General features: G+C 45.6%; 1 protein-coding gene across 2 annotated transcripts; it reads left to right on the top strand.

The window, feature by feature from the left end:
- The first annotated feature begins 15012 nt into the window (after nt 1-15012).
- Nucleotides 15013-71710, top strand: gatad2b (GATA zinc finger domain containing 2B). Of its 2 annotated transcripts, none has more exons than XM_034094355.2 (11): nt 15013-15281; nt 52000-52380; nt 53349-53478; nt 57656-57787; nt 58451-58579; nt 59437-59604; nt 60772-61123; nt 61703-61905; nt 64749-64859; nt 65354-65555; nt 66484-71710. In XM_034094355.2, the coding sequence occupies exons 2-11, from the start codon at nt 52001-52003 to the stop codon at nt 66618-66620; spliced, it is 1944 nt and encodes a 647-aa protein (XP_033950246.1). In that variant the 5' UTR covers nt 15013-15281; nt 52000; the 3' UTR covers nt 66621-71710. The 2 variants fall into 2 exon arrangements, with proteins under 2 accessions (XP_033950246.1, XP_033950245.1); XM_034094354.2 differs by having other exon boundaries at nt 15016-15281; nt 60745-61123.
- Nucleotides 71711-72089: the final 379 nt, after the last annotated feature.

Genomic DNA, 72089 nt, shown 5'->3' with positions numbered 1-72089 from the left:
CTTTTGTACAGGAGATTGTCTCCAAGTTAAAGCCCTCTGGTTCTCCAAATGACCCTGTTGCACCTCGACTTTTTAAAGAGGTTTTCCCCACTGTTGGACCATCTGTGCCGGCAGTTATAAACATCAGTCTGCTCTCAGGGAAGGTCCCTGAAAACCTGAAGCATGCAGTAGTGCAACCTCGTATTAAAAAACCCAGCCTGGATCCCACAGTTCTGGCTAATTTTAGGCCCATTCCTACAGTCAAATTATGTTTTTTCTGGAATAGAACAATATACTGGAAGTTTTCTAATCCGGTTTTAAAACTATGCACAGCACTGAAACAACACTTTTAAGAGTTTTTAATGACATCCTTTTATCTACTGACTCTGGGGACTGCGTGGTGCTTCTCCTTATTGATTTAACTGCTGCTTTCGATACAGTCGACCATTACATCCTGATCTTTCGCTTGGAGAAGTGGGTGGGCATTGAGGGGAAAGCCCTGGAATGGTTCAGGTCATATCTGAAGGACAGAACTTTCTCTGTCAGCCTTGGTGACTCCGAGTCATCCTCTGCTCCACTCCTGTATGGGGTCCCACAGGGCTCAGTATTAGGCCCCCTGCTATTCTCCCTCTATTTGCTCCCTCTTGGGTCCATATTTAGAAAGCACGGCATCGCATTCCACTGCTATGCTGATCATAGCCAGATTTATGTCCCACTAACAAAGAAGGAGGGTTACTAAATTAGCCCACTGCTAAAGTGTCTAGAGGACATAAAGCCCTGGATGGCATGCAACTTCCTAAAACTGAATGAAGGAAAAACAGAAACAGCTCTTTATATCCGTTAGCATAGCTAGCTAACCAGATGCTAACAACAACATTCCACGTTACCGCTCGCGCACTCACAAAATGCGCTCGTGCCACACGCACAGAGCCGAGCTTGAATGAAACACAGAGACCCAGAAGTACTTGTACTGTATATCATATTATTTTCCATGGCTTTACAATATAATCAGTATAACAGATGACCATATCACCATGGGCTTTCATCTAAACACACAGCCACGTAATGATAACAAAACAAAGGTCGGGGTCATTGGTCAAGCAACACAATCAGAGAGCAACAGTGAGCACACCTCAGGCTGTGTTTTATATTTGTATTCTTTGTTTCTGATTTATTTCACACATAAAACTTTTAGTGGAAACGTTTTCACTTATATGATTATTTTTTTTTAAACGGCAAAGTGGCAAGGCTGGCCCACCCTGCGTTGGAGGGGCACAGTGACTCATTTGGGGGGGCATGGCCCGCGAATGACCCCCCCATGACGCCGACCCTGTCAGTGGGTCCTCCCTCGCTCGTCTGCAGCGGGTGCAAAATGCCGCAGCAAGGCTTTTAACTGGCACACATTTCACACATATGACCACATTTCCCCCATTTTGGCTTCGCTCCACTGGCTGCCAATACATTTTAGGATTAACTTCAAAATCTTTTTGTTTACTTTCAAATCCCTAAATGGCATGACCCCACCATATCTTTCTGAGCTGCTACACCCTTACACACCCAACCGCCCTCTCAGGTCAGCGGATCAACTGCTCCTGAATGTGCCCAGAACCAAGTCAAAGCACAGAGGGGGCCGTTGCTTCTCTGTAGCGGCTCCCACACTGTGGAACAATCTGCCCCTGCACATCAGACAGGCCGCCACACTGCCTGCTTTTAAATCGGTTCTTAAAACCCACCTCTTCTCCTTAGCGTATTAACATATTTTAGAGCGTTGCTTTTATTGCTTTTCAATTGTCTATTGTTTTTACTTATACTTGTTTTATGGTGTGTGAGTTGAGCTGTGTTACTTTTTGTATGTTTTGTTTATTTGCCTGTACAGCACTTTGGTCTGGAGGTTTAAAGTGCTATATAAATAAAGCTGTACTGTATTGTATGATTAGGGAGACATACTTCTCTTGTCGGTGTCTTTAATGAGCAGCTAGCCTTACAGCTAAGATAAGCCTAATTGAAAGTGACAATTGGTATACGATTTATTAGCCGCTTTCACACCAAGTACTTTGCCGTACTTAGTGCCGGCACTTAGTACCCCAGGGCACTAAGTACAGATCGCGTTCACACCGGAATAAGTTCCCTGAGGGAAGATTACGCAAATGAGCCGCTGACGTCACTTCATCTTCTTCTGCTTTGGGTTTACTGGCAGGCCACTTCACGGCGTATACTGCCGCCCGAAGTCCCAGGCCGGAAGTCCCCAGAGTTGGGGACTGGCTTCTACTGCAGCCTTCCGAGGAAATCGCCAGAACACCGACACCTCCTCATCACTCCACCGCTCCCATCTTTTTCTTTGTGTTGCCATAAGTTATTCTCTCTCCGTTGGTGCGAAGGGTGAATGCTAATAATGCTAAAGCCACAAATACAATGGCGGCTTCACAAAACTACAAGCCAAGTTGTTTACATCGATAAAACTGTATGTTTTCATAGACCAAGAGGTTAAAGCAGGCGTGTAGCTGCTATCATTCAGTTAAACCTGCAGTTGTGCACAGCTGATCGTCACTGATTACATTCCTAACCTATCCATGGCAATCAGGCCCGGACTGGCCATCGGGAGGACCGGGAGTTTTCCCGATGGCCTGGCCTGTTAAGTGGCCTGCTGGCCTGGCGAGCCTCATCTTGCGGAGGGAGCCTCAACGGAGCCGCAAATGCGCACCATATGGGCTTATGCGGCGCATAGTGTGGCACGGCACGGTTTCGAGGCTCAACGAGCGCAAGGGTTTAGATAGTTAACTTAGTCCAAGTTCTCAGTGGGTCTCAAACGGTTTGGTCACCATTTATGTAAACACATATTTCCATTTGAGGGGGGAGTGATTACTAAAATATGCATGAATAAAAAGAGAAAAATGTAAATTGGTGAAAAAAGGTAAGATTGTTGAGAGCTAAAACTACTCTTTGCTGCTGCCTCAAAGAGGACCAGGGGGAGAGGAGGGAGACAGGAGAGGCTGGTTCAGGAGCCCAGACACACTCACAACTATAAATGAACCAAAATTAAATAAATAAACAAGTTTCAATTTTGTTTTAAAGATCTGTTTCATATGGGTGTTTCCATAGATCTAGTCTCTCTCCCCTCAAAATGCACCAAATTGATGCATTTAACTCCAAAATTAAAAAATACATCTTACCGGGGGGTATGCCCCCGGACCCCCCTAGAGGATTTGAGCTCCACCCCCATTTAAAATATGTTGCCATGGATAGGTTCCCAAACACTTTTGCAATTTTTTTTAAATAGTAACCCCTGTCCATATGTTTATTATTCGGTAGATTTAGAGCTATCACTATGGGCAGCAACGCTGTAAATATTCACAAATAAATCCAGCAAAATGGCACAAAAACAACTGGTTGTGGCCGGGCTGAGTGTATAATTCCCGGACTGACTTATTGTCCCAGTCTGGCCCTGATGGCATTAGGCACGTGCACACTTATGGCGCATTTTTACTACAGTGCGGAGCACGGTTTAAGCGTGCCGTGCCCGGCCCATTTTTGGTTGCGTTTCCACTTGGCGTAATACCGGCTAGCGGGTACTATTTCACAGTTTTTCTGGCCCCATAAAATCGAGGTTCTTAGCGGGCCAACAACCAGGCTGAGTCGGACTGAGTATGCTAAACTAGAGAGAAAATCAAGGGGGCAAGGGGGCTACAACTACAACAAAAACATATTTTACCGTGATTTAATTGTAATGTTTTAAAAATGATGCCGAAGTAACAAAATACTGATACCGGTTAAAAACCATGAATTAATGCTTTGAGTCTGCAGACAGACGGCAGGCAAGAAACCTTTTAAAATGCGTGTTTTCTGAATGGAGATCGGCTAAGCTAACGTTGTAAATGCTCCGACCGTCCACACTCACAACAATGGCCTATACAGACATAAATAAACCAGCGACTGTATTCTCCATGACACAGACAGTCTGTGGTTTGTACTTGTTTAACTTTTGTCTAGTTTCTGAACAGATATGAGGAGCTGTGAGCTTGAGTGCTAACAGCTAACAGCTGATGTTGTTTTTCTCTGGTTCGCATTGAAGATGAAGTCACGGCTCCACCTACACTGCGTTACTATAGTTACTGCCCCAGCTTGTAAACTGTAATGGTAACGCAGCATAAAGTGAGCCAGTCCTAACAAGGCCTAACTATACCGTACTAAGCCGAGCGAGGCCCTGCAATGGAAATGCGCCAATAGACATCAAAGTGGGCTTGAGCCCCTGCCCTTTTTCTTCCTCCAGAGAAAGTGCCCTTTTTCCCCCCCTTTTTTAATTTTTTTATAAATGAATATATATCTACTGCTGTTTGCGCACAGTTTCCCTTTCCAAAAATATATTGATTGAATACAACATTAAAATATCAGGTCGGGAGATTAGACTGTGAAGTTCCGTAGCTCTCCCTCCCTCCACGTCTCCTGCACAGCGGTGCGGACATCGGCAGTCACTTCAGACAGACAGGTAGCAGCACCTCACACTTTACTGTCCCATGTTATGCCAGCTTTTCTTGGCTTATTTTGAAGGTGAGTGGAGATGAGAAAATTACTAAACTGCCAGTGCCTCGAGTTTACAGCTAATTAGCTAAAAGACAATAACAAATATAGTTAACTTAGGTAGGCTACTAGCTAATAGATAAGTTAGCTCAAGGTTTAGCTAAGGCAATTTATCATGGGCATACATTTCATTTCATTTCAAACCTTTATTTATACAGATAAATCCCATTGAGATCATTGATCTCTTTTTCAAGGCAGACCTGCTCAAGTAGTTCCACATGAAACAAAAATACAGGCTAATGTACTGTACTTAAGGGGAGACCATACCTGCCAACCCTACCGATTTGGGCGGTAGTCTACTGCTTTTGACATGTTTCTACTGCCTACCGATTTAGCTGGCTTTCCCTACCGATTTTCAATCTTCCCAAACTATAACAAATAAAAATGACACTACATAGACACTGGACTCGACTTTTGGCGGCCACCGTTTGCAGCGTGTCTTATTACTTATATCACACTTTATCAGTAGAACAATGCAGGAAATGACTTTTTTAATGTAGTATTTTCTGATTCATGGTGTAACCAGTGGTGACTGTTCACAGCCCCACCTAGTGTCAGCAGAAAGTATTAAAAATAATGATTACAAAAAAATGCAAAAAATAAATTAAAAAATATATTAAATATATTTTAAGATCATGTTTAATCATCTGATTCGTCTGTACATTGCTGTTTTAGTCTGTGCTCTTCTAATGAGTGTCTACAGTGTGTGCCTATTGAACTGTTTAGAGCCATGTGGGACAAAACCTGATCCTGCCCCTCCCTCTCACTGTCTAAGTCAATGGTGACTGTAAAAACTACACTGCGCATGCTCAGAGTATTGTCCTATTTAATGTGTGTGGCAAAAAAATAATGACCATAGGGGCATTGAGCTGCCATCCCCACCATACGTCACATCATTCACGGCTGATTGGCTGTAAGTACGTGCCGCGAAAAGTGTGGTGTGTGAAGAGGAGACGAGAGAGCTGCGTCCTAAAACCCGGAAGTAAGCTGCGCATGGCTTCCCTCGACCTAAAAGCAATGAGATTTCTCCATGGGATTTTAGAAAATAGCTCAAAATAAGATCTGTGGGAAACAAACCTGTTAGATAAATGCACGTTTTATTCAGCCGGTTAATATCCACATGTCTACACTACTTTTATAATTTTCAAATCATAAATCTATTGATTAGATTAGATTTATGATAGACTTTTGAAACTACAAGAACATAAGGAGGACTTTTACAAAAAAGTAATAGATTTTTGTCCAGAAGGATAGGCAAATGGACTTCATCTTCATGTCAAGGTAAGACTGCAATGTTATTGAAAATGGGATCTTACTAAGAAAGAACAATTCAATATTTAAATGATAAAATTACATTTTGTGGGTATCCTTTTGTTGAACTGTCCGTTTAAAATTAATTGAAGCATCAGACAAAAAAAGCTTTTGAAAATAATATTATATTTTGATTTAGGTCAAAATATAATATTTGTAAACCTGAAGAGTCAGTGCCAGTGCCTCACCAGCCATGAACCTCACTGCAGAAGCTTATAGACATCTAAGTTTTTTGTGCCCCACCACTTTTGTACATATAAAAACTAGGGCTGTCAAGTTAACGCGTTAATAAAAAATAAAAATTAACGCCACTAATTATTTTAACGCGATTAACGCATGTGTATTTTTTTCCTCGGCCGCCCCGTAGTTTCAGAGCGCATCGAGTTTAAAATACCATCTACAAGCTGATGCTGACAGCCCCGCTCCTGCCGCCCGCTTGTGGCAGACCTTACGTGCATTGTTGTTGTTAGCATCTGGTGCTAGCTAGCTGCGCTAACGGATATAAGGAGCTGTTTAAATGAAAACAGAGGAGCGACATTTCGCCACAACTGCGCCGAGCACTTGACTTGATGCAGGAAGCAGACAGTGGGACATTGTACGAGAAGTCAGCACACTCAGCACGGATAGTGGGCAACATGATTGCAGCGTCCAGGCAGCTCCCGTTCGAGCATATGCCTTGAGTTGCACATAGCTCCAACGATCCATCTCACACACACACACATTTTGTATTGTATTATTGTATGAGAGAGGTTCCAGGTTGTTGTGTTTCATATTCTGGGAATATTTGTCATTGTTCAAATGATAATAAACATTAGCATAAAGCATATTTGTCCACTCATATGTTGATAAGAGTATTAAAAACTTGAAAAATATTCCTCGAAGGAACATTTAGAACAGATCAAAAATGTGCGATTAATTTGCGATTAATCGTGATTAACTATGGACAATCATGCGATTAATCGCGATTAAATATTTTAATCGACTGACAGCCCTAATAAAAACGCCACTGGGCGCAACACAAAGATATTTCACTCTGTGCAAACCTTTGACTCTAATATTGTAAGGATGTGCAGTTTTCCCTTCTTCTGCTTCTCTTTTTGTTTCATGTTTGTTTGTATCTGTCTGTCTTCCTGGCTGGGCGTGGCTGACCTACTTTCAGTTCCCGTCAATTCACCTCCGCAGCTGCTACTCATCTTCCTGATTATCTACTCACCACACCTGCTTAAGTACCCGGCTTCCTCATCCAGTATTCACCAGTTCATCGTGAAAGATACACTGAATCCGTCAACTACTCTGCCTGCCACGTCCAGCCAACACCACCTCGTCAGCGAACCTCCGATTATCTTCACTACCAGCTCCAGCCTGCTCATTCTATTGAACTCTGATTCCCCGGCTCATCTCACCCGTGTTCCGCTGCAAATCTCCGAACCCCGGCTCCAGCCTGCTCTCTCCGACATCCTCCGGATCATCAACTCCACTCCCCCCCCCCCCCTAGTAATTCCCAGATCCGGATTAGTAATTCCCCAGCAGTATGGTGTGAGTTTTGAATTGGAAATAAATCATTTTACTTCCATACTCACGTCTCCTCTCTTCCGTGCTTGTATTGAGGGTTCAGCCTGTAAGCGCTCTTTGAGCTTAACTGTACGAACTGGTCACTATGAACCCCTCAAGCACTGGATCGGATCCCTCCACTGTTCAGCAGGCTCTGTCTCATCAGGGAAATCTTCTTGGCCAAAATGAACGGTTAATCCAAGTTTTGGTGGAAAGCAATCTTTCCATGACTGAAAGCATCACAAACCTTACTGCCCAGATCTCAACCCTGACATCTTCTGCTATACTCCCTGTCACCTCAAGTCCTCCTCCTGTATCCACTCCATGCCGGGATTTCCACATCACCGACCCAGAGCCTTTTCATGGAGAGGTGGAGAAATGCAAGGGATTCATTTTTCAATGCAATAAGGTATTTCGTCAGCGTTTCTTGTCCTTTCCTTCAGATGTAACCAAAATTAATTATGTTTTGAATTTGCTTCGTGGCAGAGCATTAGACTGGGCTGAAGCACTGAGTTCATCTGGCTCGGCTCGGCTGAGAATCGCCTGCTAACACTACAACAAGGGAATCGAAGTGTGGCGGATTACTCTATCGAGTTCCGCACACTGGCGGCAGAGGCCCGTTGGGACGAGGCGGCTCTAAGGGCAGTTTTTGTTAAGGGGTTGTAGGATCAACTAAAGGATGAGTTGGCTGCACGAGACGTGCCTGCAGACCTCCAAGCCTTAATTACCCTGGTGTCTCGCCTCGACAGCCGGTTGCGGGAGCGCCGTGCAGAGAAAGCGCAACGTTCTCCTTTTGCTTTTCCAAGTAAACCAAGCTACTCCCCCAGATTTGCTCCTTCCGTTTCCACACCCTCTGGATTCACCTCTTCACCTCGCGTGCCTCCTTTGGCTAGGGAGGAACCTATGCAGTTGGGAAGTACCGGACTATCTCCAGAGGAACGGCTTCGACGTATGAGGTTGGGTGAGTGCCTGTATTGTGGCAAGTTTGGCCATCTCGTTGCTGGTTGTCCTGTTCGCCCAAACGCAGAAGCTCGTCAGTAAGTTTGGGAGTCCTGACGAGCTCACTTTCCCCATCTATTGTTGCCCCAACCCTGCACCGATTTCTCATTCCTGCCAGACTCTGTACAAGCTCTCAGACCTTGCCCCTCTCTGCCCTCATTGACTCAGGCGCTGAAGATAGTTTTGTAGACCTAGAACTTGCCAACCAGTTGGAACTTAAGTTGGAATTGTTACAGGATCCTTTGACTGCTTATGCCTTATACGGTCAACGCATCTCTAGAGTAACTCAGCAGTCACAACCCGTTACTCTGATTATTTCAGTAAATCACAGAGAACAAATCCAGCTTACGGTTATTTCCTCTCCAACTACTCCTTTGGTACTTGGTTACCCTTGGCTTCGCACCCACAATCCTCATATTGATTGGGCTGGAGGAAGGATCATTGAATGGAATCAGAGATGTCACCTTAACTGTCTACAGTCAGCTGTGCCTCCAGTTCCTGTTAACCCGTTACCTGCTCATGTGTCTCTCCAGATGTAGATTTATCCGACGTTCCTAACTTTTACCACAACCTGGGTGAGGTCTTCAGCAAGGATAGGGCTCTCTCTCTCCCTCCTCACCGTCCATATGACTGTCCCATTGTTTTACTTCCTGGGGCTCCGTTACCCACCAGCAAGCTCTATAATCTGTCCCGGCCTGAGAGAGAGACCATGTAGAAATACATCAGTTATTCCCTGGCTTCTGGAATAATTCGTCCTTCTTCCTCCCCTCTGGGTGCGGGGTTTTTCTTTGTGGACAAGAAGGATAAAACTCTTCGACCCTGTATTGACTTCCGTGGGTTAAATAACATCACAGTTAAGAATAAGTACCCACTTCCCCTGATCAACTCTGCTTTTGAGCCACTTCAAGGTGCCACCTTCTTCTCAAAGCTTGATCTCAGAAATGCCTATCACTTGGTTCGTATCCGCCAAGATGATGAGTGGAAGACTGCCTTTAACACCCCCCTTGGCCACTTTGAGTATCTCGTCATGCCCTTTGGACTCTCCAACGCCCCAGCAGTTTTTCAGTCCCTGGTAAATGATGTCTTGCGTGATTATCTCAACCAGTTTGTCTTTGTGTACATCGACGATATTCTGATCTTCTCCAAGAGCCTGGAGGAACACCAAAGACACGTCAGTCTGGTTCTTCAGAGGTTGCTTGAGAACAAGCTCTACGTCAAGGCAGAGAAGTGTGAGTTTCACCAGGAACGGATCAGTTTTCTTGGATACATCATCCGGCAAGGCAGGTTGGAGGCGGATCCAGGGAAGATTCTCGCAGTCTCAGAGTGGCCAGTCCCCACTTCTCGGAAGGAGTTGCAAAGGTTCCTGGGGTTTGCCAACTTCTATCGCCGGTTCATCAAGGATTATAGCAAGGTTGCTGCTCCACTCTACAGTCTCACCTCTATCAAGATTAAGTTCTCCTGGACCCCTGAAGCTAACAATGCTTTTCTTAGACTTAAGTCCCTGTTCACTTCAGCCCCCATTCTCATCCAGCCTGACTCAAGCAGACAATTTGTGGTCGAAGTTGACGCCTCTGACATCGGAGTTGGTGCTGTTCTGTCTCAGACTTCCGGGCCAAGCAACAAGCTTCATCCTTGTGCTTTCTTCTCTCGCCGTCTCTCCCCAGCTGAGAGAAACTATGATGTGGGCAACAGGGAGCTGCTGGCAGTTAAGATGGCATTGGATGAGTGGCGGCACTGGCTCGAGGGCAGCGAGCAGCCATTCCTGGTGTGGACTGACCATAAGAACCTTGAGTACATTCAGTCAGCCAAACGGCTAAATTCTCGACAAGCCAGGTGGGCTCTCTTCTTTGGACGCTTCAACTTCACTCTCACCTATCGCCCAGGTTCCAGGAATACTAAGCCCGATGCCCTGTCCAGATCATTCACGTCTGAGGGTCCAGTCTCTACTTCGGACTCTATTCTTCCCCAGAGATGTGTTGTGGGAGTCGTCACCTGAGAGATCAGTAACGCTATCCAGGAGGCACTGTTGGAACAACCAGACCCTGGTTGTGGTCCGCCTAACCGTCTGTTTGTCCCAAACTCAGTCCGTTCCCAAGTCCTGCAGTGGGTTCACAGCTCCCGTTTCTCCAACCATCCCGGTGCTAACCGCACCCTCTCCCTTCTCAAAAGACATTTCTGGTGGCCAACAGTCGACAAGGATACAAGGGAATTCGTCTCAGCCTGTACAATATGTGCCAGGAGTAAGGCCTCTCATCAGAAACCTGCAGGTTTGCTCCAACCCCTTCCAATCCCTAGTCGACCCTGGTCACATATTGCTCTGGACTTTGTCACCGGTCTGCCCCCCTCTCATGGTAATACGACAATCCTAACTGTTGTTGACCACTTCTCTAAGTGTGCTCATTTTGTTGCTCTACCCAAGCTCCCTCAGCCCTGGAAACCTCCCAACTTCTCACCCAGCATGTTGTCCGCCTACATGGAATCCCGGCTGACATCATCTCCGACCGTGGACCTCAGTTCACCTCCCAAGTTTGGAAGACCTTTTGTCGTTCACTTGGTGCGTCGGTCAGTTTAACTTCCGGGTACCACCCCCAGTCTAATGGTCAAACCGAAAGGGCCAATCAGGACCTGGAATCTGCCCTCCGCTGTGTTGTAATCCGGAATCAGAAGATCTGGAGCTCTCATCTGCCTTGGGTGGAATATTCTCACAATTCCCTCACGTCATCAGCTACAGGACTCTCTCCTTTCGAAGCCTCTCTAGGGTACCAGCCACCCTTGTTTCCCGAAGAGGAGATTGAGTTGGCTGTTTCATCTGTCCAGCATCATGTTCGTCGGTGCCGTAAGATCTGGAGAGACACACGATCTGCCCTCCTCCGAACTTCCGCCAAGACCCAGCAATCAGCCAACCGCCGCAGACTTGTTGCTCCCCTTTACACCCCTGGACAATCGGTTTGGTTGTCCTCCAAGAATATCCCCCTCCTTACTGAGTCCAAGAAGCTGTCTCCCCGGTTTATTGGCCCCTTCCCCATTGAGCGCATAATCAACCCCTCTGCTGTCCGCCTGAAGCTCCCCAGGATCATCAGGATCCATCCCACTTTTCATGTTTCACAAATCAAGCCAGTTCACACCAGTGACTTGTGCCCTCCGGCCATTCCCCCTCCTCCCCCCCGAGTCATTGATGATCATGCTGCCTATACCGTGCATCGACTCTTGGATGTTAGATGCCGGGGTAGGGGCTTACAGTACTTGGTGGATTGGGAGGGTTACAACCTGGAGGAGCGTTGCTGGGTTCCTCGATCTCGGATAATGGACCCCGTTATGGTGAGGGATTTCCACAGGGCTCATCCCGAAAAGCCTGGTGGTCGCCAGGAGGCTCCCGTTGAGGGGGGGTACTGTAAGGATGTGCAGTTTTCCCTTCTTCTGCTTCTCTTTTTGTTTCATGTTTGTTTGTATCTGTCTGTCTTCCTGGCTGGGCGTGGCTGACCTACTTTCAGTTCCCGTCAATTCACCTCCGCAGCTGCTACTCATCTTCCTGATTATCTACTCACCACACCTGCTTAAATACCCGGCTTCCTCATCCAGTATTCACCAGTTCGTCGTGAAAGATACACTGAATCCGTCAACTACTCTGCCTGCCACGTCCAGCCAACACCACCTCGTCAGCGAACCTCGGATTATTATCACTACCAGCTCCAGCCTGCTCGCTCTATTGAACTCTGATTCCCCGGCTCATCTCACCCGTGTTCCGCTGCAAATCTCCGAACCCCGGCTCCAGCCTGCTCTCTCCGACATCCTCCGGATCATCAACTACGGACCTCCACTCTCCCCCCCCCCTAGTAATTCCCATATCCGGATTAGTAACTCCCCAGCAGTATGGTGTGAGTTTTGAATTGGAAATAAATCATTTTACTTCCATACTCACGTCTCCTCTCTTCCGTGCTTGTATTGAGGGTTCAGCCTGTCAGCGCTCTTTGAGCTTAACAAATATGTCAACAACATGAAACAAGAATATGAACCTGGCTTTATCCAATGTTCACACAAGAGTTCTACATGACACATCCTTCATCTACACTGTCTCAATGGAAAGAGGACCAGAAACACATTAAAAATATAATAAAATGTGGAGACTTTGGGATATTTATCTCCCATTCTTTTACTTTTCGGGCATTTTACAGACCAGACATGTCATTGATGTCACTGTTTACCAAACTACCACTTTTTCTGAAAAATGCATAAAATGATGCCATATATGTTAAATACATGGTTTTATACATGTAATTACTGGGGTTCCATTTCTTCTGATTACCTAATTTGGGCGTGCACATTTGCCGCGCGCAAACCTACCTCTTTTGGATTTGGAAAGGTGTATGGGAGACACTTAAAGTGAATACAGTCAAATGTGTATCTGATAACGTCATCACAATCGCCACATTGATATGCAAATTAGGTGTTAACTAGGCCTAATTAAAGTGCACTAATTTGCATGCAGTTACCAAGGCATTGCAGGTGAAAAGGATCAAACAAAAAAACTAGGGCTGTCAGTCGATTAAAATATTTAATCGCGATTAATCGCATGATTGTCCATAGTTAATCGCGATTAATCGCAAATTAATCGCACATTTTTGATCTGTTCTAAATGTACCTTAGAGGAATATTTTTCAAGTTTTTAATACTCTTATCAACATATGAGTGGACAAATATGCTTTATGCTCATGTTTATTATCATTTGAACAATGACAAATATCCTCATGAATATTAAACACAACAACCTGGAACCTCTCTCATTCAATACACATTGTGTGTGTGTGTGTGTGTGTGTGTGTGTGTGTGTGTGTGTGTGTGTGTGTGTGTGTGTGTGTGTGTGTGTGTGTGTGTGTGTGTGTGTGTGTGTGTGTGTGTGTGTGTGTGTGTGTGTGTGTGTGTGTGTGTGTGTGTGTGTGTGTGTGTGTGTGTGTGTGTGTGTGTGTGTGTGTGTGATCGTTGGAGCTATGTGCAACTCAAGGCATATGCTCGAACGGGAGCTGCCTGGACGCTGCAATCATGAGTGTGCTGACTTCTCCTACAATGTCCCGCTGTCTGGCTTCCTGCTTAAAGTCAAGTGCTCGGCGCAGTTGTGTGGATAGCTCGCTCCTCTGTTTTCATTGAAACAGCTCCTTATATCCGTTAGCGCAGCTAGCTAGCACCAGATGCTAACAACAACAATAGCCGCGTTCACACTGCGGTACGGTAATGCACGTAAGGTCTCTCTCTCGCTCGCTCGGGCCACACACACACCCTCCCGGTCCTCCCGATGGCCAGTCGGTGCCTGCCGGTGAGCGTGGAAGTGTGGTCTGCAGCAAGCGGGCGGCAGGAGCGGGGCTGTCAACAGCGGGGCTGTCAACAGCATCAGCTTGTAGATGGTATTTTAAACTCGATGCGCTCTGAAACTACGGGGGGGCCGAGGAAAAAAAAAATAGACATGCGTTAATCGCGTTAAAATAATTAGTGGCGTTAATTTTTTTTTGCGTTAACGCGTTATTAACGCGTTAACTTGACAGCCCTAAAAAAAACACATCACAACTTACCCAGATAGTTACTTAGATCAAGTCAGTATTTTCCCCTGAAATGTTATGTTTAAATGCAGATTAGCTTTAAATCTATAGATGAATTCAGACATTTATGGGTTTCTTGGAAGTTTTATTTCCATTAGAGTGAAAGAAAACATGGAAGCAAAATAGACCAAAATAACATAAGTACATGAAAAAACGATCTTTTTTGCCTGTAATGTCCTTAAACAGTAACTTCATAATTTTGATTGTTGGCTGCTCATTTAATAACTAATAATTGTACTAGTTTGTTGTCTGCTCTTGTGCGTAGTGAATACTAAAGACCATTGTCTCCGTGTTAGCTGGTTATTTTGTAAAATTATGTTGAGTATTAAACAATTGCGTGAGTGTGAGGGTATTAAAATTAATTGGTCAGTAAGTCAGAGATATGCAACTATATTTAACTTTTTGTTTTAAAACATTTTTTTTATAAATTATTATGGGAAGTGCCCTTTTTCTCACTTCAGCACCCGCCCCCCAAAATGTCTGTGCACGTCCCTGGATGGCAATGTTATTGAACAGTAGCATCTGAAGCTGCAGACTGAGGACTTTTCTTTGTCCCAGCATTATGACTGAGGGCGCACAGGGACAGCCTACAGGGGGGGGGGGGCATTCGATTTGATGGAGTAATGACGTTTCTTATCAGCCATCCGCACTGCTGTCACAGCTCGGTTGCCCTGTCTTGGGTCTTTGTCATGCACATGCGTGCACAAGAAACGGTTACCAACTACAACAGGAAATCAAGCATACCAAGGCATCAACCAGGTTTCTATTAATGCCTGCCTCCACTCGAGGAAACCGGGTTACTCAAAGAATGTATGTAAAAAGATTAAAACGACCCCGTTACTTCCATTAATGTAACGAACACATTTTTTCTTTAGCCCCATCGGAGTTAACATGGCTCTCCATCCAGACACAGACAACAACACTACTACCAACCAACCAATCAATCAGATCTCTCTCTGTCGCCACCGCGGAAATAAACGACCAATCAGCTGTCAGAGTGCTTCCAGTGATAACGGCCTGAGGACTAATCAGCTGTCTGTCTGGATCTTCTGGGGAAACGAACAGCCAATCAGCAGTCTGTCTGGTCTACACGGAGTGACTGCCTGGCCAATGAGCGGTGTGTCTAGCTGCACCGAGGGGTGAGCGTCTGGCGAGGCCCAATCAGCGGCTCAGTGCTGCCTGCCGGTGCCGGAGACTGGTGGTGAGGAGCCGCTGCAGCGCGTCAGGACCGGACCGTGAACCCGGAGACGGTACACACTGAGGCGAAAAGAGACACAGGTGAGTCCGAGGATGTGCGCGAGGCCCTGCTCCGGCGGGAGATGTTTTGAAACGGCAGCGGCGGGATTGGTGTTGCGGCAGGACGGCTAGCTGTTGTGTCGTTTTCCTCCCGGTGGATATGCTGATAGACAATAGAGCGGCTTTGCTTTGCTATTTATTGATGCGGGCTGACATGTTGGCGACCAGCAGCCGTCGCCTCGAACTGTTCATTTGCATTTAAAGGTCTGGAGTCGCAGCAGAATCATTATGGGATATCTTAATCTTGCCCGGCTCGTTGTGTTTTGATAAAAGCTAAAGTGGTAACGGATATCTCGTGATTACATTGTGATGGGAACGTTGTGCGGAATGCCTCCAATCCGTTTCATTGTTTGATCCGGAGTCTCTAGGGGTTAACTCCGACTGGAGAAAGAGCCTCCGAATACTTGTTAAAGAGCGCCGGGATTATATGAGACGTTTGAATGCTTTTACTGAAGCAGAGCTGCGTGAAGTGGCGGATTAAAACACGCGAGCAGGAGGCCGGGGTCGCTGATGGCTCTCGGCAATTAGGTAGAAAAATTCGAAATGCATCAGCCATTTACGTAGACTCAACTGGCTCCATATGCACCTAAATGGCTGCCTGGCGCTGACAGCAGAAGCAACACTTCACTGTAAAGCAAGGCGGCATGCAGGCGGCTGCTTGTTCCTGGTCGGAGGATTAACGGAGGGAGATGTCGACATGACGTTAGAGACCAAATGGAAATCAATATTTAATGTGTGCTGCCTATTATTCTGCAGCATACAGGACCTCATTTCGTGTCTGCTGAGAGAATTGTTCTCTCCTCTGTTGCTGCACTGCTCCTCAAGATTTACATGAGTCACATGCAGATGGATCCTCATGCATATGACTGCTTGTCTTTGTGTTTGTGTTGCACATGAACGTCAATAGGCTGTGCACACATGGAGGTGGTGATATGAGGTGAAGAGACACGGCGTGTTAGCTTCCTCCATTATGAATAATATTTACAACGATTACTAATTTTCAAGTTTTGCATGAAGAAACATTGTAGTTATGTCATTTACACACGTTTTTGAAAGTGCAATACTATTGGTCTGTTGGAGTAAGAAGTTGACAGACAGCAGGATAATGGTCACTTTGTGCCATGTAACCTTACACTTTCCTCTGCACTTTCAAACAGCTGTTTGTTGAGTCCTGTCTCCTCTGCAGACCAGGCAGAGCGCTTTCTCACACATGGCATTTAATAGAAGGGTTTTCATACGACACAGAATTTAGGGACCAGTGTTGAACCCTGTGTGGAAGGACTGTGGCTGTGGAGCAGTTGGCAGACCTTGCTACACTCAGCCCTCCACTCACATCGTGATAGTGGGTCTGTATGAATGAAAGGTCCCTGCTGTTGAGGAGTGTGAATGAACTGTAGTATTCTCAATGATGGAGTCCTTCCTCTTCCTATTTCCAGCTCCCAGTCCCTCACCAGCGGTGGCAGCAGATGCTGCCATGACACATGTTACACTATTCACCTCCAGAGTGTAGGCTTTGATGAATATGCAATTCGGCTTTAATCCTCCTTCAGCTAGTCGTGATAGAAACCATGCACATTGTGATAATATAGTTACTACCATGTGTAGAAGCAATCTGATGTCCTGCTGCGTGACATAAACACTGTTTATTAAGATGTTATTCAAGGAGGCATAACTTTGTCATGGTGAACAAAATGTTCCTTCACAAAAATATTGTTGGCGGTCTATTTGAATGTGCATTGCCATTGAGGGAAGTCAGACGATGTTGTTTTGACTGTTGAAGGACTTAAAGTAGCTGAACATCAAATATCCATCACTAAACTGCAAGATGAAATTAATATTTTGCGTAATAATGATCTCCAAACCCTGATTAGTGCATAGAAGTATAAAGCCACTGCATGTTTCCCAGCTGAGCCTTATCATTCTTATTGTGTACTTTCAAATGTGTACACAATGAACAGCATCATCTGAGCAATTTGTATGTCCAGTCCATACCAAGGAGATGACTTGAAGTCATCGAGTTAAAGCCTCAAACATGACATCTCCTCATCCAATTCTGAATAATGTGATTTCTGATGCAGGATCATATACTACACAGCCGCAGAATGCTTAGGCTTCAAGCGGTGTGTAACGTGGGACGTGTACAGGGCATACTTGGACCCCCCCCACACAAAGGGCAGTGTCAGTGTTGGATGGCTGGCGGTGACATGGTTCCTCAGCGCTCCATGATCAGTTCACCTGGCAGGGGAACAGGAAGTAGCACGTGGTGAGGGTGAATCCAGCTTCTGTACCCGTACACAGGGGTAAACCAGGTCCAGAGTCAAAATGATTGCACTGAATTCACAAGCGAACACAATGGCGGTGCAAACATGCCTCTGTTCGGTGTTTTGCATATTTTATGAGCAAAATGTCCAACTAGGGCAGCGGCAGCTCAGTCTGTGGGGACTTGGGAACCAGAGGGTTGCGGTTCAAATCCCTGAACAGTAGTAATGGAGTAGTATTAGGAGAGGTTCACCTCACGGCTGAGATGCCCTTGAGCAAGGCACTCCCAGGCACTGTGTGTATAATGGCTGCCCACTAATTCCAATGCCATGAAGGGTTAAAGGCAGCAGCTTGATCAGCCGTGCGCTGTGTACATGTACACATCAGAAGTCATGTACAGCGTTACAGCAGAAGTGACATGGCAGTAAACATAGAGAAAGAAAACACATTAGTAATCAGATGAAAATAAAGACAAACAGGTTCTTATCCATGGTATGAACCTATTTAGGTTTTGAGGTATTATAACAATTATTCTGATTATTGCAAAAATGTTTTTGCTCAAATGAATCGTAGTATGAAAAGATGACGTTTTCCTCCCCCCCAAGGCCAGAGTGGATCAGGCTGGAGAGCAACCTCTTTGTGGGATTCTCAAACGGCATGTGGATCCTCCGGTGCAGCCAGGTGGAGGCACTCAGAACACTCAGCGCTTGGGCCGCTCTTCAGGTGGCTGTGGCCAACAAGAACCAGGGTTAAATGTTCCAAAAGATGAACTTGAATCTAGACGGGAACAAAATCCAAGATCTCACTGGCTGCTGTAGTTTCTGTCCTTTCAAAGTAAACGGTTGCCAAAAAATGCATCGCAATGAAAAAAGAAGGACTTTAAATTGGTAATGTGCAGAATTAATGAATATAAATTGCAAAATGCCCCTTCCATAACATTTGCCAGAAATGGTGTAAGGCCTGGCACGCGTGTTGTGGGTTCGGGGGGGCTGTACTGCAAAGCTCAGCGCATGAGGTTAGCTGGTCCACCTTTTAACGGACAAACAGTGATTTTCCGCCAAAAGACGGTGGGATTCTGTCCTGCAGTCGGCATGGTCACAAGTGGAGCGGCTACGAGCTAAAGGCTAACATCTGCTCAGTGCGTTTCTCTGATATCCTAAGATGTAATCGCTCAGCTGCAAATTGTCCATATAGCACCCCCTGTATAGTGGGGTGGCACACCCCATGTCTCTGTGTTCATGGACACGTGGCGAGTGGATGCACTGTAGGTGCCATTGCTTGGGCTGAAAGCAATGGGTGGGTGTGACGTAGAGCCAGAGCTCCACCGCTCTACAGTCAGGACTCTTCATTCCAACAGAGACGTCTTCTCTCTCGCTGATCCAGTGATATCAGTCGGCATGTCTAACTTTATCATTTCATCTGATCATTTTGAGAGGTTCTAACCCTCAGCACCTTGTTTGTCATATAGTGGTCAGTAAGCTGTATTCTCACCCATACTTAATCATACATGCTTATCTTCTGCTGCAAATAAGCATAAGTATCCCATTGTACTCTGTATCTAAATATAGGGTTAAATATGAAATAACTGACAGGGCTGAGCGATATGAAGAGAATCCCAAATCACACTTTCTTTAGACCAAATCCCTCGATCAATAATGTGAGGATATCGTAGGGTTGACCGTTAATGATGTTGCAAAAGAGAATTCGATAAATATTCACAAGTCGGTGGATTTATTGAACAAAATTGGGAAATGCAAAATATAGAAAAGCTGGTAAATTCAGAAAGAATCTTCATCTTTGAAACCAGGCAAAGACATGATTTAGGATATTATTGCATCCGATTTTCTGGGTCAATGTCTAGGCACATAGATATGATATGGATGTGGTGTGATGGAGCTATAAGGACTGGCCAGTCATGTCAGTCTGATGTGTAATCAGGCTGAAGGGCTGTGGCCTGCAAGCTCAGCACTAATTGATCTGTAATGAGTCCATGAAGCCGGGTTCCTAGGTACTGTCGTGCAGGGCAGGGCAGAGTGCGATGCAGTCAGCGTGCACATCCCTGCTGCAGCGCTGTGCTGCGCCAGGCCAGGTGCTCACAAGGTCACCCCAGTCCACGCAGCGCTCACTGCACAGACACAATGTTTTTAATTTCATCCTGATAAAACATAGAAGATCATTCTAAGATGGGGTGTTATTATATATGCGTGCATTTTTAAATACGATAATTCATAACATCTATTTAAATTGTTTCTAACATTAAGATTGTTGTGTACACACAAATTCATATATATATATATATTTCACCTGAAACAACAAATAAATCCTGAGTTCCGTTTCTTTACTCCCTCTCCAGAAAAAAGGGCAGTATAACAAACTGATTCAGAACTCAGTTTCAGAGTCAGCTGCTGCCTGCCTGCCGCTCGTCCCCCGCAGACCCACTGGAAATCAGTCCCCTACTTATTCGGAGCTCCGTCAAATCAAAGCCGTCTGACGGTCTATCTGAAACGATTTTCATATTTTTGGAGTAATTATACAGTTTTTGAAGAACAGAAATATTGTTTTCTGGCATCACTCTGAATTGCAAATCTGCATTTTGGTATCAGGGCGCATGCCGAAAGTAAGAGGGCGCAGCGTTCAGACAGAACCCTGGGCCTACTGTGTCAGGGATTTATATTACATCCAGAAAATGTGATATTTGCTTTCTAATTTAAGACAGGAAATGCAATAATTGCGCACCACATGATCAGTGGTTGCTCCAAATGACCTCAGATTCTCAAAACTCGATATGTGTATTGGTTAGGGTCAGGTGTTCATACTGTGAGGTCATACATCCAGCACTCTGAGCTGGACATTTTCATTGGTTAAGAAAAGGTCTAATGAGCAATATATAGAATACATCATAAAGCACACTCAACTAAAGTTAAAGGCTGCTCCGATCACTTGTGGAGGATGTTTCTGTTAATGGCCTCAGACTAGCGCTGCTCGATTATGGCAAAAATCATAATCTCGATTATTTGGGTCAATAATTGATATCACGATTATTAAAACCGATTATCCATTTACTTTGAAAACATCCATTTATTGAAAAAACAATTGTGAACAGTATGTTTTTAACAGTTGATTACCATACCGGTCTGCAAGTGTTTTTTTTTATTGGTTAACTGGTTTGAGAAACATTGGTATAATTCAACTGAATAACCAATAAATAAAAACATTTTATTTTGTTTTCATAATCGTTGCAAGCCAAAATCGTAATTGCTATTAAAATACGATGAATTGAGCAGCCCTACCTCAGACACTGAAATCCTCCCTTTTTATATATAAATATATTTGCGCACAGGTTATGAAGGCCACATAGAAGAGATATGTGTCAAACTCAGGACCTGCGGACCCAATCACCCGCTTCATGTTATGTTGTCCTTGAAAGCTTTCAAATAATGTAATTTGCTTATCATACAATTGATGCTGCTTTGCGATGTGAGTGTCCACGAAAAGAAAAGCTGATGCAGAGGGGAGGGCCGTTCAATGAGAGTTGAAGCCAATACATGTTTGTGCTTCATGGAGACAGGCCGGTATCTTCTTTGCCACCTTGCAGTGCACAAAGAATACCATTTACCACAGCAGATCAACATCTAAGAAGGAGAATGCTAACCTGAGCCACCAAGAAGCGTGACAAATACTCCTAAAGGCCTGCCTTCTGTACATGAGGTGACCCGCTCTATCGAAGTCAGTCGGATGGTGCTCTGGCTCATTTTCAGATAAACATGGATTCATTTTAAGCTAATGTAATGGTCCTTTTGGAGTTTTTGTTGATTTTAAAAAAGAATGCATTTTTTTTTTATAGCGTGACATACAATTGACACTGAGAATCATAGAATTTACCTGTTTTCAACTACTAATATACTGTTATGGTGGCATCCCTATTGCCGCAACTAACAATTAATATTTGATTATTAACTCAATGTATTCATTTTGAATTTGAAACTTGAGAAAGTCCTAGGCAGGGCCGTATCCACCATTGAGGTCCGGACCTCTGTAATATTTTCCGAGCTGTGTATATAACTAAACTTCTGAAATAACGGCACTAAACGGGATTCTTTGTATAACTTCCATTTACTGCCGAAGGGGGCGCTGCATAACTACGTAGCCTCTGTTAAAGCAAACAGAAGAAGACGACATGTTTCAACAAACCTCCGCAGCCCGGACTTGAACCGGAGCAGAGGAGGAGAGATGAGGTATCTAGAGATCTGAGTCCAGAGGATAGATGAGGTATCTAGAGATCTGAGTACAGAGGAGGAGAGATGAGGTATCTAGAGATCTGAGTACAGAGGAGGAGAGATGAGGTATCTAGAGATCTGAGTCCAGCGGAGAGATGAGGTATCTAGAGTTCTGAGTCCAGCGGAGAGATGAGGTATCTAGAGATCTGAGTTCAGAGGAGGAGAGATGAGGTATCTAGAGATCTGAGTCCAGCGGAGAGATGAGGTATCTAGAGTTCTGAGTCCAGCGGAGAGATGAGGTATCTAGAGATCTGAGTTCAGAGGAGGAGTGATGAGGTATCTAGAGATCTGAGTCCAGAGGAGGAGTGATGAGGTATCTAGATATCTGAGTCCAGAGGAGAGATGAGGTATCTAGAGACCTGAGTCCAGAGGAGAGATGAGGTATCTAGAGTTCTGAGTCCAGAGGAGAGATGAGGTATCTAGAGTTCTGAGTCCAGAGGAGGAGAGATGGGGTATCTAGAGATCTGAGTCCAGAGGAGGGATGAGGTATCTAGAGATCTGAGTCCAGAGGAGGAGAGATGGGGTATCTAGAGATCTGAGTCCAGAGGAGGAGAGATGAGGTATCTAGAGATCTGAGTCCAGAGGAGTGATGAGGGATCTAGAGATCTGAGTCCAGAGGAGAGATGAGGTATCTAGAGATCTGAGTTCAGAGGAGAGATGAGGTAACTAGAGTTCTGAGTCCAGCGGAGAGATGAGGTATCTAGAGATCTGAGTACAGAGGAGGAGAGATGAGGTATCTAGAGATCTGAGTCCAGCGGAGAGATGAGGTATCTAGAGTTCTGAGTCCAGCGGAGAGATGAGGTATCTAGAGATCTGAGTTCAGAGGAGGAGTGATGAGGTATCTAGAGATCTGAGTCCAGAGGAGGAGTGATGAGGTATCTAGATATCTGAGTCCAGAGGAGAGATGAGGTATCTAGAGACCTGAGTCCAGAGGAGAGATGAGGTATCTAGAGTTCTGAGTCCAGAGGAGAGATGAGGTATCTAGAGTTCTGAGTCCAGAGGAGGAGAGATGGGGTATCTAGAGATCTGAGTCCAGAGGAGGGATGAGGTATCTAGAGATCTGAGTCCAGAGGAGGAGAGATGGGGTATCTAGAGATCTGAGTCCAGAGGAGGAGAGATGAGGTATCTAGAGATCTGAGTCCAGAGGAGTGATGAGGGATCTAGAGATCTGAGTCCAGAGGAGAGATGAGGTATCTAGAGATCTGAGTTCAGAGGAGAGATGAGGTAACTAGAGATCTGAGTCCAGAGGAGAGATGAGGTATCTAGAGATCTGAGTCCAGCGGAGAGATGAGGTATCTAGAGATCTGAGTCCAGCGGAGAGATGAGGTATCTAGAGATCTGAGTCCAGAGGATAGATGAGGTATCTAGAGATCTGAGTCCAGAGGAGTGATGAGGGATCTAGAGATCTGAGTCCAGAGGAGAGATGAGGTATCTAGAGATCTGAGTCCAGAGGATAGATGAGGTATCTAGAGATCTGAGTCCAGAGGAGTGATGAGGGATCTAGAGATCTGAGTCCAGAGGAGAGATGAGGTATCTAGAGATCTGAGTCCAGAGGAGAGATGAGGTATCTAGAGATCTGAGTCCAGAGGAGAGATGAGGTATCTAGAGATCTGAGTCCAGAGGAGAGATGAGGTATCTAGAGATCTGAGTCCAGAGGAGAGATGAGGTATCTAGAGATCTGAGTCCAGAGGGCTGCTTGTCTTTCTGTTCATCAGGACATCATAGGACCAGCAGATCCTGTGAACGCTCTACGTTAGTCAGTGGACGTTCGACAACATGCACACTAACTGATATTGCAGCTATAGGCTATACTTTGGTTTAAATTGCGTGAATGAACTAGCTAGAGAGCTAACGTTAATTACATTCATCCAATGTCAGAAGTATTACCTTTTATCAAACGTTGTAATGCTTTTCTTGGAGTAAAACATTGAAGATATAACATTGGATTTCTATATTGTATTGTTTTCTTTTTACACTGACTCAGATGAAATGAAAAGACTATGTCAGTCAAAGTTCAGCTTTGGTAAGGAAGAGACAGGACAGGCAGAGAGAAAGAGAGAGAGAGAGAAAGTGATGGAAGTCAGGGAGGAACTGCAGGTACAGTCACACAAAATAATGTAGGCTTAATAACCCCATCTATCTATTTATCTATATATCTATATATCCATCTATCTATTCATCTATCCATCTATCCAGCTATCTATTCATCTATCTATTTATCTATCCATCTATCCAGCTATCTATCCATCTATCTATTTATCTATCCATCTATCCAGCTATATATCTATCCATCTATCTATTCATCTATCTATTTATCTATCCATCTATCCAGCTATATATCTATCCATCTATCTATCCATCTATCTATCTATTCATCTATCTATTTATCTATCCATCTATCCAGCTATCTATCCATCTATTCATCTATCTATTTATCCATCTATCTATCCATCTATATATCTATCCATCTATATATCTATTCATCTATCTATTTATCTATCCATCTATCAAGCTATCCATCTATCTATCCATTAGGGGTGTAACGGTTCACAAACATTTCGGTTCGGTACGTACCTCGGTTTTTAGGTCACGGTTCGGTTCGGTACGTTTTCGGTACAGCAGAAAAAATTATCACAAAACATAACATATTTTTTTTTAATTATTATTAAACTGTGAATAATGTATTCACTCAAATAAATATAAAATATAATAAAATAAACATTAAGGTGCAGCATTTCGATGAACTGAAATGATCTGTATTTGAACTGTACTGTACTAGTACCTAAGCAGCCAGTTTGACATTAGGACTTGCTTGTCATTTCATGTTTTTTTAAAGAAAGATGAACTTGTCCACATTGCTTGCCGAAAGGGCAGATCAGCTGGCACTAACAATGTCTCCTGCCGTGGAGAACACCCTCTCGCTAGGGACAGAGGTAGTAGCAGATACAGCCAGGTAGCGCTTTGCTAACATGGCAACATAAGGATATTTGCCGTTTGTAATAGCTTTGGCTCGGTCTGAAGTTTTTGGTGGAGGCTTAAATGCTAGTGGGAGTTGGGTTTGCACTTCAGTCTTTTGGTACCGGTGATATTCACGTTCGGGTGATGCCTTTTCAAATGAGTGCAAGTTTGATGTATTGCCAGCCGCGTAACTAATTTTAGTTGAACAATGCCGACAAACAGCTTTGGTTCGGTCCACCTGTCTTTGTCCGTCATCCTTGTACGTAACTGCGAAACCAAAATGTTCCCCAACCGGAGACTTCAATGATGCTGGAGAATTTTCGAGCTCAACTTTATCTGCGTTCGCCATTTCGACAAATTACTGTCGTTCCTCAAATTACTGACTACATTTGAACGCATCCCTCTGACCAGCTCATCCAATGAAATGACTTGCTCGCTCTATGACGCGTTGAACACAATGGGAGCAAATTACTCTGAATGCTGCGACGCAGCACCTGAGATTACTTCCAAGAAGTTGTTCACGTTCTCAATTTTTTACGTTTAACGTTATATTCGTTCGGTACACTTCGGTACACACGTGTACCGAACCGAAGGGCCCGTACCGAATAATTTCGGTACGGGTACGTGTACCGTTACACCCCTACTATCCATCTATCCATCTATCTATCTATCCATCTATCCATCTATCTATTTATCCATCTATCTATCCATCTATTCATTTATCTATCCATCTATCCATCTATCCATCTATCCATCTATCTATCTATCCATCCATCCATCTATCCATCTATCCATCTATCCATCCATCTATCTATCCATCTATCCATCTATAACAATAGTCTTCATTTACAATATAGACAATAGGTATAATTGTAAAACAACATATATCTATTGCAGTTATGTCATAATAACATACAATTGTATAAAACACAATTTGCTTACATCTTTGTTCTCTTTTGAGAATCAAACAAAACAGATTTAAATTAAAACAAATAATGCAAACAAGTTAAATGAACTAAATTGCTGAATTGATGGGAAATGAATGTTGACAATGTTGTGTGATCATTTTTGCCTCTTCTGCATGTCCAGATCATTAATATGTAACAATCAACTGATTATTATGCATCACACTTTCAAAAATAATTGATGCTGCAGCCCACTGACATGGTTTAAAATCAATATATTATCCAATTTGTGATCCCCCACAGGACTTATAAAGCACCTAACCAGATCATGAAAATCCCAAACATCTCGGGGGGATATACCCCCGAATCCCCCTGAATCCCCCTAGCATGTTTGGACCTCGGTATTTAGGTAATCCTGGATACGGCCCTGGTCCTAGGTGTCTTGTTTTCTACACCCAAGACCTGGTTGATCTGGTACTTAATTCAATTCAATCAACAGTAGTACAACTGGACTCAAGTTAAAGTACTATTCTTTTGTCAAAACAAGTAGAAGTATTCTTGTACGATAGTAAATACTAGTGCTGGGGGGAAACGATTATTTTGAAAACGATTAATCAGGCGATTATTTGATCGATTAGTCGACTAATCTAACGATTATTTTTCTGTTGTTCAATTCATAAAAAACGTAATGTAAAAAAAAAATTCACGATACTGTGTCTCAGGGGATCTTCATATTTAAGAACCTATTAATGTGTTATACCAGATTAACGGAAATAATCTCAGCTAACTGACGATACAAACCATGTTTACCAAAACAAAACACAAGTCTCATAAGAAGCATCTAAATGACCCCTGAGCGAAAAATGCTAACGGACATTGGCACAGAACTCAAGATAAAACTACCCTTACTACTTATCGTAGCTGCACATACAATATATCCGATTAAAGCTGAGACTCCACAGATTATGTAGGTATATAGTATCATCACTGAGTGATCCGGACTCGCGACAGGGGAAGCAAATACAGTCATCACAACACGTACCTTTACAGAGCTTCTAGGGAGATCGTCTCACCACCGTAGCTGTCAATCTGATCAAAAGACGTGTTCAATGGCATTAAAATGAGAAAACACGCGGCTGAATCGGTTAATCCATAGGTTTTTAACGTCTATGTATAAAAAAATGATTGCATTTATAATCCATAACTCCATTTTAATGTAAAAATCTGAGAAGTTGTCGACGCGTCGCTACAGCACTAGTAAATACAGTAATATCGATCAGAAAAAACATTGCTCTCTATCTAAATAGTTTTATTCAATGTTTTTATAACTGGATGCCCATAACTAGTTGATAATTAGTGTATTCTTTAGAACCAGGTTATTGTTCACTTCTCAACCCCGATGGCTAGCCACACAGCATTTTGAAGTTACTGTTGTGAGGATATTTATATCCCGATAATGAAAACTATCGGGCAACCTATATAACCCATCCCTACTATCTGGGTTCTGTGTAGCGTGGCGCAGTGACGCTGTGTTCTTGTAGGGTAGTTAGCGTTGCAAGGGCTCTCTCAACTAAAAGCCAATGGGATTTTACCATTGTATTTTTTTATATCGCAGAATATAAGATCTTTGGCACACACACGTTATGATTCTTATATGTTTTGTTCAGCAGGTCTTTGCATATTGACACCACTTCATGATTTTTAAAGCGTGCAATATCCAGAAGTAAAAAGCGTTAGGCTATTACCATCTGTGTCTCGGTTGATGACTGCTCCTCACCACCGCTAAGCTAAAGGTGGCTAATATTGGGTGTGATGACAACTAGTAGTTTTATTTAATCACATGTAAGCATCCACCGTTTTATGACACATAGATGTTGATTTCGGGACAAAGGAACCTGAAGTGGTTAAATGCTAAATGCTAATTGCCATTTTTAGGACTTATTCCTGCACCACTCTTTACACACTTCCTGCTCGCTGTCAGCAGGCTTCTCTGATGTACTGACCTCATACCAGTGATGACAGCTGGAGCTTTCTGTACCGTGGTCTGTTAGCATTAGCTGCTAGTTGTACAGGGACAGTGGGTCAAGTGAATCCAGGAATGTTTAGTGTCCTCTGAATCCCCCACTTTCTGCCATTAACCTGAAGGGCTGTGGTACAGTAACAGAGAGCCAGCTGAACGCAAGCCTCTTTGAATGTGATGAATGCATGCTATCATAAATAAATCCAGGAAGGGAATCCGTCCACATGGGTAGCTAGGTAAGCAAAAATGCAATGAAACCTCTCAAACAAGTACAATGTGTTGGAAAAAAGTTACCCAAGTATGTAATGTAGTAAAGCACCCCTCCTCCATTTCATTGTCTAACTTTTTAATTGTCACTCACAAGCCTTCTGTGATGTGTAGCTAAAAATAGCATGTGTAACATTTGCTCCATATGTAAACTAACACCAGCATCCAGCAATGATGCATTAGCCCCTGAAATACCCAGAATGCAGTGCTGTCGGGCATTAGGAGTGTTGGTAGTGATTCTCCTGACTGCCACATTTTAAGATGTCGGTCTACCTCTGCGTGCCTCGCTCTGACTCAGTGTCTCATGTTCCCCCTGCTTTTTCTTTTCTTCTTTCCCTCTGGTTTGGCTGGTGAAACAGTGTCTGCCCCACCCTGTGGTCTGAAGTTCTGCTCTCAGTCTTTTCTTGACAGTGTGCCAGCTCTGAGAGGAAGATATTTTCCTCTTTCTACTGTGAAAACACGGGCTGCTCCTCCTCCTCCTCACCTCCCACCCGGCCCTCTGACTGTCTTACTGTGTGACGTCCTGACCACTAACGGCTACATATTCACAGATTATTCCATATCCTGAGGTTACAAACCGGCTCAGACTGGCTCAATGCCTTTTTTTTAACAGAGCTCTGTTTCCTGGGCAAAAAATAAATAAATAAGAAACAGAGTATTACGTCTGTTCCTTTTTAAAGGAACAGGACCCTAATTTGCAGCAGAAGTGTAACAGCGAGCAGGACTCACACACCTCTGTTTACTGACAATAAGGGATTTCTATTGACATTTCCTGTAAATATTTTTCCTAGAATTTCACCTCAGGGTATGTGTGGGTGATATGATCAAAATCGGTAATGCTATACAGTATATCACGATACAGTAATTGTCCTGTAAATTCAATTAAGAAATGCTATTAAACAACCATGCTTCCTCAGATGTAATTACTTTTATTCTTTCATTTGGAACTTCCACAATGGACACACAAGACAAAACCGTTTAACTAAAAAAATATTATTTATTATTTGATTTGGAACTTCCAAAATGGGCTGCCTCACATAATACAAAACTGTTAAACAAAAATTCCGAACAATTATTTGGAGTCTTCCGAAGTTCAGATTAACAGACACAAATAAATACCTGCCCTTATTCAGTGTTTGTAATGTAGAAATTACTAATTTGTATGTAAGAGTATAGCAAAAGGAATTGCACTGCACTGTCCTTGTAAGATATATGTCCTTTATTTAACCAGGTAAAAGACTCATTGAGATTAAAATCTCTTTTCCAAGAGCGACCTGGCCAAGAAGGGCAGCATGTAGGAAGTTACAACAGATAAAACACAGACATGACAGGCAGACAAATACAGCTGTAAAAAACAACTAAAATGGCACATTAGCCAGTCAATATGCGAAGTAAAACAAACTATTAAAAATCATTCAAAACTGGCAAAAAACGATTTCAGTGAAAATGTGTGGTATTAATGTAACCACAGATCTTCCTCTTCTCCGTGTTCACTTGTTTGAGCAGGATTGGAGGAGGAGAGTGAAGTTGTGAGGCAGCTGGATCTCTGTTGGTGGACACATTACTGCCCAGCCCTGACTAATGGGACAAACAACACCATTTAAATGTTAGTAGGTTTTTTTTTCATAGGTACATTCAATAAAATATTGTATCCCTCCTTTTACCAAATAGGATAGCAGTATCTCACCTGACTGCTTCACAATAAATAGATCATTGAGTTTTTATGAAAAAGGCCCAATGAGTTGATAATATGTTTTCATAAATGTATTGATATATTGTTGTTGCTAACCCCATCACTTTAATCAGCAGGCTGGATGCCCTGTGGCCTGTGGAGTTGTAACATTTGTTCAGCGGGCAGCAGTGGCTCAGAGAGATTCAAGTATGTCGGACCTAGGCACATTTAAAAGCAATGATTGAAACGTAATGGAGACACTGGAACTAGCAGGCTGAGGTGGACGAAACACAGTTTTGATTTTGGTTTATTTCAAATATTGGATTGGCATTTCTCTGGGTTTCTGTCTATAAAATATCAGATAATGACGAATCAGAAATGATGAATTGCTAGCCAATAATTCCCGCCTGTACAGTGTGATGGTATGAGATCCTCCATGCTCTTTGTCTCCAACTGCACACTCACCCCTCCTCCTCCCCTTTGCCCCCTGCCCCCCTCACATCAGTACCCTCACACGCACATGCACACCCCCGCCCTCAGGCGACAGAAGAACAGGAATTGATTAGTGGCATGGCTTAAAAATAGACGACTGGTTGTCATAGCAACGCCCACAATGAGCTGTTGTCTAGTTTAATAAAGAGCAGCGTTGTGTCTGAACGCCTGCTCCAAGGTGTGTGTGTGTGTGTGTGTGTGTGTGTGTGTGTGTGTGTGTGTGTGTGTGTGTGTGTGTGTGTGTGTGTGTGTGTGTGTGTGTGTGTGTGTGTGTGTGTGTGTGTGTGTGTGTGTGTGTGTGTGTGTGTGTGTGTGTGTGTGTGTGTGTGTGTGTGTGTGTGTGTGTGTGTGTGTGTGTGTGTGTGTGTGTGTGTGTGTGTGTGTGTGTGTGTGTGTGTGTGTGTGTGTGTGTGTGTGTGTGTGTGTGTGTGTGTGTGTGTGTGTGTGTGTGTGGCTCCTGCTGTACAGAGTCAGCGCCACAACACACACCATCTGACGGAGCTGCCCACGAGCATCCACCAATTACAACTCTGTTGCTATGAGCTCCATCCTGATTGGCCTCATTACTGTCAGGAACCGGCCATATGCAAATGTTGCTCATATCCCAGCAGCCTGTGTGTGCACATGTATGTTTGTGTGTGTTTGCTTGTTATTGTGCTTCTGTGTGTGTGTTATACTTAGACATACAGTTTGTGTGGAGAACGTGTGTGAACTGGAGCTGTCCTTGTTTTGTTTTTTACCACTGCGCCAAACATAAAAATATTTTTAGGAAAAGTGCAATTTAACAATTTCATCAGATTTCTGTGCCTGTGTTGGAGTCGTTCATCGCTGTTCAAAGTCTTTCTCTTCCCTTCTTTACTGTTGTATGTTGAATTGTGGGTCAATTGCATCCATCAACACCTAACTCTTAAAGGTGGGGTAGGTAAGTTTGAGAAGCCGGCTCGAGATACACTTTTTGTTATATTCCATGCAGTGGTGTAGTGGGGATTTTTTTACTGGGTGGACGCGCCGGGTGGACGGGGGTACACTGTGGCCCTCATGATGCCGTTTAAAAAATATTATAATAAAGGGCGGTGCGAACCGAGCCAGCCTTTCTGCGCGACTGTCACTCAAATACGGGACATAGTCTCAATGTGTGGGACACGGGACAAAATAAAAATGCTGTGTGTGCAGTCCCGCACAAAGTGGGACACCTGGTCACCACACACACACACACACACACACACACACAGTACTGCCCCTCACACACACACACACACGCTTCAAATCAAGTTGCATAAATACTTGAGCTACGTTTTTATTATAATTACTGTGAAATGTATTATGTTTTCATCATTATTACAACAAATACACACTTGCAATCGATAACACTGGCAATGATGTTTCAAAAAAGTGGGGGGACGGCGATCCCCCGCGTCCAACGACCACTACACCACTGATTCCATGGAATGCTCTTAACGTCCCGATAGCAATGAATATCTGAAGTGCTTTGACAAAAAATCCATACAAAAACATCATCAGTGGAAGCCGTGGCGCTGTAAAAAGCACGACCAATCATCTGAGCCGGCCCGGCTAAAGTAACTGGATGGCCTACCTGCCTGTCAGCCTTCCATCTGTGCACAAACTTATCTCGTGCCCTCATTGGTCATGTGCGCGTTCGTGTGTGTTGGAGGAGGGGCTCTGTGAGGAAGTGGCAGATTTTTTCCGGCTGTATATTTTCAAATTGTAGCGCCCTCGAGCTGGTTTCTCCAAAATTACCTACCCCACCTTTAATGTTAAGTTAAGTTAAGATGGACTTTTATTAATCCCTGGTGGGGAAATTGTTTCTCTGCATTTGACCCATCCTAGTGTTAGGAGCAGTGTGCTGCCATTTAGGGAACGGTGCCTTGCTCAGGGACTTGAACTGGTGACCTTCCAGTTGCCAAGCCAAGTCCCTATCGACTTCGCCACCACCGCCCTATCATGGATTTGCCTTGTAATACAATGTGATGCTGGAATCATAAATTAATTGATTTGAATTCTAAAAAACCCTGTCAGCTGGGTGGACTTTAAACATTTCCAGACAATCGTTATTAGTGAGTTTTTTCATGACGAGTTGCTTCTTGTCGTATTGATGTAATGTTCCTTGCATCTAATTGAGCGGCGCTTACATCATAAGAGCATGAGCTAACTGTCACTCAGGGCTTGTTTGTGTTTACCTGCTCTGCAGAACCGATTCAAAAGAAAGTACGAGGGAAAGAGAAAACTCTAGACACCCACCCAGGCCCCCAGCTGGCCACCTTTCTCATTCCGCTGGAGGAAGACCCTAATAAGTTAATAAAACCATAATTTGCAACAATTAAGAAATCTGTTGTGTGTATGCAAACTAAACACTTTGTTGTATTACAAGGCCATGATTGGAACGTAATTTATCATTTTGGATGCGATCTGGATTTAGTAAAACTTTAAGGTATGGAACATAGCCTTCGTCATACTTATGACTTATGACGTCTCGCTCCCTTCCTGTTTATAAGTCAGCAGGGATAGTAACGATGCAATTTAACCTGGGGCCTATACTACGAAGCTGGTTCAACCTAACCTGATATGTTTGAGTTAGCCGGTTGGCCTAATCCAAAACATACGCGCTCTCGCTAAACTGTACTACGACGCTGGTTATCAAGTGGATCGCTCAAGCCAGCCGTGTCCTATCTAGTTAGGTGCGCGTTCACATGAAAGGGGTGGTATCTGGAGCATTCGACCAATCACAAACATGGAGAAGCGTACTGACAGCGCAGCGTCATACTTCCTGAATGAAAAGTGAACTTTAATACTAGTCAAAAATGAAGAAGTTAAACTTTAAACATCCATGAATTAAACACTTGATCCAGGATCAAAGCCTCAGAGCTGCAGCTGCAAGGTGAACACAGCTGGGAACAGAACACGTGTTTGAATGCGTACATTAACAGGTTTATGATATCACTGCCCGTCTAAAACACGATCTGACTTTCATTACATTTGTCTCGAGTGTTTCGTCAACTTAACTTGTGTTGCTTAAAATAATACTTCTGCATCCAGTCTGTGACACTATGAGTGCTGCACGGCCAGATACGGCTCAGCTGACTCAGATCAGGAGATATATGATACATTATGAAGTGATATGCCGCGGACTGTACTTAATGTACTCTGATCCGGTTACTTATGTTGTGGCCGATATTTAAGTAAGCTTTCTTAACGCTAATGTTATAATAGTCAGATCGCTCTGAAGATGGAGGTGATATTCTATTCATGTTCAAGTTCACACAGTCGGTGATTTTTGCCGGCCGTCTTTCCTGCGACGGCAGCTTTTCTGTATTTCCTTTCTCCTGTAATATGACTTGATCGCTTTAAACTCCGCACACTGAGCTCTGATTGGTCAGCAGGCGGTGCTTTCACTGAGTTGATCTCTTAGCCTGCAACCTAACCTGGTTCCGACCAGGTTAGCCGCTAAGCATAAGTTACCATGGAGATCTAGCCTGCTAAAAAGAGAACCAGCTTCGTAGGACCGGAAAGCCGGAGTTTCCCCTGAATTTAGCCGCTAAGAGAACATCCTGCTTCGTAGTACAGCCCCCTGGTTTGCTAATGAACTTCTATTTACTCTCTGATGTTTGTCGATGCTTAATGAGAAATTCAAGGTTGATATGCATTTGAACTGATAAATATTATTACAATCTATTACTAGTGCTGATGGGATACCTCAGCATAAGAAAACGTAACTTCACAAACTCAAAAACGTAGTGTTGCCAACTACATTGATCAGAAATCCCTTTTTCGTCCACACAGAGCGGACATTTGCTTTGTTACAACTGCAAAGTTACAGACACAGAGGCAAGCACACGGAAATAAAAACAGGTTTGGTGTCCATGTTTACCAGATAAGTCAACACGAGTATTCACAAAAGTAGTGCAACAAGTACGTAAAATATAGAAATTTAAGAGAGACTTTTCACTTTATTTCCATTTCTATTTTGCAACTTATTCAGAAAAATACAATAAATATACATATCATCAAAATGACAGCGGGGTCTCCTTTCTTCCCTCCTTCCACAAGCTCGAGAGAGTGGGGGTGGAGCTTTCATGACGTATTTTTGTAGGCCGGCCCAGAAGTTAGCATCCCAAGGCTCCATCAACAAAAACAATGGGATTTTTCCTTTGAAATATTTACAGTTGACTTTAAGACAAAGAAAACCAAAATTGGTAAAAAGCTTTCTGGGTTTTAAGCAGGGCTCTCGACTAACTTTTTTCCCCATCCTCCCGGAACCGTCCCGAAATTAATGTGGACCGTCCCGAATTTAAAATGTTAGTTTTTCTTCATTATATTATTAGTTAAAATCATTCAAAGTGACCTTTAACATAAATAAAACATCATACAAATCATTAGATGATAATTCATCAACCTTTTTATTTGAGTAAATCATTCAATCACATAAACAAAGGCCAAATATATTTAAATAAACAAACAAACGAGAAAATTACTCTAATATTGAATCCAATCAAGTCCCATCCAATTAACAAAAAAATCCAACACTCTGTCCTGAAGACAGAACCCAGAGTACCCGCTAACCAGGATGACAGCCTGTCAGTCGGGAGACCTTTACAAACGGCCCCGCCCCCTCGCACACAGACGGGAGAGAGAGATCTCATCTGGATTGGAAAATACATCAGACGCATGTTGTAGTCTTAATATTGCATATTAGAAACGGAGTTGGTGAAACTAAAACTGCGATATAATGTGTATGTAGCAATAATACATATGACATATTTTTTCAATGTCTCGAGTACCGATAAAAAGTCCGATAACGTCGGTGTTTAACGTTACCACTGTCTTTAATAATTCAGGCCCGCGGCCCTTTTAACACCGGGGCTCGGTACCCATCCCTACGTGGGGAGAGGCAGCATATTGCTAAGGACTAAATACGATGGAGGAGGGTTCTCTTCTCAGCCTTATTACCCATAGGGGATGAAGAGGAGTAAGTCAATAAAGAGGCCGGCGCTCCAGGGTCTGGTTCTGCTGTGCGTTTTTGTGATGTAACGGTAAAACATTTCAGAATTCCTCCACGGGATGCCATTGTACATCACTCAACCCGCGAAATACACACACTCAGTACATAGCTAGACCCGCGAATTTGCGGGCCAGGAATTCGCGGGCACAGCCAGCTGGGCGGCTGGCTGACAGCCAGCGGCACAGCTGTAGCTACATGTGTGTGTATTTCGCAAGTTTCTAAATGTTTTGTGCGTGTGTGTTTATGTTGACAAGGAGGTTTAATAACTGTGTGCTACACAAAACGTGCAGTCGGTTTCATTTTCATTGCCGTTTGTAGTAGAGTTAGCAGGGTATTTTTATTTTAACTCTCGTCCCAAATTCGTCCCAAAATTATTTTTTATCCTCCCCGACACTATTTTTTTCGACGACGGGACGTCCTTAAGCTCGAGCCCTGGTTTTAAGACTGATTTCTGCTCCACTCTAATGTCTGGTGGCCTACATGGATTGTGCTGTTTACACGCTGAGGCACAATCTCTTTGAATGATGTAATGGGCTGTGTTGGGGGTAACGTGCTACAAAGTAACATGTTGCAATAATCAGATTACATTTGTCCGTAACGCAGTAGTGTAGTAACGCGTAACTGTTGGTTCAGCAGTAATTACATTACAGTTACTAAGCCTGAAATTATCTAGTGACTTGCGTTACTTTGAGGTCTCCAACCATTTGCTTAACGAGAGGACAGTAAAATAAATCAAATGTCCCTTTTCTCCTGCGCTTCGTTCACGACTTCATGGATGAGGAGACGGAGCAGAAATGTCAGAGTATCATAGCACACAAACAGGCTTGTCGCAGTGTACATCGGAGAGGAAATGTTGCCCTTTCCACGTTGGAATGGCCACGTATTCATTCTCAATCTCAATCTTTATCTATTTATAGAGCACATTTAAAACAACCTCAGTTGACCAAAGTGCTGTACAGGCAATAAATACAATATAAAATTACATAATGGGAGTACAATAATTAAATACATGATAAAAAGCACAATAACTAGAAACATATAAAAACACATACAAATGTAATGTTCAACTAGTATTAAAAGCCAGTGCAAAGAGGTGGGTTTTTAGCTGAGATTTAAAAAGTTCAATAGACTCAGCAGTCCGGATATGTACTGGGAGGCTGTTCCACAGTCTGGGAGCTGCAACACTGAAAGTCCCGTCACCTCAGGGTTTTTTCCTGCACCGAGGAACCACCACCATATTCTGCTAAGCTGAGCGCAATGCTCTAGCTGGAGCATGGCGGTGCAACAACTCAGACAGGTAATGTGGTGCCAGTCCATGCAATGATTTAAAAACAAAAAGTAAATACTTGAACTGGATCCTGTAACTGACAGGAGAAGATCTGCCAAAACAGGTGTGATGTGGTCATATCGTCTCTTCCCTGTAAGAAGGCGTGCAGCCGCATTTTGGACCAGCTGCAGGCGACGGATCAAACACTTAACACCAATATACAGGGAGTTACAATAGTCTAAACGAGACGTTAGGTGGATTATCTATTCAAATTCCTTACTAGGAAGATGGGCTTTTACCTTCCCCAGAAGCCGCAGCTGGAAGAAGCTTGTCTTGTCTTGACAACTGAGCTTATCTGTTAAAAACAGTTGTCAAAGATAACTCCAAGATTTCTGACAGAGGGACGGCTGTAGGAGGCTAGGGGGCCGAGTACACTATTAAAGCCATCCAGGAGTTCAGACTGTCCAAATATTAAAATCTCTGTCTTGTTTTCGTTGAAAGTCAAGAAGTTGATTTCCATCCATGATTTAATGTCTTTCAGACAGCTAAGCAAGGCAATCCTAGATTACTTATTTGCTTTAGGCAGGTATACCTGCAGATCATCTGCAAAGCAATGGTAAGAAATGTTATGCTTTTAAAAAATTGACCCCAGAGGTAGTAAATACAGACTGAACAACATGGGGCCTAGGATAGAGCCTTGAGGGACCCCATATCCTAGTGGGGCTGCAGCTGAAGAATACTGGCCAAGATGCACAGAAAAGGTCCTTTCTGACAGATATGATTGAACCATTTTAGGACATTACCTTTTTAATACCAACACACTGTTCAAGGTGTGATAAAATAATTTGCTGGTCAATGGTGTCAAAAGCAGCAGACAAATCTAAAAGCACAGCAGAATCAGCAGTTAAAAGAAGATAATTAAAAACTCTTAGAGCAGTTTCTGTGCTGTGGCGTGATTTAAAACCAGACCGAAACTTTTCTGATATGCAGTTAAAATCAAGGTGCGACTGCAGTTGCGCTAAAACCACTTTCTCTTTAGACAGGAAGGGAAGCTTAGAAATAGGTCTAAAGTTGGAGAGAACAGAATGATCAAAATTCTGTTTTTTGATAAGAGGCTGCACTACAGCGAGTTTAAAAAAGGTTGGAACGCAGCCTGAGGTGAGAGAGATATTTATCAAAGTTAAAATATATGACCCAATAGTATTAAAAACGTCTTTCAGTAGTTTGGGCGGAATACTGTCTAAGGGGTATTGTGAAGGTTTACATTTTGTAACCACATCAGATAACTCGGACAGTGAAACCAGGTCAAACTGCTCAAAGACAGCTGAGCACACAGGAGACACTGCTGGGTCTAAGGTGAGAGGAGGAGGTGAAGATCTGATGGCCAAGAATGTATCATTAAAAAATGAAAGGAACCTAGGAGTAGGTGATGGCACAACACAGGGAGAGTTACAGGGATGTAAAAGACAATTAAGAGTGGTAAAAAGGAACTGGGGCCTATTTCTGTTGTTGGACACAAAATTTGAAATAAAATGTGTTTTTGCATATTTAACAGCCCTCTGATATTCGCTTAAACCGTCTCTTAGAATCCCCAAGGAGACGTGAAGTTTATCCTTCTTGCATCTCCTCTCTGCTCGTCTACATGTGCGTCTCAGGGCGCGGGTAGAGTCAGTTATCCACGGTTCAGTCACAGGTTTAGGGCGTCTGGCCGTGAATGGAGCGATCGGGTCCAGAATATCCGTGCAAGTAGAATTTTAAAAAGGCTGAGAATCTCCTCAGCACTGGCATCACAAGAGTCAATTAATGTGGGAATCACAGAGTCATTAAAGGCAACGGAAAACTGTGACACTGTCAGAGGATTCAGCGCACGTAGGCGGTGCTCCGGAACGCACGAGTCAACTTGAGAGCAAGGCAGCATCATAGTAAACACAGGCAAATGGTCAGAAATACTAGTGTCACAAATTTCCCTGATACAAACATCCAAACCATGAGACAACACAAGGTCCAGTGTGTGTCCCTTCTCATTTGTCGGGTCATTAACCGACTGTGTAAGCAGGATACAGGTAACAGGCGGACACCATCAGACAGGAAGACTTTTGAAGCTACCTGTTCCAGTGTTCTGATGGAAACTGAGCTACAGAAAAAAAGATTAGATTAAGGGTTTGTGCTGATCTGGGCATAAATTAAGTTTTAACTTTATTTGTCATTGGATTTATGGTGCATCTCAGGTGATGTTACAGATTAGCCCATGGGTAATGTAACTAGTAGTGTAACTAATTACTTTCAGCAATTAGTCATTAAGTATAAAAAAAGCATTACTTTTTTTGAGTAACTACCCGAACACCAGTAACGGGAGCAGTAGTGTTCTACCTAGACGTGCTGCTTGTCATGACTGACAACCACACCACAACCACAGTATACAAACTGCAGTGTTTTAGTGTATTGGACATTTTAAATGCATGAATCCGTTTTTCACCTGTATTTCCTGAAACGAATTTCATTGTCTTACCAGTCGAATCAACAGCGTAGCCCCCACCAACAGCCTCGGGGCTTGGAATCTGGTACAGCCATAAGGCTTCATGGTAATGAAGTCCCACCAGACCCTAAAATCATTTTATCAATACTGCCTGTGCCCTGTTTTAGCATACATTTTAAGAAAGCGAGAGAAAAAAAGAAATCCCAGTATTGAAAAGGTATTGTGATTTAAACCTGAAACGGTCTGTGAGAATAAGTGAAGATGTGGGGGGGGGGGCGGCTGTGTAGCTTTAAATGATATTGATTCGGGTTCAGTGTCCTGCCAGTTCTGTGCCATGGCAGCCATTTTGCACCCATCACCACCATTTTGACGGTTTGGATTAATGGCACAAATGGAGGCTGTGGGGATTTTTTATTTATTTTTTGTCTTAGTGGGTAGAGATGGGAAGTGAGGGCTGACGCCGGCTCCTGCGCCTCAGTGATAAGCCTCACATCCACACAGGAATCAGACGGCTGAGGAATGAAAGAGGTGGTGTGTGAGAGTCCAGGAGGAGAAGGTGGAGGAGAGAGGAGGCGTTGCATCAGCTAATGAATCATCATGATGCAGATTGTGTGTGGAATGAGCAGCAGATTGTAAATGGCTTATTACCATTACACTATCTGCTGGACACGCTCAGCACACACTGCTAACCTCCTGGGGAGGGGGACAGGACAGAGACGGGCGGACAAGGGTAGGACAATACAGATCAGGACACACCAGGACAGGACCGACCTGTACAGCCTAAGCCAGGACAGGAATGGGTATGACAGGTAAAACCAGGACTGACCGTAATGGGTTAATACAGGACAGACCTGGAAAGGATATACCAGAACAGGACAGATGTGGGCGGGACGGGGTATGACAGGACAGGACACATCAGGACAGGTTAAGTCGAACCAAGAATAACCTGGACAATGACAGAACAGGACAGGACTGGACAGGAATAGGTAGGACAGGACAATCCAGAACAGGATATAGCAGCACAGGAGGGATCAGGACAGATGAGGAAAGAACATTTAAAGACAAACCAGGACAGGGCAGACTAGGACAGGTTAAGAAAGGACAGACATGGACAAGTAAGTACAGGACAGACCTGGAAAGAATATACCAGGACAGGAAAGACACGGGCAGGACAGGTTAAGTCAAAGAAGAATGACCTGGCCAGGAGGCTTACGTAGGACAAAGCAAATAAATACGCACACAAATATTCCGATTTATAAAACACTGCGCATGCACGTCCTACGCCGGTTTCCCTTTTATAAATCACAATCGACTCGAAATGCGGTGCGGCTTCACGTAACGCCCATATGTGCCTATAAATAGTCAAAGAAACGCCCATTCATTCATTCATTCATTCTGACTGACTTTATGAAGAAGATCAGGAAATGACGACAGAACAGCTACAAAAGACGTCTCACACCGTGTCAGATTCTGGTTCTTTTGGGGAGGTGGAGATAAATCATATTGTTTGGTGGATGCAGTTTGAACAGAGTAGCAGCAGGAGGTCGGATCGTCACCAGAATAAATAAATAAGTGGTCCGAAAAAGGTTCATGACAAAAACATACACATAGCCCTCCTCAGTCAGTGTGTTTGCACCGGGGACAGGAGACCCCCCCCTTGATGAGAGACTGTAAGAAGTGATCGGGGAATCCCTCCGGAGTGGAGTCATGACGACTGGATCTGAATTATGTTTCGGTGGTTTGTGTTCCAGCTTTCGATCAGCTGTGTGCAGCGTCTCCACTGCAGCCTGTGCATCTCAACCCCCCCCCGCAGCAACTCTATATCCACCAGTTAAAGGAAATAAAATAAATGTATTGCACAATTTACCAAATATAGTGTTCTTAGTTTCCATACCTCCTGTGTTTTACGAGCGACTTATCAAGTATTGGTGAAAAGCATAAAACATGATTACACATGATAGTATAAACCATACTTGTGTATATATACGAGGCGCATGGTTTATACTATCATGTTATAGTTTATACTATCATGTTAAATCTCTAGGTTGTATCTATACCTATAGAGAAATGCAAAACGGCGTCAGTTTAAAGTAATTGTCCTCCTGCTTGCCGCATCATTTATGAGAATACATTTGTTAACAAGAAAACATCATCGAGGGGTGATCAATAACATTTCCGTATTTATTTATTTCTCCAAGTTATGTTTTTGTGTGCACTGAGGACTCTCAAACAGGCGTTTGTTAAATCATTTTAAGATTGGCTTTAATCAATGTTTAAAATGAATTCTTCATATATGATAAATGAGAGGTAACATTTTATTTATGGTATTATTTCCACATATTTCTCTCCATTCTTCCTTCTGCCAACGGTGTCGCAGTTTCCCGTCTCTCCCGTTGTTGTGCTTACCGCGTACGGATGGGTCAGAGTGTGCGTGGAGGACCGCACATTTTCCCGTCAAGTTTGTTTTTTATAAATCGCAAAGATTGCTTAGAAACTGGCGTACGCCATTTTTTGAGCATATGCACCGTTTATAAATGAGGCCCCTGAACAGGATAGGAAAGGACAGATCAGGAAAAAAACAGGACAGGAGAGATGTTGACAGGATAAGCTAGGAAAGAACGGGACAGACCAGGACTAGGACTAGACATACCAGAACAGGATAGGACAGGATAGATCAGGACAGATGTGTGGACTGAACATACAAAGACAAACCAGGAAGGACATTCCAGTACACAGGAGGGATGTGGACACGACAGGGTAATATTGGAAAGAACAGGACAGACAGACAGGGACAGGTTAGGACAGGGATGAGTGACAAAGACTGCTGGCTTCTATATATTTTTGGCAGATCGATTCGATGGCCTGTTCTGGAAACACAACGTTTGTTCCTCATAATGCTAAATTGTAAACAAGACAAATCTGTGATGAAATGAGCAGAATAAGCTAATGCTAGCTGTTAGCGGCTGCTCGTTTACAAAGCAAAGGTTATTTCTGCTGTGTGTGTGTGTGTGTGTGTGTGTGTGTGTGTGTGTGTGTGTGTGTGTGTGTGTGTGTGTGTGTGTGTGTGTGTGTGTGTGTGTGTGTGTGTGTGTGTGTGTGTGTGTGTGTGTGTGTGTGTGTGTGTGTGTGTGTGTGTGTGTGTGTGTGTGTGTGTGTGTGTGTGTGTGTGTGTGTGTGTGTGTGTGTGTGTGTGTGTGTGTGTGTGTGTGTGTGTGTGTGTGTGTGTGTGTGTGTGTGTGTGTGTGTGTTCTAGCCCTGCAACACACACTCGGCCTACACACAAAGACTTTTGTGAGGGTAGAGCAAGATGAAGAAAAAAATCCCTGCGCTCTAAGTGTATCTTGGCTGTGTCACTGCTTCATTACCCCACCACACACACATGCCTACACATAACCCCTCCTGATTGGCTGGTGTAATATTAACAAATGAATCTCTCAGCTCTGGCTACATTCAGGGGCCCCTGAAAGTAAGCATGTGTTTATTTTTACAGTGAAAGAGGGGGGAGGAGAAGACGGAGGGTTTGAGGAATTGGGGGAGGGTAGAGGATCAGGGAGGGGTTTCTTTGTGGTAATATACAGCTGGAGAAGAAGAGGGGGTTACAAAATCCTGCCTTCTGTTGGAATCCTGTGCTGAGCGTGGATGTCTGCACACTTTCTGTCTGCTGTTTGGGGGCAGAGTGACACCTCTACTTGCTGCTCTGCTCTGTGGGAGCTGATAGTTGCAAGTATGACGAGTCCTCGCTGTACATTTTTCTAAAGATGTGTACCTGAACATCTCTGTGTTGGTGTTGGCTTCATGAAAAGTCTGATTTGGCTGTAGAAGGAGCTCCATTTGCCCTCTATCAACATCCAGCCTGTCTCTTTCTTTCTCTCGCCATGTCTCCTTTTCTTTTCCTTTATTGCTTTGGCCTGGCAGAGCGCCCGAAGCTAGAGGGGTGGGGAGGGGAGGGGGTCGTGGGAGGGATTACGGGTGGGTGAGGAGAACGAGAGTGTGGCTTGTGTAGCAGCTGACTGAAACAGTCATTATATTATGTAAAGGCAGGCGGTGGCAGTGGCCAGGAGGAGGGGGGGCGTGTAAGGTGCCAGTTACTGACGCGCGGCGAGAGGCCGGCCCTGATTGGCTTGTCAGCGCCTCTCTCAGCGGTGCTCTCTGGCTCATTAAAGGTGGAGGTTGGAGCTTGTGTGCTTCTCCCAGCAAATGGAGGCTCCACCGCTGTGTCATATACTAATCACAGAAGAAGAAGTGGCGGGATGGGGGGTCAGGGGGGAGTTAGTACTCTACGATCATTAAGACTCTTCCCTTTGTTAAAGAGGCTGCTGTGTATAATATTTATAATCACTCTGCTTATGAGCACTGACAGAATGTGTATCGCATGTAGCAGTCATGGCTAGCACTGTTAGCATCACTGCTGCATCATCTACCTGTACACGAGGTGACGTAGTTCTGGGTGTAGTCTCTAAACTGCCTTCAGATAATCAGCTGTCAAACCACTTTGCACCGTCACTGTCAGGTGATAGTCCAGTGATGGATGTGGTCATGTGATGGATGCCGTCATGTGATGGATGCTGTCAGGTGATGGATGCTGTCCGGTGATGGATGTGGTCAGGTGATGGATGCTGTCATGTGATGGATGCTGTCATGTGATGGATGCTGTCAGGTGATGGATGCTGTCATGTGATGGATGCTGTCAGGTGATGGATGCTGTCAGGTGATGGATGCTGTCAGGTGATGGATGCTGTCATGTGATGGATGCTGTCAGGTGATGGATGCTGTCAGGTGATGGATGCTGTCCGGTGATGGATGCTGTCCGGTGATGGATGTGGTCAGGTGATGGATGCTGTCATGTGATGGATGCTGTCATGTGATGGATGCGGTCATGTGATGGATGCTGTCAGGTGATGGATGCTGTCATGTGATGGATGCGGTCATGTGATGGATGCGGTCATGTGATGGATGCGGTCATGTGATGGATGCTGTCATGTGATGGATTCTGTCAGGTGATGGATGCTGTCATGTGATGGATGCTGTCATGTGATGGATGCTGTCATGTGATGGATGCTGTGATGGATGCTGTCATGTGATGGATGCTGTGATGGATGCTGTCATGTGATGGATGCTGTCATGTGATGGATGCTGTGATGGATTCTGTCAGGTGATGGATGCTGTCATGTGATGGATGCTGTCATGTGATGGATGCTGTCATGTGATGGATGCTGTGATGGATGCTGTCATGTGATGGATGCGGTCATGTGATGGATGCTGTGATGGATGCTGTCATGTGATGGATGCTGTCATGTGATGGATGCGGTCATGTGATGGATGCGGTCATGTGATGGATGCTGTCAGGTGATGGATGCTGTCATGTGATGGATGCTGTCATGTGATGGATGCTGTCATGTGATGGATGCGGTCATGTGATGGATGCGGTCAGGTGATGGATGCTGTCAGGTGATGGATGCTGTCAGGTGATGGATGCTGTCAGGTGATGGATGCGGTCAGGTGATGGATGCGGTCAGGTGATGGATGCTGTCAGGTGATGGATGCTGTCAGGTGATGGATGCTGTCAGGTGATGGATGCTGTCATGTGATGGATGCGGTCATGTGATGGATGCTGTGATGGATGCAGTCAAGTGATGGATGCTGTCAGGTGATGGATGCTGTGATGGATGCAGTCATGTGATGGATGCTGTCAGGTGATGGATGCTGTCAGGTGATGGATGCGGTCAGGTGATGGATGCTGTGATGGATGCGGTCAGGTGATGGATGCTGTCAGGTGATGGATGCGGTCAGGTGATGGATGCGGTCAGGTGATGGATGCGGTCATGTGATGGATGCTGTGATGGATGCGGTCATGTGATGGATGCTGTGATGGATGCAGTCAAGTGATGGATGCTGTGATGGATGCAGTCAAGTGATGGATGCTGTGATGGATGCAGTCAAGTGATGGATGCTGTCAGGTGATGGATGCTGTGATGGATGCAGTCATGTGATGGATGCTGTCATGTGATGGATGCGGTCATGTGATGGATGCTGTGATGGATGCAGTCAAGTGATGGATGCTGTCAGGTGATGGATGCTGTGATGGATGCAGTCATGTGATGGATGCTGTCAGGTGATGGATGCTGTCAGGTGATGGATGCGGTCAGGTGATGGATGCGGTCAGGTGATGGATGCTGTCATGTGATGGATGCGGTCAGGTGATGGATGCGGTCATGTGATGGATGCTGTGATGGATGCAGTCAAGTGATGGATGCTGTCAGGTGATGGATGCTGTGATGGATGCAGTCATGTGATGGATGCAGTCATGTGATGGATGCTGTCATGTGATGGATGCAGTCATGTGATGGATGCTGTCATGTGATGGATTCTGTCATGTGATGGATGTGGTCAGGTGATGGATTCTGTCATGTGATGGATGCTGTCATGTGATGGATGCTGTCAGGTGATGGATGCTGTCAGGTGATGGATGCGGTCAGGTGATGGATGCTGTCAGGTGATGGATGCGGTCAGGTGATGGATGCGGTCAGGTGATGGATGCTGTCAGGTGATGGATGCTGTCATGTGATGGATGCGGTCATGTGATGGATGCTGTGATGGATGCAGTCAAGTGATGGATGCTGTGATGGATGCAGTCAAGTGATGGATGCTGTCAGGTGATGGATGCTGTGATGGATGCAGTCATGTGATGGATGCAGTCATGTGATGGATGCTGTCATGTGATGGATTCTGTCATGTGATGGATGTGGTCATGTGATGGATGCTGTCATGTGATGGATGTGGTCATGTGATGGATTCTGTCATGTGATGGATGCTGTCATGTGATGGATGCGGTCAGGTGATGGATGCTGTCAGGTGATGGATGCTGTCATGTGATGGATGCTGTCATGTGATGGATGCTGTCAGGTGATGGATGCTGTCATGTGATGGATGCTGTCATGTGATGGATGCTGTCATGTGATGGATGCTGTCAGGTGATGGATGCTGTCAGGTGATGGATGCGGTCAGGTGATGGATGCGGTCAGGTGATGGATGCTGTCAGGTGATGGATGCTGTCATGTGATGGATGCGGTCATGTGATGGATGCTGTGATGGATGCAGTCAAGTGATGGATGCTGTCAGGTGATGGATGCTGTGATGGATGCTGTCAGGTGATGGATGCTGTGATGGATGCAGTCATGTGATGGATGCTGTCATGTGATGGATGCTGTCATGTGATGGATGCTGTGATGGATGCAGTCAAGTGATGGATTTGGTCATGTGATGGATTTGGTCATGTGATGAATTTGGTACACTATAAACCTAGATAACATACTCTAGTAGTTTTTTTATTAACAGCTGATTTGAGTGATTGATGAATTGAGACTGTGTGGAGGCATTAGTCCACCCTGAACTGCACCTATAGGTTGTTGCTGCAGACACACCTCTTCTTGCTGCCAACTGATGGAGTTGTGCTCCACGCCTTGACTTCCTCTCCTGTGCAGCACAGTTTTGAGATGATGTGTTCATGTTTTTCTTCTGCTGCTTGCTTCGTACTGATTAGTTTTCTGTACCTGGTCAGCAATCTGCTCAACTGGTTGTTTTAAATGTGCTACACAAAGCTTGACTTAACTTCACTAAGCTAATGCTAATAAGACATGGCTTGTCGTTGTCCTTTTCAAATACAGACCCATACTAACACACACACACACACACACACACACACACACACACACACACCCAGAGGCATCATACATTACACATGTCCAAGCTATTCTTAGCCGGCAGTGTTTAGCCCACTTCTGTCTGAATGAGCTGACCCTGTTTTCTGCCCTGATCCTGAGGTCAGGGGTTATATGAGGTGGTTTGATTTGAATGGAATGTATGATTCCCTCCTCTTCGCAGTTTCTGGACAGTTCAGCTGCAGAGAAGACAAGCTAACATTCAGCAATGTGTTACTTGATCAATCCAGTATTTGGTTGGCAGCCAGTGGAGGTCCCAGAGGAAAGGGATGATGTGGTCAGAGCGACAGGTGGAGGTGACTAGCTGGGAGCAGAATTGTGTGCGTATTAAAGTTTCTTGAGAACACAAGCAGGTGAACCAAAGAGAATGCTGGTGCAGTTATCAGGTCGGGATGCAATGACTGAATGGATGAGTTTTAGCAGCGGTGTGCGGCGGATAGGGGCGATGCTCTTTGATTGGAGGAAGGCCGTTTTGATGATCTTAAGGCACATTCAGACATTCCCCAGTGGGGTATTTATTGATGTAATTTATGTCGTTGAACAAAACGTGACATCTCTTCAACTTGTGTTTACTACAGATCTTATCTAACCACAAACATGTTCAAGGAAATTGAAGGACCAGGAAGGGCTAACATGCTGACTTATTTCCAGGTTTATAACTCATTTCTGCACCAGTCTTTGATAACAGCAACAAGCAGATTGCTCAATTCTGTGTAGACATCCACAATAATGCAGACACTTAAAGCAGTAAGTCTGTTTTGGAGCATAACTGTACTTCAAAGTGATTAAACTCAGTCCACAGTCATGGCTAAAATATGAGTAGCAGCAATACAAAAAAAACTGGCATAAGTAACATATTACGACATTGAGACATAGTAAAACAAATTGGGACATTTATAATGAATGTATGTTTTACACATGAAACTGATCATTGCTAAATACAATTGCCCAAACATGATCTAAATTGCACAATGCACATTGCAGGTTTATTGCACAAGATTGCAACAGTTTGTATTGTGTGAGGGTATACCAGTCTATTTGCCAGCTTACTGAACGCAGAAATGTTGAGTGTTATGTTAGAAATGTATAGTAGTGTCTCCAGCACATAGAAACTGCCGGATGCTAACCTGCATATGATGGGCAATTTGCACAATTAGCATAAGTTGTGTTAATTAGCATGAATGGCATTAAAGCCTATGCAGAAAAGATGGCTTGGCTGATTTGGACAATCTTGGAGTGGTTTTGGTGTTATTGAGGATGCTGAATCCATTTCTGACATTTTCAGAATCAAAAATGGCAGTTTTAACCAGAAAGTGGCCATATTTTTTCTCCCAGTGAGATGATTTTGATTACAAGGACGACTGTTGCGACCATTGGCTATAGAGAGCACAACATTTAGATGATTATCTCTACTGTGGACAACTTTCTTAAAAATAAATAGGCAATCTGTCCAATCCTAAGGTCCAAATCGACCAAACATTTTTTTGTACTATTGTCCCCGTACTATTGTCCCCATAAAAGTTGATGAATCAATTTAGCGAAAATCAAGGTTATTAAAAAGTATTAAACGGCATTTTCCAAGGTATTGCATTTTGTAGCTTGTTTTCAATAAGTATATGAATGGTCCAGAGAGGTAGTATTCTACAGTCTGCCTGAATGTAATCATGGCGTAGGTGTGTAGTGTGATTCTGTGTCGTTTATTTATGGCATCCCGTTGGGTTTGACGTCATCTGAACAGGACATCGTACGCTCACTGCTTGATAGCACGCGAAGGTCCGTTTACGCCGGTTGTTAAACATCGTTACGGGGAAATGCAGGTCTGCGTCCAAATGGTTGGAAGATAAGGAGGAAGGACAATCAATGCTGTATATAGTCAATGTGAGGTGAAGTGTGTCGTCAAGGTAACCGGTTAAAACGCAAAGTGGCGATCAGGTCTTAAAATGTATGGAAAGGTATTACATTTTACTTCAGGATTCCTGCATATACCCTCCCATAATATAATGGTAATTCATGCTAATTAATGAAACCTTAGCTAATGGTGCAAATTACCCAACATATTCAAGTTAGCATCCGGCAGTTTCTATGTGCTGTGGACCCTACTATACATTTATAACAGAAAACTTTGGCAACATTTCCGGGTTCACTATAGGACTCTATGAGCTGGTAGGTGACCCCTGTGTCCCTGCTGACCCCCTGTGTCCCTGCTGACCCCCTGTGTCCCTGCTGACCCCCTGTGTCCCTGCTGACCCCCTGTGTCCCTGCCGACCCCCTGTGTCCCTGCCAGAGGTGTGGACTCGAGTCACATGACTTGGATTCGAGTCAGACTCGAGTCACACATTTGATGACTTGAGACTCGACTTGACAACATCACAAAACACTTGCGAGTCGACTTGGACTTGAACACCAATGACTCCGGACTTGACTTGGACTTGAGCCTTCTGACTTGAGGTGACTTGATACTTTAATTCAGAGGTCTCCAACACGCCGATCGCGAGCTGCCGCTAGAGGAGCAGACTCCAGTCGGGGAGAGCAGAATCTTATGCCGCTCCTACTCTTGCTGAGAATCCTTGCAGGCAGGGGCGGGTCTTTATTTAGCTGGGCCACCATGCGGCCAATCATATGCGAGGATACACGAGGATCATACCATTATGTGAAAGAAGGGTGGGGGGCACAGCAGGTGTAGTGGTACAGGCCAGCTGCACAGAGCGACGGGGAGCCGGATTTAAATGCAAGCGTGTCGGAAAAAGTCAAGAAATGAGCGAAAACCGAAAAAAGAAGCAGCATCTGGCTGCTTTTCAATGATATTGGAGAAAGCAAAGCTGAGTGCAGGATTTGTAAAATGAAAATAACCTTCAGAGCAGGGTTTTTTTTTGGTAACCACTCAGGATTTATTGTCAGAGGTGGGAGAAGTTCAGACAATTTAAAAAAAAAAAAAAAAAAAAAAAAAAAAAAAAAAAAAGTTACAATCAGGGTTCCCGCGGGGTCTTAACAAGTCTTAAATGTGATAATCTGAATTTAAGGCCTTAAAAAGGTCCTAAATATGATTTAGAAGGTCTTTTAAAAATGATGGGATTTGAAAGGTACTTCTGTGTTGCGACAGCGTCTAAATGTGTTTTGGGGGAAATATCCGGGCTGCAAAGTAACCAGTACGGTAATAGCCTTTCAGTTCCCCCCAACAATTTGTATTGAATTAAATCAACATGGAACCAGTAATCACTAACTTTGTTTCCCCCGGCCCCTTATTGGAGAACACCCAGCTAGTAACCTAGCAACCAAGCTTCAGCTCATGTAGCCTATCTTCGAATCTACTTACAAATAAATATGGGGAAGTGTAAATTCAACCGTATTTGGTTGGAAAACATCTAATTTAGTGCTTGGTTGAAACCAGTGGAGGGGAACGTGTTTGAAGCCCGCCGCACCTTTTGCAAAAGAAATTAGCGTTTGTTTTGCTAATGCAGCGTTAGCTAGTGCAGCAGCAGCTAATGTAGCGTTAGCTAGTGCAGCAGCAGCTAATGTAGCGTTAGCTAGTGCAGCAGCAGCTAATGTAGCGTTAGCTAGTGCAGCAGCAGCTAATGTAGCGTTAGCTAGTGCAGCAGCAGCTAATGTAGCGTTAGCTAGTGCAGCAGCAGCAACAACACCGGGGGACCTCCGGGCGAAGTTTGGGTCTACGTCAACCCTAAAAGCGGAGGTGCTGTAGACGCTAAATATCATAGCTAAACACCAATCATACAACAGCAACGATGAAATAGTGTAGCCAAGGCAGCAGAGCTCTGAATATAGCTCTTGTCACTCTCTCTCAGACACACACACACTCACTCACTCACTCACTCACTCACTCACTCACTCACTCACTCACTCACTCACTCACTCACACACACACACACACACTAGGGCTGCTCGATTATGGCAATAATCAAGATTATGTTGGTCAATAATTAATATCATGATTATTAAATACGATTATTCATTGACTTTGAAAACATCCATTTATTGAACTTTAAAATAAATAATAGTTTGAACAGTATCTTTGTCACTGTTGATTACCCTGAACGTATAATTCAACTGAAAAACCAATACAAAAATTAATTACATGTATGATACATTACTAAACAATGAATTAGATCAAATATGTTGTAGTGCACGGTCACAACCTAGCAAAGCAAAATAATCGTTTTTTCGATTATGTTTTCGTAATTGTGGCAGGCCAAAATCGTAATTGCGATTAAAATATGATTAATTGCACAGCCCTAACACACACACACACACACACACACACACACTCAAGCACACACACGTTTTGATTAACACGCTAACACAGTTCTGTACTGTTATGCTGTTATGTTCAGTCACTGTTCTTATGTTGAACATGAATACATTTACTTTGTTTCTTCTTTCATATAAATGTTCCTTCATACTTTATTGCCGTGAAATAGGTCTTAAATTCTATTCAAAGTGGTCTTAAAAAGGTGTTAAAAAGTCTTACATTTGAGTTGGCGAAACCTGCAGGAACCCTGTACAATAAAAAGTCCTGCATTCAAAATGGTAAAAGTAGAAAAGTATTAGCATCAAAACATAGTTAAAGTACCACCTGCAGAGGGATCTAGATGCAGGTGTTCTCTTCCCCATAGAGCCCGCTCGCTGCACATTACCCTGGCATAAAGATAGATTGTGGGTCCCTCACAACATGTTGTACACAGTGATAAACATTCTGTCACCTCTACATCAGGGATCTTATCCATTAAACTCCTTCTGAATCAAACCGTCACGCTAGCCTTACCTTACGATCCCTCTTCAAATAGAAGAAAACACGTTACTTCACCAGCAGAGAGAAAATGGATTATTAAATGATTAATGTGACTAATAAAGAGCGGTTTGATTATTAAGTATAATCTGTGTCCCTGCTGACCCCTGTGTCCCTGCTGACCCCCTGTGTCCCTGCTGACCCCCTGTGTCCCTGCTGACCCCCTGTGTCCCTGCTGACCCCCTGTGTCCCTGCTGACCCCCTGTGTCCCTGCTGACCCCCTGTGTCCCTGCTGACCCCTTGTGTCCCTGCTGACCCCTTGTGTCCCTGCTGACCCCTTGTGTCCCTGCTGACCTGTGTCCCTGCTGACCTGTGTCCCTGCTGACCTGTGTCCCTGCTGACCCCCTGTGTCCCTGCTGACCCCCTGTGTCCCTGCTGACCCCTGTCCCTGCTGACCCGTGTCCCTGCTGACCCGTGTCCCTGCTGACCCCTGTGTCCCTGCTGACCCCTGTGTCCCTGCTGACCCCTGTGTCCCTGCTGACCCCCTGTGTCCCTGCTAACCTGTGTCCCTGCTGACCCCTGTCCCTGCTGACCTGTGTCCCTGCTAACCCCTGTCCCTGCTGTCCTGCAGGATGGAGCGGATGTCTGAGGAGGCGCTGAGGCTCAACCTGCTGAAACGAGGCTTGGAGTCCCCTAGCGAGCGAGAGGAGGCTCTGGCCAAACGCCTCAAAATGGAGGGCCACGAGGCCATGGAGCGCCTCAAGATGCTGGCTCTACTCAAACGCAAGGACCTCGCTGACCTAGCAGCCCTGGAGATCGGGGGGCCCCTGGGGGAAGGGAAGGGGCCCGGAGCCAGCAGCCTCCACCACCAGAGCCTCATGGGAGGCGCCTACGAGGAAAAGATGAACGGGAGTCTGAGGCTGGCGGGCCACGGCAGCCATATTGGAGCCAGCAAGAACGGGAAGGAGAACATGATGGATGAGCCGGTGGACATGAGCGCTGGGAGGAGATGGTGAGGAGAACCAGAGAGCTGATGACGAGCATGGTGGCTCTGTGCTATTCAAATGGCACATCTGCTCTGCCAACACTAACTGTGCCACCACTGGAACTGGAAACATGGTTAAAGTTTTTTGAAGGCCAAATGTGTTGTTTGTAGATTAAGTGATGTGCACTTATTAAATAGGCATAGTATGCATTATGCCAGGGAGTCAGTAGAGACTGAGATTATGAAATAGAAGATAGCTTGATTGAAGCTAAATGTGTGGCTGGACTTGAGGGAACAACACAAGTCACTGAGGCTGAGGTCGGGCCTGGGTGGCTTTGTATGATGCTGAGAATCAAACATGTGTTGAGCAGATCTTAATTTGAATCATCAAAATATTAGACTATGCACAAAATGTATGGTCAGAATAACCAAGCTTTTGAAAGAATACAGCGATCACTCGCACAGGTTGGTTATGTTCACTATGAGTCACACAATAACACATATGATATCATAAACAGTGACCTACACCAATCATCCAATGGACTTTATATATATATAATATATTGTGTGCATCTTTTGACACATTTCCCTAAACCCCCCAGACAGAACTGAGGCCTCATTCATGGGCCTTCTACCAACCAGCCCGGCAATCAACAGGTCCCATAATTACTCCCGTGTTAAGTGTGTGAGCTGCTCTGGTTAAAAGCATTAGCTAAATGAAATGTAATGTGCTCAAATGTACACTCACAAAAATGGTTCACTCAAATAACAATCTTAATAACGGTGTAACAGACATAACAAAGTGTGAGAGACTAATCTATTTATCAGCTTTAATGAAGTAAAAAAGACAATCCCTGATATAACGTAGTGGAAGGTTGCCCACAGTGCAGAGTGCAGTGCTCCTCACACCCCCCCCCAGCAGGTCACATCCTGGGATAGAAAATGAACATTTCAGATGCTCCAGAAGTTGACGGACCTTTTTGTTGTTCCTGTAGCGAGGCTGAGCACGACAGACGGACTCCGTCTCCAGACGTCATCATCCTATCAGACAACGAGGCGTCCAGTCCCAGAACGCCGCCGCGCCCTGAGGAGCGCCTGCACCAGGCCAACCTGGACCTGTTCAAGGTACTGAACAGCAGCAGCTCTGTGAAGGCTCTTCTCTGATCTGTGTATTAAAGCATTAGTAAGAGTTTTAAAACTATAGAGCACCAACAAACCTTTCCTACGCAGGGCTATCTCTGGCACGTAACATGGGGAGTCACTAACCATGACAGATATCGATAAGAAGAACAGTAGAAATGAAAGGGGCCCTATTCTGCTGATGTTCAGGAACTCCCTCTGCAGGAGACACAGGATGTAGTCTTTGCAGACCATTTACATGCACTAACACATGAAACCCAACACGTTACAGGAGAGGGAACACTCCCCAAAGCATAACAGGGCCCACAATGAACAGTGAGCATCCTCATCACAGATCACCCAGGAAATACATCATTCATCCAAATGAACTGCTTGAACTCGTTTTTGATTGAGAGGGTTAGCCAGGGTTAGCCAGGGTCAGCCATGGTCAGCCAGGGTTAGCCAGGGTTAGCCAGGGTTAGCTAGGGTTAGCCAGGGTTAGCTAGGGTTAGCCAGGGTCAGCCATGGTCAGCCAGGGTTAGCCAGGGTTAGCCAGGGTTAGCTAGGGTTAGCCATGGTTAGCCATGGTTAGCCAGGGTTAGCCAGGGTCAGCCAGGGTCAGCCAGGGTTAGCTAGGGTTAGCCATGGTTAGCCATGGTTAGCCAGGGTTAGCCAGGGTCAGCCAGGGTCAGCCAGGGTCAGCCAGGGTTAGCCAGGGTTAGCCAGGGTCAGCCAGGGTCAGCCATGGTTAGCCAGGGTTAGCCAGGGTCAGCCAGGGTTAGCCCGGGTTAGCCAGGGTCAGCCAGGGTTAGCCAGGGTCAGCCAGGGTTAGCCAGGGTTAGCCAGGGTCAGCCAGGGTCAGCCAGGGTCAGCCAGGGTTAGCCAGGGTCAGCCAGGGTTAGCTAGGGTTAGCCAGGGTTAGCCAGGGTTAGCTAGGGTCAGCCAGGGTTAGCCAGGGTTAGCCATGGTTAGCCAGGGTCAGCCAGGGTTAGCCAGGGTTAGCTAGGGTTAGCCAGGGTCAGCCAGGGTCAGCCAGGGTTAGCCAGGGTTAGCTAGGGTTAGCCATGATTAGCCAGGGTTAGCCATGGTTAGCCAGGGTTAGCTAGGGTTAGCCATGGTTAGCCATGGTTAGCCAGGGTTAGCCAGGGTCAGCCAGGGTTAGCCAGGGTTAGCCAGGGTTAGCCAGGGTCAGCCAGGGTTAGCCAGGGTCAGCCAGGGTTAGCTAGGGTTAGCCAGGGTTAGCCAGGGTCAGCCAGGGTTAGCCAGGGTTAGCCAGGGTCAGCCATGGTTAGCCAGGGTCAGCCATGGTTAGCCAGGGTCAGCCATGGTTAGCCCGGGTCAGCCAGGGTCAGCCAGGGTCAGCCAGGGTTAGCCAGGGTTAGCCAGGGTCAGCCAGGGTTAGCCAGGGTTAGCCAGGGTCAGCCATGGTTAGCCAGGGTCAGCCAGGGTTAGCCAGGGTTAGCCAGGGTCAGCCAGGGTTAGCTAGGGTTAGCCAGGGTTAGCCAGGGTTAGCTAGGGTCAGCCAGGGTTAGCCAGGGTTAGCCATGGTTAGCCAGGGTCAGCCAGGGTTAGCCAGGGTTAGCCAGGGTCAGCCAGGGTTAGCCAGGGTTAGCCAGGGTCAGCCAGGGTTAGCCAGGGTTAGCCATGGTCAGCCAGGGTTAGCTAGGGTTAGCCATGGTCAGCCATGGTTAGCCAGGGTCAGCCATGGTTAGCCAGGGTTAGCCAGGGTCAGCCATGGTTAGCCAGGGTCAGCCATGGTTAGCCAGGGTCAGCCATGGTTAGCCCGGGTCAGCCAGGGTCAGCCAGGGTCAGCCAGGGTTAGCCAGGGTTAGCTAGGGTTAGCCATGGTCAGCCAGGGTCAGCCAGGGTTAGCCAGGGTTAGCTAGGGTTAGCCAGGGTTAGCTAGGGTTAGCCAGGGTCAGCCATGGTCAGCCAGGGTCAGCCAGGGTCAGCCAGGGTCAGCCAGGGTTAGCCAGGGTTAGCTAGGGTTAGCCATGGTCAGCCAGGGTTAGCCATGGTCAGCCAGGGTCAGCCAGGGTTAGCCAGGGTTAGCTAGGGTTAGCCAGGGTTAGCCAGGGTTAGCCAGGGTCAGCCAGGGTTAGCCAGGGTCAGCCAGGGTTAGCTAGGGTTAGCCATGGTTAGCCAGGGTTAGCCAGGGTCAGCCAGGGTTAGCCAGGGTTAGCCAGGGTCAGCCATGGTTAGCCAGGGTCAGCCATGGTTAGCCAGGGTCAGCCATGGTTAGCCCGGGTCAGCCAGGGTCAGCCAGGGTCAGCCAGGGTTAGCCAGGGTTAGCCAGGGTCAGCCAGGGTTAGCCAGGGTTAGCCAGGGTTAGCCAGGGTCAGCCATGGTTAGCCAGGGTCAGCCAGGGTTAGCCAGGGTTAGCCAGGGTCAGCCAGGGTTAGCTAGGGTTAGCCAGGGTTAGCCAGGGTTAGCTAGGGTCAGCCAGGGTTAGCCAGGGTTAGCCATGGTTAGCCAGGGTTAGCCAGGGTTAGCCAGGGTTAGCCAGGGTCAGCCAGGGTTAGCCAGGGTTAGCCATGGTCAGCCAGGGTTAGCTAGGGTTAGCCATGGTCAGCCATGGTTAGCCAGGGTCAGCCATGGTTAGCCAGGGTCAGCCATGGTCAGCCATGGTTAGCCATGGTTAGCCAGGGTCAGCCATGGTTAGCCCGGGTCAGCCAGGGTCAGCCAGGGTCAGCCATGGTTAGCCAGGGTCAGCCATGGTTAGCCCGGGTCAGCCAGGGTCAGCCAGGGTCAGCCAGGGTTAGCCAGGGTTAGCTAGGGTTAGCCATGGTCAGCCAGGGTCAGCCAGGGTTAGCCAGGGTTAGCTAGGGTTAGCCAGGGTTAGCTAGGGTTAGCCAGGGTCAGCCATGGTCAGCCAGGGTTAGCCAGGGTCAGCCAGGGTTAGCCAGGGTTAGCTAGGGTTAGCCATGGTTAGCCATGGTCAGCCAGGGTTAGCCAGGGTCAGCCAGGGTCAGCCAGGGTTAGCCAGGGTCAGCCAGGGTCAGCCAGGGTCAGCCAGGGTTAGCCAGGGTTAGCCAGGGTTAGCCAGGGTTAGCTAGGGTTAGCCAGGGTCAGCCAGGGTTAGCTAGGGTCAGCCAGGGTTAGCCAGGGTTAGCCAGGGTCAGCCAGGGTTAGCCAGGGTTAGCCAGGGTTAGCCAGGGTCAGCCATGGTTAGCCAGGGTCAGCCAGGGTTAGCCAGGGTTAGCCAGGGTCAGCCAGGGTTAGCTAGGGTTAGCCAGGGTTAGCCAGGGTTAGCTAGGGTCAGCCAGGGTTAGCCAGGGTTAGCCATGGTTAGCCAGGGTCAGCCAGGGTTAGCCAGGGTTAGCCAGGGTCAGCCAGGGTTAGCCAGGGTTAGCCATGGTCAGCCAGGGTTAGCTAGGGTTAGCCATGGTCAGCCATGGTTAGCCAGGGTCAGCCATGGTTAGCCAGGGTCAGCCATGGTCAGCCATGGTTAGCCATGGTTAGCCAGGGTCAGCCATGGTTAGCCCGGGTCAGCCAGGGTCAGCCAGGGTCAGCCAGGGTTAGCCAGGGTCAGCCATGGTTAGCCCGGGTCAGCCAGGGTCAGCCAGGGTCAGCCAGGGTTAGCCAGGGTTAGCTAGGGTTAGCCATGGTCAGCCAGGGTCAGCCAGGGTTAGCCAGGGTTAGCTAGGGTTAGCCAGGGTTAGCTAGGGTTAGCCAGGGTCAGCCATGGTCAGCCAGGGTTAGCCAGGGTCAGCCAGGGTTAGCCAGGGTTAGCTAGGGTTAGCCATGGTTAGCCATGGTCAGCCAGGGTTAGCCAGGGTCAGCCAGGGTCAGCCAGGGTTAGCCAGGGTCAGCCAGGGTCAGCCAGGGTCAGCCAGGGTTAGCCAGGGTTAGCCAGGGTTAGCCAGGGTTAGCTAGGGTTAGCCAGGGTCAGCCAGGGTTAGCTAGGGTTAGCCAGGGTTAGCCAGGGTTAGCTAGGGTTAGCCAGGGTCAGCCAGGGTTAGCCAGGGTCAGCCAGGGTTAGCCAGGGTTAGCCAGGGTCAGCCAGGGTTAGCCAGGGTCAGCCAGGGTTAGCTAGGGTTAGCCAGGGTTAGCCAGGGTCAGCCCGGGTTAGCCAGGGTCAGCCAGGGTCAGCCATGGTTAGCTAGGGTCAGCCATGGTTAGCCAGGGTCAGCCCGGGTTAGCCATGTGCACACCATGTCTGACTGATGCCGTGTGTGTCCAGGGGAAGACGGGGGAAGAGAGGCAGCAGATGATCAAGGCTCTGAGGGAGGAGCTGCGTCTGGAGGAGGCCCGCCTGGTGCTGCTCAAGAAGCTGCGGCAGAGTCAGATGCAGAAGGAGAACGTGGTGCAGAAGGTCAGTGCAGAGCTCACTCCGACACCACCTGCTGTGGAGGAGTGTGTTAACTCCTGCGTTCTGTTTGTTTTGAAACTATTGATTTTCCGATGCACACGATACATCGATGCTGAAGATAAGAGAAGCTGAGCAGGGTCATACTGCTCCACATGTACAGCCTTTCTCTTCCATTGCTCCCAGCTGTTCACTGCCTCAGTCCTCAGACGGTAGGTCAGTCTTTTCATAGTCGATATCTCTTCCACCACGTCCAGCCTCTGAGCCAGTCCAGCCTCTGAGCCAGTCCAGCCTCTGAGCCAGTCCAGCCTCTGAGCCAGTCCAGCCTCTGAGCCAGTCCAGCCTCTGAGCCAGTCCAGCCTCTGAGCCAGTCCAGGAGGGTGGACTTTGACAGGTCCTTGTGATGGCCTCTTCGACAGAGGTCTTCCTTTCCAATCATAATGCAGACTCACGCCCAGATACTTAACCTGGGTCACGGGGAACCTCATCCCTTCATACTCTCTTCCAGGGTCTGAGTACCTCTGAGAATGCCTGTACTTTTATACGTGACCAGAAGATATGTGAATGATTGGGATCCAACTGCTGACTTGAGTTCTAATGTGTGCTCTAAGTGTTCTGTAACATGATGAAGTGAAAGCTCAGCCTGTTGACGCGCTCTGCTGTCCTCAGGTCCCCGTGGTGCAGAGCGCTGCCTCCTCTGTGCAGGCCCCCCCCATGCACAGCTCTCAGGGCCTGGGGAAGCTGCCTGTGAGGCCGGGCATGCACAACCCGGAGCCCCAGAACCTCCGCACGGCACAGGTCTGTCTGCCATACACGTTAACAACTAAACCGTGGACTGCATGTGTAGTCCTGCCCGCTGGTCAGCAACACATTAGTCCTGCTGGAATAAGGAGGGGCAATAGGCTCAAAGTAGAGGCTTCCTGGGTCAGTGCACTTGTTTAGTAGAATGTCTTTAGTGTATCTGTAGGACATCAGTTAAGTCAGAGTAAATGACTACACTCTTTAGCAGTCTGGGTGTTAAGGATAAGATGCATTGTGGCAAACAAAGTAAGTGCTATCAGAGTCTGACCAATATTTGAATTTGCCATTCTTTTTCTAAATACGTCTCCTGTGAGTCCTCAGATGAACTGAAGTCCAATATTAAAATCACTAGTGGACTTTTGGTTAAGCTTGGTTTTAGGAAAAGACTTTGTCTCTTCAATATTGAACGACACAAGCACCAGGTCATCCTGGTCTTGTGCTCGAGTGGTCTTGATAAGTTGTTGAAAAGATCTTGAGGTGCTTATTTTAGAGGGAGCTGTTGTCAATCTCCAGCCTCAGTTCCTCCTCAGGTGTGTGTGTGTGTGTGTGTGTGTGTGTGTGTGTGTGTGTGTGTGTGTGTGTGTGTGTGTGTGTGTGTGTGTGTGTGTGTGTGTGTGTGTGTGTGTGTGTGTGGTGTGTGTGTGTGTGGTGTGTGTGTGTGTGTGTGTGTGTGTGTGTGTGTGTGTGTGTGTGTGTGTGTGTGTGTGGTGTGTGTGTGTGTGTGTGTGTGTGTGTGTGTGTGTGTGTGTTGTGTGTGTGTGTGTGTGTGTGTGTGTGTGTGTGTGTGTGTGTGTGTGTGTGTGTGTGTGTTGAACTGAGAGCGTTTCATGAACTCTGCTGTTTCCTCTCTGTAGGGTCACACGGTTATCAGGTCAGCAGCCAATGCTAACCTGCCCCCCATGCTGATGTCTCAGAGAGTGATAGCCCCCAACCCCTCCCAGCTGCAGGGCCAGAGACTGTCCTCGAAGCCCGGGATGTCCCGCTCCAGCTCCAGCATGGCCAACGCCGTCAGCTACCAGCAGGTAGGCCCCTCCATCACTGTGTGCTCGGTCTGCTGAGGACCACCAGCTAGTCATGGTTAAAACAATGTATGATGATGATGATGATGATGATGATGATGATGATGATGATGATGATGATGATGATGATGATGATGATACTGTTTACGGGATACGTTAAGCTTGTACTTACATGTACATTAGCACATCCTTAACTAGCATTAGTGCTGCTATGCTACGCTAGCTGCCAAAGGTTTAAGATAAGATTGAATTTATTGATCCCAATTTGGGAAATGTTTGTGTCACAGCGGCATGTCAAAAAGGCTTTGCACTTAATGTGAACATGTTAAAGAATAGAGAATAAACAAACATAGAATAGAAGCATCTCAAAATAACAAATAAAACCAAACTTCAAAGTAAAATATATATATATATATACATAATGACAGTGAAAGATATATATCTGCAGACTATCTGTCAAATATACACTATGAAGGGCCAAATACAGCTGCCAGAAGATATGACCTGAATGTATACAGGTGCTGCGTGTGGATGTGAGGGTGAATAAAGAGCTGCCCTGATGCCCAGGGTTGGAGGTGTGCTATTGCTAGTTAGCTTCACACTGTGATCTGTTGCTTTAGCGTTAGCTGCTATCAATCTATTTGTTTGAACTTGTTTTTGACTGTGATTTATATGCTTTACAGTTAGCTTACATGTGTTAATTGGCATATATAACCATTATAGCCTATGTGGACAATAGTTAGATGTCTTGGCTGATTTTGACAATTTTGGAGGTTATTGAGGATGTGTAGTCCATTTCAGACCTTTTCAGGATATAAACGGCACTTTTAACCAGAAAGTGGCCGTATGTGTACTCCCAGTGGGCTGACTCTCAACTTCAGCTAATGCTCCAAATGGCCCAACATATGCTGGTTAGCATCCAGCAGTTTCTATGTGGGACCGTACTATACATTTCCGACTATGAGGTACTGAACATCTCACGGTTCACGATAGGACTCTATGAGCTGGAAAGTACACTATACAGGAGATGAGAACTCTAAAGGGCAACTTGTAGCCACAACCTGAACCTGAGCGAGGCCAGGAGAATGTATCTACTGTGTCAGCTGGTGACAGAAGGGTAAAGTGTGGCTCTCCTCTGCTTAGCATCAGAGAATGTGTGTCTCCCTGCAGGCCAGCCAGCAGGTGGCAGCCTCCCAGCGCTCAGGCTCCAGTGCCATGTACATGAACCTGGCCCACATGCAGGCAGCGGCAGCAGCCGGGGGGGGCATGGGTGGGGCTTCGGCCGTCAGCCCCTCCACCATGTCCAGCTCGGCGGGCGGAGTCAGCTCCATCGCAGACCAGGCCAGCAGCCAGGCGGCCGCCAAGCTGGCCCTGAGGAAGCAGCTGGAGAAGACCCTGCTGGAGATCCCCCCACCCAAACCCCCCGCCCCGCTGCTCCACTTCCTGCCCTCTGCCGCCAACAGCGAGTTCATCTACATGGTGGGGCTGGAGGAGGTGGTGCAGAGTGTGCTCGACAGTCAGGGTAAGCAGCTCCTCTTCACCTTCAAGCACTGGAAGATAGTTTGTTCATGTCCTCCATAACCCTTCAAATCTGACCAGCTCACTACTTTCATCAATACAAATACATATTGTGTTTCACATCTGATGGCCTCAAGGCCTCAAGGCCTCGTGATATCCTCCACAGTCGGCTTTTGAACATTTTGAGTGGTTTAGTTAACTTTGTAACATCTATGGTGTTCCCAGTCAAAGATGACCTCTATAGAAGATGAGTGGGTAACCCTAGACGATGTTCATCCATCAGATAGTACACACACACACACACACACACACACACACACACACACATCTACAACCATGTTACATTTGGAATACATTTTCAGTGTGTATTCTTTGTATATTCCCTGCAGTTATTCATGTTAACCTAATTCTGAGACATTGTTTACAGCTTAAAAGGGTTTTAAATAACATTTATTTGGTGATGTTTACTTGTTGTTGTGTTAATGTAAGAGCAGTTAAAACAGAGCGGTCAAATACCTAGAGAACCAAAGTAAGAGAGATGAACCTGAAGAGGAATGTGATGATGGCGTATTGCTGCTCTCAGGTAAACTCAGAGGCACGCTGGGCCGGATGGAGCCGTTCTTCTGCGCCCAGTGCAGAACCGACTTCACGCCCCACTGGAAGCAGGAGAAGAGCGGGCGCATCCTGTGTGAGCAGTGCATGACCTCCAATCAGAAGAAGGCTCTGAAGGCGGAGCACACCAACCGGCTGAAGAACGCCTTTGTGAAGGCCCTGCAGCAGGAGCAGGTCAGCACTACACCACCACACCACCCCACCACACCACTACACCACACCACTACACCATCACACTACACCACTACACACCACTACACCACTACACCACACCCCTACACCCCACCACACCACTACACCACACCACTACACCATCACACTACACCACTACACCCCACCACCCCACCACACCACTACACCCCTACACCCCACTACACCACCCCACCACACCACGACACCACACCCCTACACCCCACTACACCACCCCACCACGACACCACACCCCTACACCCCACTACACCACCCCACCACACCACGACACCACACCCCTACACCCACACTACACCACCCCACCACACCACCCCACCACTACACCCCTACACCCCACTACACCACCCCACCACACCACGACACCATCACACTACACCACCCCACCAGGGTTTCCGCTAGGATTTTTTCTCGACGGTCAAATGTCCGGGCAGATTTTATTTTACCGGACAAATTTGAAACTTACCGGTCATATTTCAATAATAATAATAATAGTTGTGTAGCAGAGTTTCCGTTAGCAGGTAATTACCGGACTATGAGCAGATATGCTTCAGTTTAAAACTCAGTTCACGGGGCTCATTTTTATATTGCTTCAGTTTATAATCGTAACAGATCGAAAAATTCAGATTCATTTTTCAATAAATGATTCCACAAACAACAAACAACATAATTATTACATTCAAACAAACTACTTGTAGTAGATAACGTACATTATTCAGAAGTTTACATCAACTTTGAATAATAACACGGGAGAAACGGAGCCTCTCTTTTCCCCTCTCCCTCCCTCTCTCTCCTGACAGCAGTCAGTTTCTCATGCAGCTCCTGCAGCCCGCTAAACAGAGGGCGGGGCTTCAGGTGATCATGCAGAGCTGCGTGTCTCGGTCAGACTCAGCAGCTGATCTGATCTCTCTCTCACGTCCGGTTACACTTCACTCGCGTTTATGTCCATATCGATCAGATCCAGCTCTCCTGATCGGCCTTTATAGAGAGCACCGATCAAACTATTAAGAGTGAATATCGGCCGATAATGACCGGCGGCCGATCTATCGGAGCCTCCCTAATTATTACCAGACATTTTGACCGTCAGGTTTTGAATTTACCGGTTTTTTATAAATTTTACCAGCTAAAAACCGGTAATTACCGGCTAACGGAAACCCTGCACCCCACCACACTACACCATCACACTACACCATCACACTACACCACTACACCACCCCGCTACACTACACCACACCGCCACACTACACCATCACACTACACCACCACACCCCTACACCCCACTACACCACCCCGCTACACTACACCACACCGCCACACTACACCATCACACTACACCACCACACCACTACACCCCACTACACCGCCACACTACACCATCACACTACACCACCACACCACTACACCCCACTACACCACACCGCCACACTACACCATCACACTACACCACTACACACCACTACACCCCACTACACCACTACACCACACCGCCACACTACACCATCACACTACACCATCACACTACACCCCTACACCCCACTACACCACCCCGCTACACTACACCACACTACACTACACCGCCACACTACACCATCACACTACACCATCACACTACACCATCACACTACACCACCCCACCACACCGCCACACTACACCATCACAATACACCACTACACACCGCCACACTACACCACCACACCGCCACACTACACCATCACACTACACCACTACACCCCACTACACCATCACACTACACCATCACAATACACCACTACACACCGCCACACTACACCACCACACCCCCACACTACACCACACCGCCACACTACACCATCACACTACACCACTACACCCCACTACATCATCACACTACACCACACCGCCACACTACACCACTACACCCACACTACACCACACTACACCACACCACTACACCACCCCACCACACCGCCACACTACACCACACTACACCACTACATCACACTACACCATCACACTACACCACTACACACCGCCACACTACACCACCACACCCCCACACTACGCCACACTACACCATCACACTACACCACTACACCACTACACCCCACCACACCGCCACACTACACCACCACACCCCCCCACAACTTACACCACACCGCCACACTACACCATCACACTACACCACTACACCCCACTACACCACCACACCACCCCACTACACCAACACACTACACCACTACACCACCCCACCCCACCGCCACACTACACCACTACACCACACTACACCATCACACTACACCACTACACCACACTACTACACCATCACACTACACCACTACACCATCACAATACACCACTACACACCGCCACACTACACCACCACACCCCCACACTACACCACACCGCCACACTACACCATCACACTACACCACTACACCACCCCACTACACCGCCACACTACACCCCCACACTACACCGCCACACTACACCACCACACCACACTACACCACCACACCACCCCACTACACCACCACACCACACTACACCACCACACCACACCCCACTACACCACCACACCACCCCACTACACCACCACACCACACCCCCACACCACACCCCCACACTACACCACACCACCACACCCCCACACCACTCCCCCACACCACACCCCCACACTACACCACACCCCCACACCACACCCCCACACTACACCACCACACCACACCCCCACACCACACCACACCACACCACCACACCACTACACCACACGTCTGTATTCTCACTCTGAGCTGTCTGTATTAATGTGTGTTCTTCTCGTGGCCCCCATCAGGAGATAGAGCAGAGGCTGCAGCAGCAGGCCGCCCTCTCCCCCAGCTCGGCCCCCACCGGCCCCAACGCCTCTAAGACTGACTCCATGATCCGACACCATGCACTCCGCCAGGTACACTGCAGCGCTGCCCCCACCCTCCACCTGCCTCCAGCCTGCACTGTGCTGTAGTATTCAGGAGAGGCTTGATTTGGAACTCACCCAGTGTTCCATGTGTTCTGTAATAAATGTGGCTACAATTATATCCATTTAAATTGGTTAATCTATTAATTATTTTTTCATTTGAGTTGTTTATTAGATATCACTGCTGCTTAAAAGACCATGATTTAAGACATGATTTTATTGGGAGGATTAATAGCTGGTAAAAATGAATTCCTAAAGATATAAACAGAGAAACGCACTGTAAGCTTGTTTTAAGCTGTTAGAAGCAAATATCTGCTTTTCAAAGACCGTATGCAGTACTGCAGTGCACCACTGTGTGGCAGTGATGGTGAAGTTGTTCTATTTTATTAAATTCATCGACATGTACTTGTTCAAAAGTAAAAGTGAATATTTTACATAAATATACACATACAGAAAGATATGACAAACATGTGTTGTGTCCCCAGGCCCCCCAGCCCCAGGCCTCCATGCAGAGAGGCCTGTCTAACTCAGCGCGGGGCGTCCTGTCTAACTTCGCCCAGGCCTCCCAGCTGTCTGTGGCCAGCAGCCTCATGGGGATGACCAGCGGCAAGCACTGTGGCAGCGGGGGGGGCAGCGGCAGCAACAGGATGCAGCACGACAGCCGCCGGCAGATCTACAACATCCCAGGTACTGCTGCTGTCTGTGTCCGTGCACCTGGCGTTACTTATGCTGGTTAAATATGCATCTCAGACATTATTACAACAACTGTAGGTAACGTATGTATATTTGTATAGGCAACCTGAGCCAAACACCAACCTGTTTCAAGAATATAAAGCGGCATTACAAATATGTGATATGATGTATGTGAAAGTTCAACTGGAGGACTGTGACTCCTGAAGTTGCGGTAAATGAAGATGTCTCACTCGGAGTAGACGCCAGCCGCAGAGAGCCAACAAACCAAGTCCTCTCAATGAGTTGCTGGAAGATTTCATGTGAATGAGATAGTTCACGTCTGATATGATGTGTTTTATACAGCGCTCTTTTAAAGATTCATTAACAGTTACTTTGATACCAAGTTGATGCCAAAATGCTGTCCCGTTTACGTGTTCAAATCTGAAAGGAAATGACAAATGATTTCAGTACTGTTATCTGAAGCGCAGGTTTCCTTCAGCGCCCCTCTCTGTCTTACAATACGCACACGTGGGGCTATTGGCCCGTCCTGGAAACACAACGTCTGTTCCTCATAACCTGTAAACAAGACAAATCTGTGATGAAATGAGCAGAAGAAGCTAATGCTAGCTGTTAGCGGCTGCTCGTTTACAAAGAAAGGTTATTTCTGCTGTTTGTAAATAAATTGTGTGTGTGTGTGTGTGTGTGTGTGTGTGTGTGTGTGTGTGTGTGTGTGTGTGTGTGTGTGTGTGTGTGTGTGTGTGTGTGTGTGTGTGTGTGTGTGTGTGTGTGTGTGTGTGTGTGTGTGTGTGTGTGTGTGGTGTGTGTGTGTGTGTGTGTGTGTGTGTGTGTGTGTGTGTGTGTGTGTGTGTGTGTGTGTGTGTGTGTGTGTGTGTGTGTGTGTGTGTGTGTGTGTGTGTGTGTGTGTGTGTGTGTGTGTCCACAGGGTTAAATATCGCCTATCTGAACCCCGCGGCGGTGGGGGCCCATAAGAGCTCCAGCTTAGCGGACCGGCAGAGAGAGTACCTGTTGGACATGATCCCCCCTCGATCCATATCGCAGTCCATCAGCGGACAGAAATGAGCCCATCTGAAGCCCCCCCCTCCTACCCCATACTGAAGCACTCCCAGATCGACCACCACCCCCCATCGCATGCAGTGCCTGTCCGTGTGCCTACCTTGAACCAACCCATGAAACCCACGAGTCGGACAAAGACACTAAACTGTCGGTGCATCTCAGATGTTCTTCTTATAGTACAGCTCTTCTTATTCGTCAGCGTTGTTTAACAATTATAATTCCCATTATTATCGCTGTTGGTAGCACTATTATTATTATTATACCTGCAACTACCACGTTTGCTTCAGTTTACTCGTTATGCTTTTTCTTTTATACGTGTTCGCTCCGTCTTTGTTTCCCTCTTTACTTTGGGCAGTGACAGGAACTCACCGTCGAGCTCCACCATCACGTAGGAGTAAGACCTGGTTATTGCTAGTAACAGAAGATCAACAGGGTGCATTCTGGTTGCTATGCAACATAAAGTTTAACAGCTTTGTAAAAAGTGTTGGCTCTTTAACTTGGAGAAACAAAGTTTATAATACTGATAGGAACAAACAGACGGGGGCCGAGCACCCCCACTCTCCCCTGGTGAAAGTTTCAGGATCTGTGACCACCGACAGCCGGCTGAAGCTCCACTCACTCCCCCGGAGTCGGGGGGAATCTGGAACCCACCGGAGGGGCCCATGTGTACTGAAGAGAAGCTTTTCCCCAGTCCCCATCGGGGGCCCATCAGGGGACTCTTCCTGCCAGCCCCTCCCCCGCAGACCACCTGGTGGATGTAGGTGTAGTCTGTGTGAGCACTGACACCCTGCAGAGAGCTCATCCTGGAGGATCATCTGAAGCGCCCCAAGTGTTCACAGGGAAGTGTCCACTCAGAGAAAGGCAGTCCATCTCACTTCCTGCCCCCCGCCCCACCCTTTGGTTATCCAGTATGCACAGACTGAACCCTTTTTACCCCGAAGCTCCTTTTTGGCGTCATGTTCTTTAAATGAACTCAAGTCTGAAGGTGGAGGCACATTTCCTGCATCCAAACCACAGACTCTGTCCCTGGACCCTAAAGTCTGGGTCCTATTCTTCTTCTATTTTAGTTTTCGGATTGTTGGCCCCTCCACCCAACTTTCCTTCACTTTTTTTGTTTTTCTTAGTTTTATTTGTTAGTTTGTTTGTTTGTTTGTTTTGCGGCGTCTCCTAATGAAATGGTGGCGTACCTGAGAGGTGTTAGCCACCGGAGACGATAATAATCATCAAAGCTAAAAACAGAAACTATTGTATGGATAATGTATAGATACCTAGCTTCAGAGGGAGAAAAGAAACGATGTGGATTATATCTTTTATGGGAGAGACATGATCAATCATTGTGTGCATGCTCTGCACACGAGTCGCCTCACTCCAGAGGAGCACTTTGCATATTTCCAATTGGAAAAACATTTTTTTTAAAGGAGGTAAAGAATGTTACAATTGAGAGTGGCTAGAGTCTGGATGCTGGCTGATGGCCGACCAGAGGTGTGTGAAGCTTGTGGGTTGCATCACGGTGTGTGTTATGGGATGGTGAATGATCCTTTGCAGTGTTGATCTCTGTTAATGTTGAACCTCAAGTGTCGCTTTCCAAATCCTGGGAAGAAGTCCACTTTAAGTAAATGTATTGTCCGTTCAATCAGTGGCACACAACTAGACGCAACAACACCCCTTTACATGAGTCGTGTCCCCATGGGTTTCGCTCCTCAGATACTGGCTGGTGGTCACATGGTCACTCACAGCATGGACGCTCTTCCCTGATCTCAAATTGCACATTTCATTCATGAACTGGTAAACCTGTTCTGTAAATGTTTTATTTAGACTCAGTTTCATTCACATTCCCCCAAAGGAGCATGGATTATTACAGGAGGAAAGTGCTTTCGACCTCTCCTCCGTTGACTGACCAGACACACCACCCTTATGAAAAGCAGTGCAGGGTTCTGAAACATTTCATTCTAATAATTGATCATCTGCTAAATCTATAAATCTAGAGAAAAACTGTTCAGTGATTTATTTCCACCTATGGAACGTTCAATCCATGTCGACCCCCGGGCTGATGCATGTACAGGTCACACTGATGTGAGAGCAGCACTGCAGAGGAAACGCTGGCCAACACGTGCTCTGGCAGCCATGTTGGATTCATCCGTTCTAAATGTTTTTCTCAGATTCTGTGCAGTAAGTGTGTGTGAATGGAACAATCAGCAGTTACTTTGTGTTCGATGGATGTCTTACCATGTTTGGTTGCGTTGCACTCAGTTAGTTCATTCTGGAATCTTTCACTTTTCATCCTCTGCAAAGCGTTGTGCAGACTCTCACTTTGTCAGGTCCAACTCCTGCAAACTGGAGACATTCTCATCAGCCCCAGATGTTCGCTGTCTGCCGTGTGAGCATGCTCACATGCTAAACTCAGATTGAAACATGGTTAGCAATAGTGACTACCTACCTTGTTATTGCCGTTGTTAGCTTGTAAGTATGCTGACATTAGCATTTAGCACAATGCACTGCTGTGCTAAGTAAAGCTACACAGCTAGCACGGCTGTAGTCTCTGGTTGTGTTAAAGCTTGTTCGGCTGAAGGGCAAGCAATGCAAAAACTGAAGCTAAAAAACAAGAGAAGTTGAGGTGGCAGGTTAAAACCTTTTTCTAAAAGTATCACATATTTAAAATGTATTGAAAAATAAACTATAGCACTTCACAGGGAAGAGCTAGCTTATAATTTACAATAGTGGAAGCTAGCTGTGTTAAATGAGTGCTCCAGTTAGCTAAACTAGCTAACACAGCCTCTCTTCTTTTCATTGCTCAGTGTTATTTTATATTTGTTTCTGTCCATGTACTAGAATTCAGTTTGTATCTGCACTTCAGGTTAAAAGTAAACAACTAACATTTTAAGCGACATTTTCGTTTTAACAATAAAATTGTTCTTTGTTAGTTGATGTGTTGTTGCTAACGCAGAAGCAGCATACTATCTATTTTGAGCCTCTTTTCAAAGTTTAGTAAATCAATGGTAAAACAGAAAGGTCTGGCTAGCTTCTAAAGGCTTCTCTCGTCACTTCTCTTCCCACCCAAGGCTGTGCCACAGTAATACACAGCATACAGTCTCTGATAGTGTTGCCATGACGATATGTAATAATTATCAGTCCACATCGTGTGTGTGTGTGTGTGTGTGTGTGTGTGTGTGTGTGTGTGTGTGTGTGTGTGTGTGTGTGTGTGTGTGTGTGTGTGTGTGTGTGTGTGTGTGTGTGTGTGTGTGTGTGTGTGTGTGTGTGGGTGTGTGTGTGTGTCTGTGTGTGTGTGTGTGTGTGTGTGTGTGTGTGTGTGTGTGTGTGTGTGTGTGTGTGTGTGTGTGTGTGTGTGTGTGTGTGTGTGTGTCATCAGACCATCCCATAATAAACAGCCAGTGAAATGGAAGACTTGAAACTACCTAGGGTGTAAACTAAGTGTACACTTGGAAAACATCATTTGTGCTAATTCTAATAAACACAGAAAACATGAATCAATTCTCCTTTTGGTGGAACATTGGATGTAGAGATATATTTTCATGAGTTTTAAATGTCTTGGATACATTTTTTACTGCCACACAATTTGATTTTAGCGATGGTTTTTACATGCGTCTCCTTCTGCTGCCAAGCTTGAGAACAGCTCCTGTCTCTGACTCTGTTGCAGATGCGCCACACTCTTTGTATCCGGATTTCAGATTCTTTCTTGAAATCTAAATTTGAAGTCATTCTTTTTCTGACGTCTCAATTCTGTTTTCTTTCTATTGCAGTTTAAAAAATAAACAAATGTATTGACTATGAAATAAATGACACGATATTTGCTAGGTTTGAAGTAATAATGACTTATTGTACATAAGCATTTTCTCCTCCCTTGTTCTGAAAAAAGAAATTAAATGGTTGTATATTGTGTAGAAAAGCAAACAAAAAGCCATGAATATTGTGAAGCTTGTCATTTCGTTTTGTGATCACTGTGTATTATTGTGTAACAATGTGCAAAATGTTTGGGATTCTTTCCCCTCCGCTTCTTGGAGCTCTCCCTGGATGCATTCACCTCGGCGGGGGCTAGCTAGCGTTAGCAGGGGGGTGCACTGGTTCAGACAGAGCGGTTCACACCTGTGAACATCTGATCTCTTCTCTTGGAGCATGGAAACTGGAAATAACTTTAAAGAATGGTTTCCTGCCCATCAGATGATTCATTGTGTTGGATTCCATGGAGCCCTCATGACTTTAGCGTCTCATAAACCACGTCTGCTGACCCCTTTGTCCACATGACCATATTCTATGAAGTGGACCGGTTACAATCACAGCGTGGAAAGATGATGTTTAAAAAGTCAGTTTGTCTCATACACACTTTTTCTGTGACCGGGACATTTGTTCTGAAAAATGTTGGTGTTTTAATAAAGTTCTTTAAATGCTGTGAGCAGATATCTTAAAAGCTGAACAAATAAAATGATAAAAGGTTTAGTTAGGACGTACCCTCCAGTTCTAGTGGGGGCTAGAGCATGGGCAAAAACATATACATAATTCCACATGTCAGTGACCTGATAATGTACAAAGATAACCTGTTCACACTTTTCATCGGGGTTTAAATGCTATCAGCGCCCGGGGGAACCCTGTTTTGGCGGAATAAATCCATTACAGAGTCGCTTAGTATTCCATCCAGTAGACCTGAGGACGGCTGCTTCTGAACCAGTGATCACTTCCTGCCGACCTCAGCGTACCCCACATGCGCTCCTCTGCTGCCGGGCTTTTTACTTCTATTAGTTGTTGTTGCTAATGCAGGGAAACATTTAATTTCTCAATCAGTTTTATCAATTTTCAGTTGACTTTTTGTATAATGTGGGATCTGCAGAAACAGATGATGAAACCAACCGGAAACTAATTGAAGTCCTTTTTTCGTTTTGCTTACATCAATCCTGACCTTTTGCACATACTTGATATTTAACGGTCTTCAAAAAAGTAAAAGAAAATAATGCTGTTTGAATACTGCCAGTTGATTGACAATTATGCATTGATTGAAAAAATAAGCTAATTTTGGAGGAAATAACTTTGTAATATTTATCTCTTGCAAGCTATGTTTAATAAAGGTTGAAACAATTTGCTTCCAAGTGTGACTTCCTATTCCTGGTTTTGTGACGGAAAGAAACTCTTTGTTTCGGTGGCGAGCCGTGACTTTTATACCTAGTCCCTCTGACAGCTTTGACATTACTCTCTCGTTGAGTTACCCTAGCTGGCCCTCTGAATCTATAGCTGGACCACCAATCAGCTCCTATCTTCACAGTAACTCGCAGAGAAGGCCAATGGAGCTTCTTTCATTTCTACATTCCAACAAAAACTGAACAGGCATATTAGAAGGATTTATTTCTTTGGGAATGTTATTTTAACGTTATTTATTTTAATTTTAAGTACAATGAAATCAAGCTTTTTTGGTAAAACTAATTAAAAATATTAAAATATATATATATTTATTTTTTATCTTTTTTTAAA

This window comes from Pseudochaenichthys georgianus, chromosome 11, assembly GCF_902827115.2.
Source record: "Pseudochaenichthys georgianus chromosome 11, fPseGeo1.2, whole genome shotgun sequence".
Taxonomy (NCBI): Eukaryota; Metazoa; Chordata; class Actinopteri; order Perciformes; family Channichthyidae; genus Pseudochaenichthys; species Pseudochaenichthys georgianus.
This window is presented reverse-complemented; position numbering and strand designations above follow the sequence as displayed.

Coding starts and splice junctions, on each gene's coding strand:
- gatad2b (XM_034094354.2), top strand. CDS start 52,001: ATGGAGCGGATGTCTGAGGAGGCGCTGAGGCTCAACCTGCTGAAACGA. Junction 57,788..58,450: donor AGGAGAACGTGGTGCAGAAG/GTCAGTGCAGAG, acceptor TGCTGTCCTCAG/GTCCCCGTGGTGCAGAGCGC. Junction 58,580..59,436: donor AGAACCTCCGCACGGCACAG/GTCTGTCTGCCA, acceptor TCCTCTCTGTAG/GGTCACACGGTTATCAGGTC.